Source organism: Lipophrys pholis (genome assembly GCF_963383615.2).
Source record: "Lipophrys pholis genome assembly, chromosome: 5".
Taxonomy (NCBI): Eukaryota; Metazoa; Chordata; class Actinopteri; order Blenniiformes; family Blenniidae; genus Lipophrys; species Lipophrys pholis.
Window position 1 is genome coordinate 33,423,843 of NC_137628.1, and position 72,089 is coordinate 33,495,931.

Here is a 72,089-nt window from a genome sequence, read left to right on the forward strand (position 1 = left end):
GTGATCGAGAGGGGGCCACTGCGTGCTGACCCGGCCAAGATTCAGGCTGTGGCGGGCTGGCCTGTCCCCTCTACAAGAAGGCAGTTGCAACAGTTTTTGGGGTTTGCAAACTTTTACACAAGGTTTATTAGGGACTACAGCAAGGTAGCCAGCCCTTTACTAAGGCTGACATCTGTGAAAGTACCTATTTCCTGGACTGTGGATGCACAAAGTGCCTTTGACCGGTTAAAGACTCTCTTTTGCACTGCCCCGGTACTGTCGCATCCTGACCCAGACCGTCCGTTCGTCTTGGAGGTGGGCGCTTCAGACACTGGGGTGGGGGCGGTTCTCTCCCAACGCACTGCTCCAGATGAAAGACTCCACCCATGTGCCTTTTTCTCCCGGCGACTATCACCGGCAGAGAAGAACTATGATGTGGGCAACTGAGAGCTGTTGGCGGTGGTTTTGGCACTCCAGGAGTGGAGGCACTGGTTGGGGGGCTCCACACACCTATTTGTAGTATGGACAGACCATAAGAACCTTGCTTACCTTCACTCTGCCCGCAGACTCAACTCCCGTCACGCCCACTGGGCGCTCCTCCTGGTAAGATTTCGGTTCACCATCAGCTATGTCCCTGGCTCCAGGAATATTAAGGCGGATGTACTATCTCGACAGTTTGCCTCTTCGGAAGAGTCGCCTGTCCCCCAGGCCATTCTTCCCCCCCCCCCCTCCTGTGTTGTGGCCGTTGCCCAGTTGGAGATTGAGGAGCTGGTCCAGGAGGCTCAACCCACCACAGGTACCCCTGAAGGTTGTCCTGAGGAATGCCTATTTGTTTCCCCGGCTCTTAGGACACAAATTCTACAGTGGGGGCATGATTCCAAGCTGGCCTGCCACCCGGGGTTCCACCGTACCCTGGCCCTCCTGCGTCAGCGATTCTGGTGGCCCTCCATCTCAGCGGATACCAGAGCCTACATTGCTGCCTGCTCTCTCTCTGTGCCCGGAGTAAGGCCAGTCACAAGGCTCCAGCAGGTCACCTCCGACCCCTACCGGTCCCACATCGCCCTTGGTCCCACATCGCAGTGGATTTTGTGACCGGCCTCCCTCCGTCAGATGGTAACACAGTGATCCTCACGATTGTGGACAGATTCTCCAAGTCCGCACACTTTGTCCCCTTGCCTAAACTACCCTCGGCTCTGGAAACTGCTACCCTCCTGACTCCCCATGTTTTTCGTCTCCATGGAATCCCACAGGACATATTTTCTGATCGTGGTCCCCAGTTTTCCTCCTGTGTCTGGAAAGCGTTCTGTCTGACTCTGGGTGTCTCTGCTAGTTTGTCCTCAGGTTACCATCCACAAACTAATGGCCAGACGGAGCGAACAAATCAGGACTTGGAATCAACCCTCTGCTGTGTCACCGCTCAGCACCCAGCCTCGTGGTCCTCAAATCTGCCCTGGGTTGAATATGCCTACAACTCTTTAGTTTGCTCATCCACAGGTGTTAACCGTGTACTCTCAATGTATTTGTTTTCGTCTTAAGGTTGCAAAATGCAATAATGTTGTTGTTTTCTTTATTGGTTGTCATATTTGTATGTGATTGGCACGGGGCGTGTATTGTGGGGCGTGTATTGTGGGTGTGTTCAATAAAATCACGTTGAGTGAGCACAGCTGTGTCTATGGCTGTGTGTTGCAAGTGAGTCACGTCGTTGCGTCTACTCTGTGAACAACAGGGATGTCCCCTTTTATGGTGGATCATGGTTTCCAACCTCCCCTCTTCCCCGAGCAAGATGTGCAAAGTGCTGTCCCCTCTGTGCACGATCACTTGGATCGTGGACGCAGAGTGTGGCGCGAAGCCCACGCAGCACTTCTTCGGTCCTCAGCCCGAAATCAGAGGTTGGCAGACAGACACAGATCCAATGCACCAAATTACCAACCGGGTCAAAGGGTGTGGCTTTCCACCAAACCTTCCCCTTCAGGTTGAGTCACGTAAACTCACCCCAAGGTTCATAGGGCCCTACGTAATTGAGAGAATTATAAACCCTTGTGCGATAAGACTGAAGATCCCTGCCTCTCTCAAGGTACACCCTACATTTCATGTGTCACTACTCTAGCCTGTCTCCACGAGCCCTCCTTCCAATCCCCCTCCTCCCCCCCGGGTTGTGGATGGCCACCCTGCATTCAGTCAGTCGCCTCCTGGATGTTCGTCGTCGTGGACGTGGTTTCCAGTTCTTGGTGGACTGGGAGGGATATGGACCTGAGGACCGGTCCTGGATCTCACGATCCCTGATCTTGGACGATACATTGCTCACAGACTTTTACACCAAATACCCGGACAAGCCTGGTAGGACGCCAGGTGACATACATTGAGGGGTGGGGGGGTACTGTGATGTTCTGTGTTTCCTGTTTGGTGCACCTCTCCTCTCTCTCTCCCCTTCTCTTAGTGCTGCACTCTCCAGGGACAAGCACACCCACCTGAGGCTGATCATGATCAGCGTGGTACTTAAGCCAGCAGCTGATCGAAGGGCACTGCCGGATTATTGTCGATCGTCCTGAGTGGTCCTGGTGTCGCCTCCCGTCTCGACGCTTGCTGCTTACGCTCCTGTTTGGTTTTTTCAGCCGTACTCCGCCTCGCTTTGTGTTTTGCGGAGAGAATAAACTGTTCCTTTTTACCTCCGATTACCCGTCTCTGCTTTTGGGTGCTTCGCCATCACAAAAAGCTTCCAATAAATACTTTATAAAATGACCACTGGTGCAATCTCCTTATATGTGCAAAATGTTGCATTATTTGTAAGGTGCTGTGTTATTGTGCTTTGTGACTATCTAAAGTGCTGGTTGTGAAGTCCACATTAACATGTGAAATCACCTCTGAAATGCTTTAACACGCATCAACAAACAGATAATTCATACCAAACATCAGAATTTGAAACAAAAAAAAATGTCCATGCAGTCCTCCACAAGCACCATCATATACAACACAGACAAATATTAATAATACAGTTTGCACACATTACCTTCAGACAGAAGTGACCTGGGATCAGCTTCCTTTACTGAACTCGCCTGTTGCTGCTCCTCACAGTTCATCCATCTTATTTTTATTTGTAAATCCAAAGATTCCAACCAGGTTTCCCAGTTTGAAATTGAGTCTGATTTAAAGCAAAGTTCAAGACTAAAGGCTACATCAACACGACGAAAAAAAGGATATTTTTTCTCCCTGGCCTAGTCCCAAAAACTTCCGTCCACACCTCACTGGGGGCTTTTCCACCAGAAAGAACCAGGTTCTAGTTCTGGTCCAGGACCAGCTTCAGCACCAGTTCTTTCCACCACCAAAGCCCCGGCCTATCAGGGGCTAAACTGCTGCTACACTGGCTCCACTTCGTTGCTGGACCAGAGAGGAGCCAGACTGGGACCCGAGGCCTCATTAGCTGGGGGCGGAGTTATCTCTGGAGGTATCTCTGGAGGTATCTCTGGAGTTATCTCTGGAGTTATCTCTGGAGTTATCTCTGGAGGTATCTCTGGAGGTATCACTACCTACAAGGTGGAGGCCAGGTTGAACCGGCTTTCTGAAAACTCCAGCGAACACGGAGCCCCAGAGTGGTTCTAGAGAAAACAATAAAAATAACGCGTGGGAACGAAATAATAAGTCGTTCCCTGAAGTTAATAATACGAGGGAACGGGATTATTTAATCCGCGTTTGCGGAGCCGCGGCTCTCGAGATGCTGCAGAGCTCCACCTGTCAGTCAGCTACGTCAGATATAATTTAGAAGCAGTTTTCCATCCATCCATCCATCCATTTTCTTCCGCTTATCCGGGGCCGGGTCGCGGGGGCAGCAGTCTAAGCAAGGAAGCCCAGACTTCCCTCGCCCCAGACACGTCCTCCAGCTCCTCCGGTGGGACCCCGAGGCGTTCCCAGGCCAGCCGAAAGACATAGTCTCTCCAGCGTGTCCTAGGTCTGCCCCGAGGCCTCCTACCGGAGGGACATGCCCGGAACACCTCCCGAGGGAGGCGTCCATGGGGCATCCGAAACAGATGCCCGAGCCACCTCAGCTGGCTCCTCTCGATGCGGAGGAGCAGCGGCTCTACTCCGAGCTCCTCCCTGGTGACTGAGCTCCTCACCCTATCTCTAAGGGTGCGCCCAGCCACTCTACGGAGGAAACTCATTTCAGTCGCTTGTATCCGGGATCTCGTTCTTTCGGTCATGACCCAAAGCTCATGACCATAGGTGAGGGTAGGAACGAAGATCGACTGGTAAATCGAGAGCCTCGCCTTTTGGCTTAGCTCCTTCTTCACCACGACGGACCGATACAGCGACCGCATAACTGCAGACGCTGCACCGATCCGCCTGTCGATCTCACGCTCCATCTTCCCCCCACTCGTGAACAAGACCCCGAGATACTTGAACTCCTCCACTTGGGACAAGGGCTCTCCACCGACCTGAAGGAGGCAAGCCACCTTTTTCCGGTCGAGAACCATGGCCTCGGATTTAGAGGTGCTGATCCTCATCCCAGTTGCGTCACACTCGGCTGCGAACCGCGCCAGTGCACGCTGAAGGTCCAGGTTTGATGAAGCAGTTTTCCATTGTGGTTTATTTTCCACACTTTTCATGGTGACATTATTCTAACTAACGTCACGTCCAGGTCTTGTTTCACCTTCTGACCGCCGGCTGAGGAGCTGCAGCCGCTGAGCAAGGCAGTGTGAGGCAGCAGGGGGCGCTCCGCTCCGCTCTGAGACGCTCCAATATTATTTTATAACCACAGAACGTCTTTATAATTAATACTTTGGTTCATCAGGAACTACTAAACAAACTACAAACTACTGTAAATGAAAGCTGGAGTTTATAGACATAAAATGAGTCTTTTAATGGCTTCATGTGAAAGAGAACTTTAATCAGAGTGGTTACCTAGGTTACCATGGAAACGGCTGTAGAGCAGCGTTCTATCATTCTACACCTCCATTCCTCCATGTTGAAGCTTTTGATTCAGACACGTCCAGAAATAAAGTGAAAGGAGCAGAAAGTCACTATGGAATGTTGGAATGGTGAAAAATAAGACCTAAACTCATTCATACATTATTATTCCCCTCTATGTCCACTCTGGGGCTCCGGACTAAAACAAGACGGACGTGAACAAACACCAGAAGAAGAGACGTAATGTCTTCTGGCTCTTTGGTGCATCAGAGGTTCTGGTGCATCAGAGGTTCTGGTCAGACTAGATGGACCGACCCGGACTAAACCACTGGTACAGTCCGTCTCCTGGTTCCTGGATGAGGCTGTCAGTGCTACATTGGTGAAATCAGTGACGTATCACGTTTTGGAGTGACGCAGTGACGTAGCTCTACTGGCTCCGTTAACGGTGGAACAAGAACCGGTTCTTTGGTGGTGCTCGTTTAAGAACTGGTCCTGGCACCGGCCCTGAACTAGAACCTGGTTCTTTTTGGTGGAAAAGCCCTCACTATGAACACGGCTCAACACAAGGCTTCAGGACATGTAGTACACATGCCAGGCCTTTAGGGGCGCTGTGAATCACCAAACACAACAAAAACGCAGAAGAAGACAGACCACATAGAAATTTAGAAGTAGACTTCTGCACATAAACACATAAACCACTTTATATAACTCTAGTTTTATAGGTCTATGGCCCCGCTCCGCCTGCTTCTAGCTTCTGCAGCTCCACCCGAGCTTCTAGTCCCTGATCGTTGTGATTATTAGGTGACGTTGCGGACCGCGGTGGGGGAGGAGGGGGGCCATTACGTCATCTTTTTTTCCACGGATGAGCGTCTTTTCCGACTTTGGGGCCGGGGTTTTAGAATCTGCCCACTCTGGGACCCGTGATTAAAAAAACCGTCTTCGGGCTCCTGAACGCCTCATGTGGACGAGAGGCCAGAAACAGCTGGTTATGGTTCACCGCTTTCCTGGTGTGGACGGTCCCTTCGTGAGTGTCCTTTAAAGGGTTAAACCTCGGGAAGACTGCGCACACCCGGAAAAACATCTCACCACGTGGTGTACCAACGTCGTGAACATGTGGCTTCAAGCTGCGTCAAGCTTACATACAGAAACACACACCAGATGTCCCGCTTCCCTACAAAATTAAAATACGTAACCATGTTATTCAACAGAATAATATGCAGATCCTTTGTGATGTTTTGCTTTTAGTGGTCAATACAAGCCTTAAAAATGTAAAAAACTGCACCAAGTTATCTTTAATAGTTCCATTGAACGCAGATAATTGACTTCAATAGGTCTCGTCAACACAGATTGTTGACTTCGAAATCTCCAGTGAAAACAGATTATTTACAATAACAGGAACTGTTAACACAAATTATTTACTTAATAGGCCCAGTAAACACAAATTATTTAATAGCTCAAGCGGGCCCAGATTATTATCTACTATAATAGCTCCTGTAAACACAGATTATTGGCTTTCGTACTTCCAGTGAACAAAGATAAACTATTTCAATATCTCCAGTAAACACAGATTATTTAATTGAATATCTCCAGGGAACACAGATTATTATACTTAATGAAGTCCAGTGAGCAGAGGTTATTGATTCTAATAGCACCAGTGAAGAAGTCAAATTATAACGGACTCGTAGACGCTGTTTCCATTGAACGACCGCCTTTAAAGGCTTTTACTGTGAAGCGCCGAACCGGAACTGCCGCCCCTGCTGACTCTAGCTCACATTAGTGTTTTGTGGACTTGGTGTTTTCCTCGGAGAAGAGCAGCGACTCCTTCAACAAACAGGTAGCCGAACTTTCTGCCTCATTTCACCGCCTTTACAACCTCGCTTCTTCTCTGGATCACAACTCTGGTGTGGCCGCGTCGTTATTGATCCGAGCGGCACGATGTTAGCATGGTTAGCTCGTCTGCTAATCCTCGCACACGAGCAATACGCTGGTGAACATTTTGGTATCGATACAGATACCACCATGTAGGTCGATACTCTCAATACTTTTAGAAACTTTCCCAAATAAAAAGAGAACAAAAGAAATGCCATTAGATACAGCCTGTCTTAAGTTGGACCAATGTCTTTAAATGGTTTGTTACTGAGTGCAAGAAAAGAAAAACAATAAAAGAAAGCGGAGTTCTGTTTTCCGCTCTTTGGATTGTCCAAAACATCCAAACCAAGTCAGAAAGAGGAGCAGCTCTTCCCCCACAGAGAGACGGACTGTCCTCGGTGCAAATCACAACAGTGACGCTCCGTAGCGAAGACCCCGGTACCAGCCGGGCCCGGTATAGTATCGTTTTAAAGGCATCAGTACCGCGATACCAATACAGTACCGTGATACCAATACAGTACCGTGATACCAATACAGTACCGGGATACCAAAACAGTACAGTGATACCAATACAGTACCATGATACCAATACAGTACCGTCATACCAATACAGTACCATGATACCAAAACAGTACCGTGATACCAATACAGTACCATGATACCAATACAGTACCATGATACCAATACAGTACCGTGATACCAATACAGTACCGGTATAGTGAACTCTGAGCGCGGCGACAGACTCCCACTGTGTTTTCCTCCTCAGATGGATGAAAACCGACCGGCGTTACCGGCGGAAGTCAAGGAGGGGAGAGACGTGATGGACGTTACCATGACGACACAACTGGAAACTCTGGCGGTGACTCCCGGTGATGCCGCGTCGGCGTCGGACGCTGAGAGACATCTGGAAGAATCAGGGGGCGGACAGAGACTGTCCTCAGCGGCGTCGCCTTCAAACATAGTGTGTGAGGATGAGGAGGAGGATTCTGACGATTCAGAAAGGTACACACACACACACACACACACACACACACACACACACACACACACACACACACACACACACACACACACACACACACACACACACACACACACACACACACATAAATATATACACGCAGCCAAAAACAGTAATATTGCTGAGGTGCAGGTCAACAGACTTGAGGCTCCCTGTAGAGCCGCATTATGTAATAACAGTACAATATGTAATCATCTAACACATTTTCAACTCATTATGTAATAAGCTTCTTGATGCTTTTTGTAATAACTTGTTAATAAGGCATCAGTTAGAAAAAAACTTTGATGTTCCACTTTTTTTAAAAGAAATCGTAATAATTAGGTGCATTATGTAATAAATTTAGCCTTTAATCCGTAGACATGGTTCTATGTTTATTAGAGAAGAAATTCAGATTCAGTTAAAGTAGAATTCTATGTCACTCTTTGCTCTTGCTCACGTCCTGCCAACACAGCGACGGTAGAATCAGGATCTATATCAGGTAGAATGTTTTACATCAGCTGCCATCGTGGCTGGTAGAGTTTTATAGTTACAATCAGTATTTCCTCCAGACGTTTCTATTTTCTTAAAGAAATGAAACCAGATTGTTGGTGCCACTGAGTGCATTTAATCATTTAACCCACATTTTGTAAAAACTGTTGTATTATGAAACAAGTTATTAGAAAATGGGTTCAAGAATTTTAATACAAAATGCGGCGTTATTACATAATGAGTTGAAAATGTATTAAATTATTACATACTGCAGTGATCACGAAATACGTCAGACCGATAACAAGGCCCTCGGTCCGGTTCATATCCTCTTGAAACTCGTCTCATGTCTGAATGTTTCTGACCTGGTGAGCATCAGAAGGAGCGGGACCATAGACCTATAGAACCAGAGTTATAGTGTAGTTTATGAGCAGGAGTCTACTTCTAAATTTCTATGTGGTCTGTCTTCTTCTGAGTTTTTGGTGTGCTGGTGTATCACAGCGCCCCTAAAGGCCTGGCATGTGTACTACATGCCCTGAAGTTTACAAGGGATGCACCTTGTTTCTCTCGTTATAGAGAACCATTTTCCAGTAAGCTCTTTGTAATATCCATATTTACAATTTGTTCATAGAGATTGTATATTTAATACTTCTTGTTTGCAGGAAATTTAAGTTATTTTATGCTTTTAAATGTATTCAGTCGTTCTCATTTCAAGTAATCTGTGCTTATCAGCTCTTCAATAAATCTTAACAACTAAAACTTCATTTGTATTTTCTTCATTTATTTTCAGACAGTGTAGTGTTACAGTCCTTTAAAGTGCCAATAAATAGGTCCAGGGGAGTCATACTATCAATATAACTGCCACATCTAGTGGCCAAACATTGTTTTGCGCAGTGGAGTAGTTATTGTCCATTTCCCGTTATGGAGGTGAACTGCTCATTATATCGTGATATTGATTTGAGGCCATATCGCCCAGCCCTGCTCGGCAGTCATTTCCACTTCCTGTGTGTGTTATTGTGATTTTTTTGTTCTTTTTCACATTATGACAAGGTTTCAGAGTCATTTGTGAATTATAGTCAGATAAGTTGTTTACTGCTGAAGTATTTAGCGTTCATTGTTAAAGTTTTATTCTTTTTTCACATTATGTTCACATCTGTTTGTGGCATTAAGAAACTTCACATCACCATAAACCTGTCTTGTTCTTCATAGTTTTGCAAATAAATAATAACTTAGGGAGTAGGTAAATAATTTCATCAAGCTTTACTTCGGTCCAGTAAAAACCTGGATTACTGGACCAGTGTCCGATAAAAATTTTTGGCATTTAGCGATCCTTGATACTGTACCGTTCCTACATACTGCGGTGACACAATGCCCCTCTTGGTTTTCCCCATGGTGTCTGCTCTACCGTTCAGGAAGGATATAATCGCCTGGGGCCTCATTTATTAAACATTATAAAAAATAAACGTGCGCCGAAAAGCTGAAAATGACGTGGGCAAAAAGAAAAAAATTGCAATTGATAGAACCGTGTGTACGCAGATCTTCACACACTTTCCTTTTCTAGATCTCAGTCCACCTGGAAGGTGACAGTTCAGGCCCCGCCCTCAACACGCCCACTCTCTACCATAAATGGTCAACGCTAAGTGAATGAAAATGATGAATTTTATATAGTCATGGAAGAGGTGGAGGTCAGGAGATGATCTTATTTGGGGATGTGCTACATGCTGCTTACTTTAGATAGATAGATAAACTTCATTGTTTGCCCCAAGTGGTGACAGAAACTTTTCTTTAACAAGGACCAAACAATAAAATACATCACATGTTTAAAACACACTTAAGACACAAGTACAGACATAAAGGAAATGTTCAACGGAAAACAGTAGCTGATAAATAAAAGACAAAAATAAACGTCATCATCTCATAATAAACTAGTTCTATCTTTAAAAGCTCAGAATGACTTTATCAATCCCTGGGGAAATTCTTGAGCAAGGCAGCAGCAACACAATGTTTCCAGCTCTAACGCTGCTCCAACCATTGGGACTATTTTCAGGGAGTTTATTGTGGAGTAGGACGCAGCTTCAGGGAGGTGTGAATCGCCTGCTGACAGCCTGGAGGAGTTGCTGCTCATTGTTCTGATGTCAGAGCTGTTCTCCTCCCAGAGCTGGAGGCTGAAAACACTGACGTCTGGCTGCAGAGTACCGCCCTGCTGGACTACGGCTTTGAAAACATCCACGTTGCTGCGTTGCTTTACAAACATTGCATGTTGCTGCGTTGCTTTGTAAACGTCCACATTGCTGCGTTGCTTTGCTAACATCCACGTTGCTGTGTTGCTTTGCAAACATTGCACGTTGCTTCATCGCTTTGCTAACATCCACGTTGCTGCGTTGCTTTGCTAACATCCACGTTGCTGTGTTGCTTTGCTAACATCCACGTTGCTGTGTTGCTTTGCTAACATCCATGTTGCTTCATCGCTTTGCTAACATCCACGTTGCTGTGTTGCTTTGCTAACATCCACGTTGCTGTGTTGCTTTGTGGTGTTTTGAGACAAATCCGTCCAAACAGCAACATGTTGCCATGAAAAGTTGGATAGCACAGTGCTACTTCCCTAGCCTGCTCGCTGGCTGCAAACTGTGGACTGGATTTCCTGACTCATTCCTCCTGGTCTCATTGAGACCCGCCTCCCTTCAGGAAATCCAGTCCACAGTTTGCAGCCAGCGAGCAGAGCAGCAGCAGGGAAACACTGGGGATCATTTCAGCACCATGAAGCAGACCAGGATCATGGCTCAGACCAGGATCATGGATCCATGAGTTACGTTGGTATTAGAACCCGATACTGGATCTGATCGGCTCCATCCCGAGTGTGGAACTGCGACAGAATCATGGCCCGTTGTGCTGAAATGCTCTTTATTACAATACCAGAAGTTTTGTGAGCAGAAAACTAATATTCCTCTTTTATGTCTCCAGTGATAGTTCTTCGTCTTCCTCTTCTTCCTCTTCCTCCTCCTCATCCTCCTCTTCGCCCTCCACCCGTGTGCTTGAAGATTTTGATGATGATGAAGGTTTCAGTCAACCGGCGACCATCAAAACCAGAGACGAAGTTCTGCTCGAGGTTCGTCTTCAACTGCTGCTTTCTATTTTTAAAGTTCCAGTTCCAGGCTCATCCCAACAGACTGACGTGATGAGCAACGACCTCCGGAGGGCGTCGGCGACGTCGTGATTCAAGATGTCGTAGCGTTTCAACTTGTCTTGACAGTGTAGATTTTAAGCTTTTAATTGTTGACAGGCCAAATAAAACCAGAAGAGTGATAAGTGATAAATGTGATGCGTTGGTGTGTTTGATGTGCGTACGGAGGAAAATTAAATGGTTTTACATATAAATATATATATATATGTAAGTGCTGGCAAAAATAACGCGTTCATTTAATTAATTGATTTTAAACGTTGAAATCGTGACATATTTTCTTTTACATAATTAACGTAGTTTTGTTTACTTCTGTTTTGTTTTGTTTTTTTAAACTCCCTTACCGGAGCAGCAGCTGCAGCATCTCTGGGCGCAGCTCAGTGACTGCAGAGCAGCATAGTACCCAGTGGAATAATATTAAGACAAAAAGTTCCCCGACGGCTGACGGAGAAAGTGAAAGTAATTAGTTTTACTTTGAAAAGCTGAATTTAACGACCACAGAAGTAATTCTGCAGCTAAACAGCAGGTTGCCATGTTGGCTGACCAGGAGACTCCAAACTGTTAAAGCTGGAGGAAATACTGGTAAAATATTAATTTATCCTCTTTCTCTCTTTCCCTGGCTCTCCTCTATACTGTGTGTGTGTGTGTGTGTGTGTGTGTGTGTGTGTGTGTGTGTGTGTGTGTGTGTGTGTGTGTGTGTGTGTGTGTGTGTGTGTGTGTGTGTGTGTGTGTGTGTGTGTGTGTGTGTGTGTGTTAGTTAAGCCAAACTACGTTAATTCCGTAAAAAAAATTTTTTTTAACGAATTAAATGTTTCAAATCAATTAATTGAATTAATGCGTTATTTTTGACAGCACATATATATATATATATGTATGTATGTATGTATAAGTAAGGAATCCCAGGCTATCTAAACGAGCAATGTTATCAGTTTCATTACTGTCTAAAACAGCCGTTCCAGATTTATATAATAAAGTTAGAAAAGGGAGTCCCAGTTATTTTCTCACCTTATGTGTGGTCATCAGTTAACATGACACCATATATCTCGCTGACTTATCACACCGTTACACCGACATGGAAAGGTGAATCTAAAATGCCTCCACATGACTTATTTCCCTGGAAGCCGAACAGCGAACAGTCGAGGTTCTGTGCTCAGAGACGTGGTTCTGCTCCAGAACAACTAATTGTTAGAAGTGCCGTTGAGGAGCAAAGGCAGAAAAGCAGTGCTGTTTGGAGCGACTTGCTCCGCCGCTGCTCATTTATTATTGCCTTCATTCCTCCTGTCGTAGCTCTGCAGAGTCTCCCACTTATTGTTTGGTGCTGTGGACTGTCCTGGTCGGTTCACTTTGAGCGACGGGTTTTATCTGTCTTATCGCTTCATAAACTAAAGTTAGATTAGTTCTGACTGACAAATGTTAAATAAATAATGATTTACTCTTCATTGTGTTATACGGTGAAACATCTCCTCTTATAAATTGATGACTCATATTGTTCTCATGTATAATTAAAGTATTAATGAATATAATAATATCTAATAAATATATATGTGTAGGATCTTCCAGCTGTGGAGGAAGTGTGTGTGACGTTACCAGAGGAAGCAGAACTACTGCCAGTGGGAACCATCTCCAGTATTGTTCAGCAGCTTGGTGAATACACACACACACACACACACACACACACACACACACACACACACACACACGTATCAGACAGCAGTTGTGTGTGTGTTGCCTGTGCAGTGATCATCCAGTCCCTGAAGGACACGCCCCCTTTGATCGACGACAGCATCATCTTCCGCTCTGACCGGCTGGCTGTGGGGAAGGTGAGTGTGTACACATGGTGTACATGGTGTACATGGTGTAGATGGTGTAGATGGTGTAGATGTGCTGTACGCTGCTCCTCGGAGGTCACTCTGTAGCCTCTGTGTCGCAGGTGTTTGAGGTGTTCGGTCCGGTGTCCAGCCCGCTGTACATCCTGCGCTTCAACTCGGTGGAACAGATCAGCAACAAAGAGCTGACAGAAGGACTGACGCTTTACTACGCTCCCAACATCAAGGAGTACACCAGATACATCCTCACACAACAGCTCAAACTGTGAGAGCACACACACACACACACACACACACACACACACACACACTGTGTGCAAATGTTTGATTATTTTATCAGATGTCTGAGTAATTAGTCTGTTAAAGTCAGTTTTTCTTCCAGTTTTAAGGGTTCTGACGCCTCCTGGAGGAACGACCAGGAGCCGCCAATGGAGGTACACACACACACACACACACACACACACACACACACACACACACACACACACACACACACACACACACACTGAAGCTCTGAAGCGTTTGCTCCAAGTTAACATATAAACACAGAAAGATCCAGAATTCTTTCATCCTCAAACCTGCCAACCGGTACGCCTGTACCTCTAAATCCTCTGGTCCGACTCGCCCCTCTAAACTACGCAAAAAGCTGCGGCCATGCGAGTGTCGTGGAAACGTGTGGTACTCATGTCTGACAACAAGACGCAGCAGCTTCAGCCAATCACTGTAGGAAAGCAGAGAATAACCAGTCGACAGAACCTCAAAATATTTTGACAAGGTTGGCAGGTCTGCATCCTAATAAACCTCTCTCGTCTCCTCTCCTCCTCTCCTCTTTCGTCTCTCCTCTCTCCTCCTCTTGTCTCTCCTCCCCTTCCTTTCTCCTCCACCCTCCTCCCTCCTCCTCCTCTCTACTCCTAACCTCCTCCTCCTCCCTCCAGGCTTTAGATTACAGTGATGATGAGAAGGAGCAGGAAGCAAAGAAGAAGGGGAAAAACCAGAAGAGGAGGGGGAGGAGCAAAGCAGGTGGGCTCACACACTGTTGTCTTTTACAGGGAAAAGAGCCTGAGAGCTGGAAGCTCCACCTCCATTCTACTGGTAGAAAACCTGGGAACCTCCAGGGGGCAGCACTGAGAACCAAGAGTTCTGTAGAAAACCTGGGAACCTCCAGGGGGCAGCACTGAGAACCAAGAGTTCTGTAGAAAACCTGGGAACCTCCAGGGGGCAGCACTGAGAACCAAGAGTTCTGTAGAAAACCTAGGAACCTCCGGGGGGCAGCACTGAGAACCAAGAGTTCTGTAGAAAACCTGGGAACCTCCAGGGGGCAGCACTGAGAACCAAGAGTTCTGTAGAAAACCTGGGAACCTCCAGGGGGCAGCACTGAGAACCAAGAGTTCTGTAGAAAACCTGGGAACCTCCAGGGGGCAGCACTGAGAACCAAGAGTTCTGTAGAAAACCTGGGAACCTCCAGGGGGCAGCACTGAGAACCAAGAGTTCTGTAGAGAACCTGGGAACCTCCAGGGGGCAGCACTGAGAACCAAGAGTTCTGTAGAAAACCTAGGAACCTCCGGGGGGCAGCACTGAGAACCAAGAGTTCTGTAGAGAACCTAGGAACCTCCAGGGGGCAGCACTGAGAACCAAGAGTTCTGTAGAGAACCTAGGAACCTCCAGGGGGCAGCACTGAGAACCAAGAGTTCTGTAGAGAATATTATCTCTTTAATGAATATTCTTCTAGTGAATAAAATCACGTATTTCTTGTTTCTTAATACTCATCTTAATGTCTGAACCTTAGTCTTTGTCTCCTGATCTTGACTCTTCATCTTTTCATCTGTTCTTCTTCAGACGATCCTGCTCATATTTCCCAGAACACCTTGCAGCAGAAGCCAGAGGCAAGGGGTTTCCCTCCCAGGCATTCAAGGTCTTTGTTCAGACCCCAGGAGCGGCAGACCAGCCCAGCAGTGTACCGCCCCACCCCCCCTGCACACACCTACCCCATGTACCCCCCTCTCCCCTGCCCTTATCCCCCTCCTCTGCATAGCTACCCCCCACCCAGCTTCCCCCTCTACCCCCCTCCCCCTCCTCCAGCCTTCTTTAACCCCTCCTTCACCTCCCCCCTCTGGCCGCCAAGCTCCGCCCCCTTCTCTGACTACCCCCCTCCTCCACCGCCCCCTCCCCCACCTCCCCCCCAGTGAGACCCCGCCCCCCAGTGAGCGCCTCCCCCGCCCCCTCATTGAGACCCCGCCACCTCTCCCTCAGTGAGACCCCGCCCCCTCACTGAGACCCCCCCCCCCCCCCCCCCGAGCGCCTCCCCTGCCCCCTCACTGAGACCCCGCCCCCCCCGAGCGCCTCCCCTGCCCCCTCACTGAGACCCCGCCCCCCCCGAGCGCCTCCCCCGCCCCCTCACTGAGAACCCGCCCCCCCCTGAGCGCCTCCCCCGCCCCCTCACAGAGACCCCCCCCCCCCCCCCCCCCCCCCCCCCCCTGAGCGCCTCCCCCGCCCCCTCACTGAGACCTGCACATTAGTTTCCTAATAAATCCACTTCCTCAGAGTTTCAAATCCAAATTCAGCCCGATCGTCTCTAAACCTCCACGACTGCAGACGCACGTTTTGTCCCTTTTCATTAAATCTTTCCACAAAACCGCCCCTAAAACATGTTTTTTATTTTTTAACGATGCTAATGAGTCTTTAACGAGTTCATCACCTGTCTGTGGTCAGTAGTTTCTTCTCTTTTTTAGGACAAGTGAATAGTTTTTCACTAAATGGTCTGTGAGGAAGGTTTTCCAGACTTTGTGTTCAGTTCAATTAAAGAATGTTTTATCAACTAAAATGTGTCTCCCCTCTTGTTGATTTCCTACCCTAACCCTCACTTAAAAACAAATGTAATGTAGTTAAACTCACTTTTTATGACATCATTTTAGGATTTAAAGCTGAAAATAGTTTTTGATTTCACAGCGAGCTGCTTCTTTTTATTATTCCTTTATGTCTCTGGTTTGTTCATTGTGCAGTAGCTCCTCGTGTTTTTGTTAATCTAATAGTAGTTAATAGTTAATAATGTCACTGTTTGGGAGATTTAGTTCTCTTTAATGTCTCAACGCAGATGAAATGTTATTAATTGTTCTTTGAGTCCATATTTGTGAGTTTTGAAGGTTTTCCAGGTTTTTGAAGGTAAAGTCTCAGGGCGCTCGACTGTTCGCTGTTCGACTTCCAGGAAAATAATTTGGAGGCATTTTTGATTCAAGTTTCCACTCGGGTGTAACGGTGTGATCAGTCAGCAAGATATATGGTGTCATGTTAACTGATGACCACACATCAGGTGTGAATAACTGACTCCCTTTTCTAACTTTATTAGAAAAGTATTTCCATCCAGGCAGCTGGTACTGGACATCTAGAGTGTATTCAGATGTACCAAGTATGATGATATATGCAGAAATATTCTTCCTTATGGCATAATCCTGCTATTTGTATGAGAGAAAAGTCTGCATATTGGAAGCAGTGGCATTTGAATGGCATACATACTATTGGGTACTGGGATAAAGATGGTAAACCTCCTTACGGGGATCTGTCTGGTCAATTGAATCTTGAGGGTGGACACAACCTTTGGTAACAACTGCATGTCAGAAATAGTTTATTTTAAAAACCCTAAGTGCTGATTTACCCAGTTAGAAGCTGATGAGGCAGACAGACCTGAATATAAACTTTGAACAAGTGAAAGGCTGAATATTCTGGCAAATTGTGGAAAGTCTATCAATGAAGCTTGTGCATCGATATTACCAAACTCCATCAAGGCTTCATGGAATGAAGCTGATGATGAACACCTTTTGTTGGAAGTGTAAGACTTTCCTACGTCGTATGTGTGAATGTAGACTAGTGAGACCACTCTGGGTTAATTATTATATATTATAATAATTATGGTTGGACTGACAACAGCTGGAGCTCTTAACATGAGAGCATGGCAGTGCTTTAAGTGGGCCGGTATTCCCCGGTATGCAGTACCGGCACTATTAAATTCCACCCCTCAGCGTACCAGGACCTTTATCTAACGTACAGCGTGTAACGGAACTTTCTGTAATTTCTGGACTATAAGCCGCCACTTTGAACCCGGCGGCTTAAACAATGAAGCTAATTTGTGGATTTTTACGGGTAAACGAGCTTCATGCCAATAATACTGACTAAAATTACACCCAGTCCATGTACTGCAGTACAGGCTGATACTTACAGTTGTGCTCATAAGTTTACATACCCTGGGAGAATTTAGGATTTCTTGGCCATTCTTCAGTGAATATGAGTGATGACACAAAAACCTTTCTTCTACTCATGGTTGATAGTTGGGTGAAGCTATTTATTGGCAATCAACTGTGTTAACTCTTTTTAAATCAAAATGACAAAAGAAAGTACCCAAATGACCCTGATCAAAAGTTTACATACCCCAGTTAATACTGTGTATTGACCCCTTTAACATCAATGACAGCTTCAACTATTTTGTGGGAGTTGTTGAAGAGGTTCTTTATTTTCTCAGAATACAGAGCCTCCAGTTCTTGTAAGTTCTTGGGCTGTCTTGCATGAACTGCACGTTTGAGATCTCAGAGTGGCTCAATCATACTGAGGTCAGGAGACTGAGAGGGCCACTCCAGAACCTTCACTTGGTTCTGCTGTAGCCAATGACAGGTGGATTTGCCCTCGTGTTTTGGATCATTGTCATGTTGGAATGTCCAGACATGTGCAGCTTCTGGGCTGATGAGTGCAAATATTCCTCCAGTATTGTCTGATAACATGCTGCATTCATCTTGCCATCCATTTTGTCCAAGTTTCCTGTGCCTCTGTAGCTCACACATCCCCAAACATCAGTGATGCACCTCCGTGTTTCACAGTAGGAATGGTGTTCCTTCCATCAGAGGCCGTGTTGACTCCTCTCCAAATGTGACATTTATGGTTGTGGCCAAAAAGTTCAGTTTTGGTCTCATCACTCCAAATGACTTTGTTCCAGAAGTTCTGAGGCTTGTCTCTGTGCTGTTTGGCGTAATGGAAGCGGGATACTTTGTGACATTTCTGCAGAAGTGGCTTTCTTCTGGCGACTCGACCATGCAGCCCAGTTTTCTTCAACCGCCTCCTTATTGTGCTTTTTGAAACAGCCACACAACAATTTTCCAGAGAGTCCTGTATATCAGCTGAAGTTATTTGTAGATTTTTCTTTGCATCTCAAACAACTTTCCTGGCAGTCGTGGCTGAAATCTTTGCTGGTCTACCTGACCATGGTTTGGTTTCAACTCATTTTCTACTTCTTAATCAGCGTTTGAACACTGCTGATTGGCATTCTCAATTCCTTGGATATCTTTTTATACCCCTGTCCTGTTTTATGCAGTTCCATTACCTTTTTCTCGCAGAACCTTTGACAATTCGTTTGCTTTCCCCATGACTCAGAATCCAGAACCGTCTGTGCAGCTCTGGATGAAAGATGCAATGGTCTGTCAGAAGCCCAGAAACTCACTGACCTTTTATACACACACACTAACTACAAACAAAAAGGTCACAGGTCAGGATGGGAACCTGGATTAGCCATTCAAACTTGTTTGTGTTGACTTTTGTGCATGTTATCAGGTCAAAGTCACTGGGGTATGTAAACTTTTGATCAGGATCGTTTGGGTACTTTCTTTTGTCATTTTGATTTAAAAAGAGTAAACACAGTTGTTTTCCAATAAATAGCTTCACCCAACCATCAACCACTCATCTCTCTCGCTCATTTTTCCTTCGATTTTTTTTTAGGGAATTTTTTTAAATCTGCCAATATTTAAATAAATATGCAATTACTTACAACATGTATTTATAATGTTTTTTTAATCTGACACTACTATAATAAGGCAGCTGGTGGATCCACACACTGCACAAGGTGAGCCCCTGCTGCCCAGAATGTCTGTGGTGCTGCTGAATATCATGTTTTAGTCTCATATTTGTATGAGAGACTGAGGAAAGGTCACTAAGGGGAGGACTGATTCTTTCCACTTAAAGCTCCGGATGATTGAGACTGATTCGCTCGAATTTATACTGAACAGACTTAAAGGAAATACAGGCGAGAGCGCCACCTCATGGGATCACTTTTGGATTTTGCCTCGCCTCAACAACCCTGAGACCCTGACGGTTGGGGTTGTCTGGACAGTGTGCCTTGTTGTTATGCTCTATGTTATTTGTGCATGTATGTTTGTTTTGTTTTGTACATTTTATTTTTTTAATGGTGTTTTTGTTCGGCTTGCGGTCCCGTCTTCTCTTTCACTTACACCTCTGAGCCGCCCCGTGAAGACGTCACGTCCAAAAACTTTATTCACTGTCAACTTTATTCATCTCTGGAAACAACAGCTGAGAGAAACAACTATTAGTTTGAAATTGTAATAGTATTGATTTGAAAACACAAACACATACGTGTTGGATAGACACACACTGTTCCAGGGTGGAGACTCTATTTAAAGCTGTAATCTCCACACCCTCAACAGCCACCACCCAGTTTGAGCAAAGGAACCACAGGAGCTGCTTGTTGAGAAAACTGGGTGGAGTAATAGCTGAGGGTGGTGCTCCAGGACTGAGGGTGGTGCTCCAGAAATTTTAGAAATAGGAGGCATTTTCAGGTCAAATGATCCAGAACTGATATTTTTGGCATATAGATAGATAGATAGATAGATAGATCGATCGACGGATGGACGGACGGATGGATGGATGGATAGATAGATAGAGAGTAATAGAACCCACCTTTAATTATCAAATTTTATAGATCTAGGTCAATCCGCCTCTTGAACTCGGTAAACTGGAAGTCCTGACCCCATTATCACGCCCGCCCCCCTTTCCCACGCCCATCAGTAGAGCTGATGGGACCTCTCCACCGGGACATATTGTTTTGTGAGAAGCTTTTGCTGAACTCGGTGGACGTCCGAATCAATCTGAGCAGGGCCGGGGACGCACTCTGTCTCATGGGAGCACGCGATTCGACATTCCGACTCCACGTAGTGAGCGCGTTGCTGTTTGTCAAAAAAGTCACCGTCTCCTCCGCCATTCGTCTGGGTCACACGGCGGCTCTGCTGAAGGGTAACGCCCTCTACCCCCTGTCGCGCGTCAACGGAAAAACGTATTCTATCCCACAAAACTCCAGAGTCAGCATCCAGGAGAACCTGTTTCTGGGCATCATGCCTAAATACGTCGTGCTAGGCATGGTGCACCACGAAGCCTTACGGACGGACGTCAAGTTCCGGCCAAGGCTTTTCAGCCTAGATTTAACCAGGGGGCTTCGGTCAGGGAGTCCTACAACATGTTCAGCGCCACAGGGAGACACCTCAAAGATTTGCCTCTGAGCATTAACCGCAGAGAGTTTGGAAATGGTGTCTCTGACATCCAGCGGGAGTTTAGGACTGGAGATGAGATTCAGAGCCCCCCTGCCTCAGACCACCACTCTCATCGTCTACGCCTGTTGCGATTCCATACTGGAAATTAATTCAAAAAGACACGTGTTGGTGGATTACTACATATAAATTTTTTAATTTCTACAAGAATAATCATCAGCTGGAAAAACTTTTCAAAAACCTGCTGGGGGACGTATTCTGTGGTGTGTGGGCTTGTGATCAGCTCCCCCTGCTCTCCTCACGTTCCAGGACCCCGGCTTATTTCATCATTAACACCCACGAAAGTCACAGACCCGGAGAACACTGGCTGGCTCTGACTCTGGAAGAAGATGGTAAAGCCACTTATTTTGGCTCTTTTGGATTCACCCCGAGTTTACTCATTATCCATCGAGCATCTTGTATTTTTTGAATATCAACACGGAATAATGACTATTTATTACCACGATCTCCAGTTGCAATATCCGCTGTCCAACGTGTGCGGTCAGCACGGTGTTTTCTATCTCCATCATCGTACATGCGGTTTATCCTTTGACAGTGTTGTCCCTGTACACGGAGGATGATGTTAAAAAACGACCTTTGCATTGCAAACTATGTGAAAAGTTATATTACGTGTGTTAGAAAGCAAAACTCTGATAGTCAAACCATGTGTTCCCTACAAACGTTTAAAGATTGCTACCAAACCATAAAGACTGGGTTTCAATAAACTTTTATTGTTGGAAAGACAAAATGTCTCAGTCGTCTGGCATGAGAGTGAGTGAAGGAGGTCAGACCTGTTAAAGATGTCATTTAGGAGCTTTGCTCTCTCCTCCCCTCCTGGAGCTGCAGCCGGTAGTCATGTTCATTCCATATTATACCTCTTTCATGCTTTTATTCTGAAACTTCTGCTCCAGCTTCTTACTGTACTGCTCCTTCACCTCTCTGAGCCGGACCAGGAGCTCCTTCTGCGCTGGAGCTCCTGTCCATGTCAGTTGTGATCCAGGGCTTGTTCGGGTTAAGGTTAGTCCAGTTCTTACTGGTACAATATGTACCTCAATCAAGGTGGCCTGTCGGTGGACGTCTGCAGCCAGGGAGTCTTCAATTTTTGGACACATTGGAAAACTCGAACAGAAAGATTTTGAGAGTCGAGTTCGCGTGAAGAAATTAGTTTTACACATTTAGAAATCTCTCTTTGGACACACATAAGTCACTTTAGACGGACAGACTGAGATACAGAGACACTGCTTCTTCTTCAAATAGTTTTACATAGTGTGTGTGTGTGTGTGTGTGTGTGTGTGTGTGTGTGTGTGTGTGTGTGTTGCAGTAAAGTTTCATAACTCACAGAAAAACTTGAAGATAATTGCCATCCTCAAATGTTTTCCTGAATTCTACAACTCTTAGCTTGTTCCTTGTTCTCCAGAACAACTCCCACTATTTGGTGACAGGATTTTACTTCTTCTGTAAACGATGTGCATTAAAGTGCCAAACATGGTATTAACTAGCTGGTATATGTTATTATTACTTTTACTTTTCTTCCAGTAATTGTGGGCAAACTGTTTGACGTAGACGACAGTCTGAATCCAGTGACTGGGCCGTGGACGAACAGAACTCCACACCGGGTTCCTCCACATCAAACACACCTTGACCACATGGATCACGAGTCGTCAGGCTGGTGTTCCTGGAAACATCACGGGTCATTTAACACGTCTTGTTGAAGAATAAATGTCTAAAATCTTCTTTCTTGTATCGCCATTAAAGAAAATGCCTTTTGAATATGGAATCCCAGGAGAGACAAACTGTTGAAACGCTGTTGTTTCAGCTCACATGTTGCTCCTGTGAGTTTCAGCAGAGACCTTCAGGATGTGAGGTGACAGATGTGGACAGCTGTGAAGCCCTGAATGAGTGGGACTGATGTTTTCCTCTCCTCACTAAACCTTGTGAAATAACTTGTTAGTGTTTTGTCCTGGTGAGAAACGTTTCTGAGTGTTGCAACATGTTGTTGTGTTCATGTTCGTCAGACTTTTCTCAACAGGACGTTTCCACACGGGGAAGTTCCTCCACAAAACCAGGGAAGCTCTGATTTAACCTTGAAGTAAAAGTTAAAGCTGAAGCGAAACGTCCACTACTCTTGTTTCCCTGATGGTGTTTGAAAGTGAATTTAGAGGAATTCATCTCCATAATTCGGACTAAGATGATTAATTATTATTATTATGTTCCACACTTTGAGAGTAACTGAATGAATGAATTCATTCAAATGGTAGAAAGACAGTGAGTGAGAAGCACATCGTCAACTCACATTATTAAAAACAAAACAAAACACAGCACTTCGTCATGATGAACACAGAAATGGTTGGAAATATGCAGATCCATCCAAACAGAACAGAAGTCAGATGTTCCTCCATCCGGGTTCAGAGAGAAGCTCACTGCATATTTCAGTTAAACGTGTTGGCGTTGCTCCGGTAGAAGGGTTTTAACCCTTTCCTCTCTGACAGAGCCATCAGCGCTCCGTCGTCATGGAAAAGAGTTGGACCCGGTTCAAAAACAGAATCTGAGGGAAACTCACTGGCTTTCCCTGCAGCAGATCATTTGGAGTCATAGACTGTGTTCTCAGGAGGAAGCTGAGGGAGAACATGCAACTCACTATGAGAACCATGTTGACTCACTTCCTGTGGCTCAACAGAGCGAGCGATGCTGCCAGGAAGCCTCGCTGCAGACAGTCAGAGGCAGAGACGTCTCCTCGCCAGCTGAGTCTTCATGGCCGTGTTCTTCCGCTCTCGTGAGCCCGACGGCGGCTTCGAAGTCGCTGAATATCGGCAGATCTCCAGATCGGACCCGGAAGCTGCTGCAGCCACTCGGAGGTCGCGCCAGGCAGGTAAGTTCACCTGCGTTCACCTTCACAGCAGCTTCCTGTCGGCCAAGAGAAACTGATCCTCACTGTGCTGCACAGAAATCAAACACCTGCAGGTGGTGCTGCTGAGCTTCGGGCTGCTGTGTGTTCTCCAGGCCTCGCTCAACATCGCCCTGAGACTGAGTCCAGCTACACAACCAGGATCACAACCAGGAACACAACCAGGTACACTACCAGGTACACTACCAGGTACACTACCAGGTACACAACCAGGAACACAACCAGGAACACTACCAGGTACACAACCAGGAACACAACCAGGAACACAACCAGGTACACAACCAGGAACACAACCAGGTACACTACCAGGTACACTACCAGGAACACAACCCCGTACACTACCAGGTACACAACCAGGTAAACTTCTAGGTAAACTAGCAGCTACACCATCCGGTACACCATCAGCTACACAACCAGGTACACTACCAGCTAAACAACCAGGTACACCATCAGGTAGACAACCAGCTACACAACCAGGTACACTATCGGGAACACTACTAGCTACACAACTAGGTACACTACCAGGTACAGCATCAGGTACACTACCAGCTACACCATCTGGTACACCACCAGCTACACAACTAGGTACACTACCAGGCACACCACCAGCTACACAACCAGATCCACTACCAGGTCCACAACCAGGTCCACTACCAGGTGAACAACCAACTACACCAGCAGCTACACAGCCAGGTACACAACCAGCTAGACAACCAGCTACGCAACCAGGTCCACTACCAAGTCTACTACCAGGTACACTACCAGCTACAGCTACACTGATGGAGGAGCTTTGAACCTGTTTTAAAACAGCACACACACACACACACACACACACACACACACACACACACACACACACACACACACACACACACACACACACACACAGTTGTCTGTGGTGTGTTTCACACTGTGTGTTGCGCAGGGACAGAGGAGGGGACGCAGGACGAGACGCAGGAGGAGCACAGCTGTCCTCAGGGTTGGATCCCGTCCTCCTCAAGCTGTTACTACGTCTCCTCTCAGAGGGCGAGCTGGGACGGGGCGAGGCAGGCCTGCAGGGCCAGGGGGGGTGACCTGGTCATCATCAACAGCCAGCAGGAACAGGTCAGCATTGCGTCTGTGTGTGTGTGTGTGTGTGTGTGTGTGTGTGTGTGTGTGTGTGTGTGTGTGTTTCTGAGCATCCTCCCTCCTGGCAGGACTTCCTAAGCGGCCTGGTGGTGGCAGCCTGGGTGGGCATGACGGACCGGGGGACTGAGGGAGTCTGGATGTGGGTGGATGGAACTCCAGTGGACAAAGAGCGGTGAGAGAAGTCAGCCACTTTTATTTCCTTCAATTTCAGAAGGAATCCTGAAAAACAAATAACTGGAGGGTAAAATTTCACATGAACTCCAAGTGCTGTAAGAATCCTATTGTAACTGTTAAAATGAACAGGGACTGAGAAGGACTCTATTGTTTTAATTGTTATGTTTGTTGTTGTGCCTGCCTCTTTAAAGTTCCTCCACCAGAATCCACAAGAGAAAAATGTAAATATTTAGGATCTAGTTGTAGTTGTTGATGTACATCTCTAATACATCGTTAAAACCTTTCTGAAGGAAATTCCTCACCACTCCCAGACAAACTGGTATTTCCACCATTTTAAATTTGGCAGAACATCCCTGGGCTATCCCTGCGGACTGGTTATCGGGTGTTGGCCGGCCCTGCGGGGGCTGGCGGGAGGGGGTGCTTGATTTGGGGGGATCCTCCCACAAACCTTTTTTTTTTACTGGGTGCGTCCCTGGTGTGTTGGGGTTGCCGAGGGGCACAGAGGGCCTGTGTCTGGGGGGTCCAGTCTTGCCCCAGGGCCACCTCGGGCATGGCCCTCTGTGTTGGCCGGCCTGTGGCGGTGCCGGGGGGTGCTGGGGTTGGTGGGCCAGGCTCGACATCGCGGTCTGTGTCAAGGTGGTGGTTTGGGGTGGTCGGTCTTCCCTGGGGGTTTTCTGGGCCCTCGACTCTTTGTGCCCCGGCTGCGCGCCTCGCTGGGGGGCTGATGGCCACATTTCCTTGCCCTGTTGTTCCCTGGTCAGGCGGGCTGGACCCACACTGCATCACCTCCTAAACCACATCACATTCACCCCACACGCACCTCATACACACCCCCAAACCCCACCCCTGTGGAGCATGTTTTTAACGCACCACATACACCCACAACTGTGGTGAAGGAATCAGGCGGAATAGGGAGGGGTTTCAGGTGGGGTAGGTGCTCTGCCGCCCTCTGCTGGGACCCCGCCTTGCCCATCCACAGCAATGTTCCCCATCAGGGATTGGGAAAAAATATTAAATTTTTTTTTACGATTTTTAGACACTAAAATAAAAATGTAAACACTATTTGTGAAATTCGACTCCAAGGAGCAAAACACCTCCACAGATTTGCACCACATTACACACAATGTCTGCTTCACCATTTTTGCAAAACAGTGATTTGTAAACCTCTACACACATTTTCACACCTTAGACACAGAGAAGCATTGTGAGGTAACTTCCTTGTTATTACGAAGCCCCAGATTGCCGATGAACACACAAAGGAACACATTGGATATCATAACACAACATAACATAACATCCACCTGCTGTGCTAATTTGAAAAAGCAGCACTCAGGTGTGCTATAAAAGGCAGCAGGTGAGTTCACCTGTCTTCAACAAAAATGAAAGGAGCTCGAAGAAGAAGAGTGAGAAAGAGAGGGGGAGCTCAAAGAGGAGATGAAGGTGGCAGAGGAAGAGGAGAAGGAGGTAGAAGAAGAAGAGTGAGAAAGAGAGGGGGAGCTCAAAGAGGAGATGAAGGTGGTAGAGGAAGAGGAGAAGGAGGTAGAAGAAGAGGCCCAGGTAGAGGAAGAGCAGAATAAAGAGGTGGAGGAGGAGGAGGCCCAGGTAGAGGACGAGGAGAAGGAGGTAGAGGAGGAGGCCCAGGTAGAGGAAGAGGAGAAGGAGGTAGAGGAGGAGGCCCAGGTAGAGGAAGAGGAGAAGGAGGTAGAGGAGGAGGCCCAGGTAGAGGAAGAGGAGAAGGAGGTAGAGGAGGAGGCCCAGGTAGAGGAAGAGGAGAAGGAGGTAGAGGAGGAGGCCCAGGTAGAGGAAGAGGAGAAGGTGGTAGAGGAGGAGGCCCAGGTAGAGGAAGAGGAGAATGAGGTAGAGGAGGAGGCCCAGGCAGAGGAAGAGGAGAAGGAGGTAGAGGAGGAGGCCCAGGTAGAGGAAGAGGAGAAGGAGGTAGAGGAGGAGGCCCAGGTAGAGGAGGAGGCCCAGGCAGAGGAAGAGGAGAAGGAGGTAGAGGAGGAGGCCCAGGTAGAGGAGGAGGCCCAGGCAGAGGAAGAGGAGAAGGAGGTAGAGAAGTAGGCCCAGGTAGAGGAAGAGGAGAAGGAGGTAGAGGAGGAGGCCCAGGTAGAGGAAGAGGAGAAGCCTGTGATGTGGATGAAATCTTGTGTCCTGATGCAGCCAGACGGAGAGATGAGGAGTTACAGGATTCTTGTTGCTTTTACTCTAGTTTTTCTTCAGAATGTGTGTACTTCATGCAGTAATTTTTATTTGTCTCGAGATTTTATTTGTTTCATTGATTTCATTGTGGGTTGATTACTGTAACTGATAATGGTAAGAAATACTGTAAGTATTGAAATAAATACTTCAAATATTCAGTGTGGTTGTGTTGCTGGGGGCGGAGCTTGCTGCGCCGGCGCGGCGCGGGACGGCCTCATGGGGTGAGCCGGTCTGGTGTTGGACTCGGGAGTGCCGGGGTGTGCGGGGGTCGGGTGTCCGGTTTCCTCTGGGGCCCTGATGCGCTGGCGACGCATCCCAAGTCGACACTGGCTTTGATTAATTGGCATTGTTTTAATTAAACATTTGTACTTCATACATTTATTCTATATTCTGATATAAATGACATGTATTCAGTGTTTATTTATTCAGACTTTAGAATGTTGTTAAATTAAATGGTGTTTGTACACTTCCACACTAACATTGATCAACGTTATAATCACAGAAGCAGGGTGATTTATGAAACATATTTAAATACTGCTCTTTTAATCTTTGTGTTGTCTAAGATGTTAAAATGTTCTGAATAACTCCAAGAGGTCTGAATAGTCCAGTTGCATGTGGCTCCTGGAATTGCCTCTGTACTGGATTAATATGAAGAATAATTAATAACTCATAAGATCTTCTCCAGAGCTGAGATTCTGACAAGAGAACCGTGTGTGTGTTGTTCTGGGTCATGTCATGTTGTGCCGTGTGCCAAACCATGTCATGTTGTGTTGTGTTGTGTTGTGTTGTGTTGTGTTGTGTTGTGTTGTGTCATGTCTACAATGGCACCAGGGGTCCAGTTCTCCACCAAGATGACAGATACAGATAACCAGTGTTCTCCAGCTCTGCCCAGTGAGTCCGGGGGGGGGGGGGGGGGGGGGGGGGTTCTGTATGTCCGTGGGTCTTGTCAAGAGTTGGAGGGATTATTCACCCTGCAGGTGGCGCTACCAAAAGAGTCCCGAAGTCCAACATACCAGGATCTCTGGTTCCTGCTTGACTGATCCAGACACTTTGGATCCTGATCACCGTTCACTAGTTCAACCCAGACCTTGGTGCGCTTGTTCACAAGAAAAGGGGCGGAGCTTGCAGCGTCTGACCAATCACACACAGAGAAACCCTCCAGAGCAGTTTCCAGATTACTGAAGGAGCAGTTAATCTCTAAGATTATGAAGAATTCAAACCCATCCAGCAGCTCAAAGCAACACTGCTGCTGCAGCCAGAACCAGAACCTTCCTGACTTGGTGAGATTAGAGCAGATTAATGGATCAGTGATATAAAGGAACAGCACTGTGATCACTCAGTTCCACTTTATTCCAGCAGAAAGGTTCCAGGCAGAACTTCCTCACTGCTCTTCTTTTACTTTAGGTTCTCCATCACTGGTTCTGAGGCGGAGGTCCTCTTGTGTTTCCTGTTGGAATATTAATTCATCACCATGACGACACGGGTAGTTCTGGTTCCATAAATTCATGGTTCTGCAGTTCTGTCAGGTGTGATCATGAACCTCATTATTCCAGATCAACCCTCGTGGAGATAAACAGACCTGGAACAAGTCAAGAACCAGAACCAGAACCTCCTTCAGAGCCTCAGAGACCAGGATTTATTTTATTATGTCTAAAGATTGTTCTAGATTAATTTATCTTCTCCTCTTCGCTGCAGCTCAGCGCCGAACCTGCCCACCAATCACCATCATTTAAAAATGGGCGGGTCATTTTCTAAGAGATCTGATTGGTCAGGAGGCGGAGCTCTGACCTCTTATCCAGAACATATCCTGCTCCAGAGCAGGTTAGACTTTCAGCGTAAATTGTCTGGGTGGTCTATCCTGGTGAGAAGTGAGCGAGCGTCGTAGTACGGAGGACCAGGTTTAATCCTTGAAGTTATCTCGATAATAGAAAATCCAGCTTCGTAGTACAGGCCTCTGAAGTAGCGTAAAGAACGACCACAAGCCTGGAGACCTGGAGGAACAGCGGCCCCCACCCAGAGGCCCCCGACGAACACCCAGAAGGAGCATGGCAGGGGGGCAGCCCCCAACCCCATGTCGTATCTTATTTAGTCCTGTCGTGTTTTACTGTGTTGTGTAGTGTAGCGTTATGTCATGTCATATTTTTCCGTTGTGTTGTGTGGCGCAGGCTGCGGTGGGCTCCTGGACAGCCGGACGATGCCTCCGGAGGAGAAGACTGTGGCGACCTTCGGGTCATGAGGTCCTTCATGGGTCTGAATGACTTTGACTGTGGTTTTCCAGCTCCTTGGATTTGTGAGAAAAACATCAAACCAGTTTAAACTTCAGTTTTCACCCTATAATGTAACTTCCAGATTTCTTCTCTTTCCTCCATTAAGTGTTTATTAAAAAAAGTTTTAAATTGCATTCTGAAACATAACTTTGCTGATTCTGACGAGAGCTTTTTAAACTGTATTTCCTTTAATTCACTTCTGCAGACATTAACAGTAGATCGTATCTGCTGAGTGTCTTCTGTTGGACTCACCTGTCTTCAAACTGTCAAACCTCTCAATGCACAACAATGTGAGATAGTGTACAGATAATGATCCTAACTTGTCAATAATGTCATGAAACTATAAAAAATGGCAGAGCTGTGCAGTATGTTTCATGTTTACCCTTAATGTCCACGTAATATCCCTTTAACATCCACTGACTGTCCTCTTAATTTCAAGAATTTCCCCTAGAGATTAATAAAGTTATTCAATTCTAGTCAAGTCAATTGTATTTTATTTTATTCTATTCTATTCTCGACTTAGGCCACGTTTACACGTACCCCGGTATTTGGAAAAACTGTGATATTTTTCTGTGTTTCTTGCATTTTCACTGAACGCAGCTACGACTCATCACAAACGTTGATTCTTGGAAACTCCAGCCCCAGTGGAGATCTGGATAAACTCTGGGTCTCCAGTTGCATCTAAAGACGGGAAATATTTAGATATTTATGTCACAATTCGTGACATGGCGTTTTTTTACTTTAGTGTTTTGTGGACTCCTGCTTGGATCATGCCCTGGACTCCTTCACCTGCTCAGTGAGACTGAAAACAAACACCTTTATTTTATTTATTTTTTAAAACCTGATTCCATGTGTGAGAGTCTGCTCCTCCAACCTGACTGGAACTTCTCATACAGGCCGTCGAGATGACGGTGCTCCTGAAGTTGAGCTGCAGCTACTCTTTCCAGCACCTTGAGGTTGGAGATGGTCTGTAGTTGTCCAGGACTTCTGAGTCGAGAGATGGTTTTTTCAGGAGTGCTTTCATAACCACTGCTTTGAGTGCAGATGGAACCTGGCCAGGCTGTAGGGAGAGCGTTCTCATTATTGTGATGAGGAGCTTATGGCAGGGAGGTTAGATGTAATCAGGGATGTGGGTCCAGGAGGCAGGGGGATGGTTTCATTCTCCTGATGAGGGCTTCTACTTCAGCCCGTGGGACCTCCAGGAAGCACTGCAGAGGGTGGAGGACTGTGTGCTGGGAACAGGACCACCCCGGGCTGGTGCTGGATCACTGGAAAGATGAGTGTGAATGGAGTCGATCTTGGTTTTGAAAAAGGTGAGGAATCTGCTCCACTGCTCCTCTGAATATTCCACATGTGTTTGGGATTGAGGTGTAAGGAGATGTTTTATTGTAGAAAAGAGCTGCTTGGAATTTCCAGGACTGCTATTAATGATATTCAAGTGGAACTGTGACCTGGTGGTCTTTAAAGCTCGCCTATGGACAGAGAGACCAGATGTTGGAGCACGCCGCTCAAGAACACGACAAGCAGTTTGGCGTTTCCACAGCTTGCAGGTGTACCAGGGTGCTGAGGGGCGTGGAGATCCAGAAGATCACTGAGAGCTGAGTCCATAAGGTACTCTGCAGTACTGGTACAGGCCTTCATGTGCAGCTAAAGCAGGAAGCCCTCTGCTCTCCTCGATGGAAGCGCTATTCAGAACCAAAGTGGAATCCAGTGCAGACCCACACAGCGCTGACAACATTTGCTCACATTTATTCTTGCACTGCATTTTAGGAACCTTATTTTATCTCAGGTACTTTTTCTGTGTTTTATCGTTGGTTCTGCAGTGCATCTCTGATATAAATGGTCAGAATGACATTATAAGTCTATCTATCTATCTATCTATCTATCTATCTGTCTGTCTGTCTGTCTGTCTGTCTGTCTGTCTGTCTGTCTGTCTGTCTGTCTGTCTGTCTGTCTGTCTGTCCGTCCGTCCGTCCGTCCGTCCGTCCGTCCGTCCGTCCGTCCGTCCGTCCGTCCGTCCGTCCATCTATCCATCTATCTATCTATCTATCTATCTATCTATCTATCTATCTATCTATCTACAGATAGAACAGTGTTGCCAGTCACCTTAAAAAAGTAATCGATTACTAGTTACTCCTTTAAATAGTAACACAATTTCTTTTCTGATTACTTGCTTTTAAAAGTAACTAAATTAGTTTACAAGTTACTTTATTAGTTACTTCCAGCAGCTGCCGACAACACCCTCCCATCGTCTCAACATAAAAATGTCAACCGGTTTTGCCCCCTAAAAAGGGGGCGGGGCTTCTTGCCAATATATTTTTTTTTACTAAAGAAAATTACAAATACAGTGTATCATCTCTGCAGTCGTGTTCCTGTTGGAATGTCAAGATTTCATTTCGACATTGTGTTGGTTCTTTTGTGTTACCTGAACGCTGAAGCATCCAAGGCTCCGCCCACTCCACAGGTCTCGACGCTCAATTCCATTTTTTGCTGAGATCCGATTTTTTGGCGTGATCATTTCAAACACGCCCCGCCGTGTGAACGTGATCAGACCGGATGTTTTCAGGCCCCAGAGCTCAGAAGATGATGTGAAGTCAGAGAGAGCACGCTATTTCCTCATGATGCCAGTCAGCTCCAGGGTTGCCAGATGTGACTTAGTGTTTCAGCCCAAACAAGGTAAAACTCACACCTCAATGAAAACCAGCCCAAACCTCAGCCTGTGTGGGAACCATGTTAAAACCCACTAAACTATTAGATGTGTAATAAAGAACACAACATAAACACACATGTCGCCCAGTGAAATATTAATAAATATTGAAATATTAATATATATGCCCATGATAAATAAGTGAATAAATAGTAAAAAGCATATTAAAAAGGGATTGAAATACATAATGTTTTGGTTTGTTAACAATGTATGAAATGTGTAAAAGTTTATTTGAATGCTTCACGTATTTCTTTTTTTTTATTTTGTAAAACAAATGTTAAATCTGAGTTCTCTGTGTGGGGAGACGTCTGTGGTCCCGCCTGCAGCTTGCTTGCTGCTGATTGGATAATAGGGATCCTGAGGTGAGCAGGAGTGAGCAGGAGTGAGCAGGAGTGAGGTGCAGTGGAGCAGGTGGGTGGTGTTTCTTTCACAAAGCTGGGAGAGAGACAGCAGAGAGGAGGGAGGAGAAGGAGACAGAGCAGCAAGAAGGTGGTGTGTTCGACAAAGTTTCAGGGAGTTCTGCTTCTCAGTGCTGAACCACTCCTGTTAAGGCACGGTGGACCAAACCACCTGCTGGAGGACCAAACCACCTGCTGGAGGACCAAACCACCACCGCCTGCTGGAGGACCAAACCTCCACCACCCGCTGGAGGACCAAACCACCTGCTGGAGGACCAAACCACCACCGCCTGCTGGAGGACCAAACCACCTGCTGGATGACCAAACCACCACCGCCTGCTGGAGGACCAAACCACCTGCTGGAGGACCAAACCACCCACTGGAGGACCAAACCACCACCGCCTGCTGGAGGACCAAACCACCTGCTGGAGGACCAAACCACCCGCTGGAGGACCAAACCACCTGCTGGAGGACCAAACCACCACCGCCTGCTGGAGGACCAAACCTCCACCACCCGCTGGAGGACCAAACCACCTGCTGGAGGACCAAACCACCACCACCCGCTGGAGGACCAAACCACCCGCTGGAGGACCAAACCACCACCACCTGCTGGAGGACCAAACCACCACCACCCGCTGGAGGACCAAACCACCCGCTGGAGGACCAAACCACCACCACCTGCTGGAGGACCAAACCTCCACCACCCGCTGGAGGACCAAACCACACCACCTGCTGAAGGACCAAACCACCTGCTGGAGGACCAAACCACCACCACCTGCTGGAGGACCAAACCACCACCACCTGCTGGAGGACCAAACCTCCACCACCCGCTGGAGGACCAAACCACCACCACCTGCTGGAGGACCAAACCACCTGCTGCAGGACCAAACCACCACCACCTGCTGGAGGACCAAACCACCCGCTGGAGGACCAAACCACCCGCTGGAGGACCAAACCACCACCACCTGCTGGAGGACCAAACCACCTGCTGGAGGACCAAACCACCCGCTGGAGGACCAAACCACCACCACCTGCTGGAGGACCAAACCACCCGCTGGAGGACCAAACCACCACCACCTGCTGGAGGACCAAACCACCAGCTGGTGGACCAAACCACCACCACCTGCTGGAGGACCAAACCACCACCACCTGCTGGAGGACCAAACCACCTGCTGGAGGACCAAACCACCCGCTGGAGGACCAAACCACCCGCTGGAGGACCAAACCACCCGCTGGAGGACCAAACCGCCAGCTGGTGGACCAAATCGCCCGCTGGAGGACCAAACCACCACCACCCGCTGGAGGACCAAACCGCCCGCCTGAGGACCAAACCGCCCGCTGGAGGACCAAACAACCCGCTGGAGGACCAAACCGCCCGCTGGAGGACCAAACAACCCGCTGGAGGACCAAACCGCCCGCTTCTCTCTTTCTTTTTTGTCTTTATTAGTTTATTTAAGAGGGACAGAACAGAGAACGTTGTTACAACAATACCAACCGATGCCGTGTCCATGAGATATCCAGCCAAAGGCTCATTTGCAGACCCGGTCCCCAACATGAAACAGACACAAGCAAACAGTTGTACATAGTTATACATAAAACATGCTATAATATAAATAGTTTACAGATTTTTTAAAAGTGTATTTAATGTCTGCATGCTGGGTTGGTCTTTAAGCAGCGCTTTGCTTTGCTTTGCTGTTGAACTGGTTCAGATCTGTGAGGGTTTCTAGTTGTTCCAGATCTGTGAGGGTTTCTAGTTGTTCCAGATCTGTGAGGGTTTCTAGTTGTTCCAGATCTGTGAGGGTTTCTAGTTGTTCCAGATCTGTGGACCCTGACCTGAGAAGCTGCTTGGACCCAAAGTGGTTTTGCATTCTGCTGGTTTACAGTCACCGTCTGCAGCGCCCCTAGTGGTGACACCACATGAGTTACATTTATACATAATTTTGCATACAAACTCAAAGATTATACACACATTTAAAGTTAAATTTTAAGAACGAGTATTTAATAAAACGGTCGAGACTTAAAAAGTTGGGTTTTTCTAAAATTGTCCAGTAGTGCCGCCTCATGGGCTGTCCTCCTGTCCATCACTTTTAATGCCTGTTTGTACAGAGAGGGGACAGTTTTTCTGTCCCCACACAGTGAAACAAGATGAGACGTGAGAGAATCATTGAGTGGAAGAACAATTTAGCAGCGTTCATGGATAAACAAGGTTTTATTAAACGGAAGCAATTCAAGTTGGTCTGGATCCTTTGTGATATTGTCTTTGTGTGCACGTCCAATTCTAAGTGGCGGTCCAAGACAACCCCAAGACATTTTGTGTCTCAACATTTTCAACTGTTTTTTTTGTTTCTCAGTATCTGGAAGTTCTCCAGGGATTTATTGCGCAGAGAGAAACACATAGCAACTGTTTTTGAATGATTCAAAGACAGACAGTTGTCCTCTAACCATGGCGAGACACTGACCAACTGTTGAGTAACTCTGCAGCCATTTCTGGAGTCTTAGCTGGGACATAAATAACGCTGTCATCGGCATAAAGCTGACACTCAGCCTCTTTGCAGATGTTTGGCAGGTCATTTATATAAAGACAGAACAGCAGGGGGCCCAATATGGAGCCTTGAGGAATCCCTGTTTTGTGTTCCAGAGGGGCTGAAATTGTGCCATCTATCTGTCCACTCTGTCCTCTGGACTCCAGATAAGATTTGAACCAACTGAGAGCCTGCTGGGAAAAATGTCATTTTTGAAGTTTATTTATCAAAATGTTGTGGTTGACTGTGTCAAAGGCCTTACACAGGTCCTAAAACACTGTCCCAACCACGTCCTAAAACACTGTCCTAACCACGTCCTAAAACACTGTCCTAACCACGTCCTAAAACACTGTCCCAGCCACGTCCTAAAACACTGTCCTAACCATGTCCTAAAACACTGTCCCAGCCACGTCCTAAAACACTGTCCTAACCACGTCCTAAAACACTGTCCCAGCCACGTCCTAAAACACTGTCCCAGCCACGTCCTAAAACACTGTCCTAACCACGTCCTAAAACACTGTCCCAGCCACGTCCTAAAACACTGTCCCAGCCACGTCCTAAAACACTGTCCTAACCACGTCCTAAAACACTGTCCCAGCCACGTCCTAAAACACTGTCCCAACCACGTCCTAAAACACTGTCCCAACCACGTCCTAAAACACTGTCCCAGCCACGTCCTAAGACACTGTCCCAGCCACGTCCTAAAACACTGTCCCAGCTACGTCCTAAATCACTGTCCCAGCCACGTCCCCTCCATCTAAACTTTTCTTATTTCAGTCTCTCAGGTAGCAGGTTGCCAGTTCTGTTGAATATGTTGTTCTGAAGCCAAATTGTTTTGGATGAAGAGCTTCATTTTGTTCAGTATAATCAATCAATTGGTCCACCACAACCTTTTCTATTACCTTAGAGATCACAGGGAGAATTGAAATTGGCCTGTAGTTATAAACATGGTCAGAGTCTCTGGATTTAAAGATTGGGCAGATTAGACCTGCTTTCATCCCCTTTAGTGATGGACAGATCTACCAAGTGAGTTCTGGGCCCGGTTAGAGAATCTTTGTGTTTCTTTAAAAAATCAGTGTCCAAACCAAATATATCCTTGGATTTGGAAGTTTTGAGTTTGTTGATGTTTTGTTTATTATTAGTTTTGTTGGATTGCTCTAAAGAGAATGCTGCTCCAGTTGGAGTCACTCTCATATTTTGAACTGCAACTGATTTAAAACCTTCAGCGATTTGTTCCACTGAGGTCACACAATAATTGTTAAATGAATTTACAATCTCTATCGGGTTATTAATTAGCTCTCCATCGATAATTAGTTGTTTGGGACCTCGATTTCTTTCTTCTTTAGGGTCTTGTTTGGTCAGTCTATGAATATGTTTCCAGAGACAAGAGCTGTTTCCCCCTGACTCCTGCATCAGGGGCAGAAAGTCCTCTGGTGGGGCTTTTCTCATTTCACTGCCCACTTTCTTCCTGAGGCTTCTGAAGATTACATTATCAGTGTTTAGGTTAGTTAAGAGGCTTCTGAAGATTACATTATCAGTGTTTAGGTTAGTTAAGAGGCTTCTAAAGATTACATTATCAGTGTTTAGGTTAGTTAAGAGGCTTCTAAAGATTACATTATCAGTGTTTAGGTTAGTTAAGAGGCTTCTAAAGATTACATTATCAGTGTTTAGGTTAGTCAAGATTGACTTTTTAGATGCCAGATCCCTTTGCTTCATTAAATGACATGTTTTTAGTGATGCAGGGCAAAGACTGGAGTTTTATCCAGGATATAATTGGCTTTGTGTATTTCTGAATTACTTGTGTTACACTTTTTGTGAGTAGATTGCAGTACTCGTTTAGGCTCTGCATTTGTAAGACAGGATTCCAGTTAATATCGTTTTACATTTGGGGCAAATCTTTTTTCCGAATATCTTTCATCATTTTATTTTTTGCACCCTGTGTAACATATTGCAGCCGCTCCTCTCAGTTTTCTCAATACCAATGTGAAGTTGTGGGTTATATGTTATAGGTTTTTGTTACACGCTCTGGTTTATTTGTAAAAATTTAAGTTTTACTAGTTCTTGTTAGTCTTGTTGGCCCAGCAATTTGTTGCTGTAACTTATATTTTGAGGTTATTATTTTCAGTTTTTGTTGAACACGTTTGTCCAACCAATTAATATTAAAATCTCCAAGCACAATGGTTTCACCATCATATTTAAACATTCGAAGCAGTTTAACCAGGTTACTATAAAAAGATCCATTAAAAGATGGCGGATTGTATAAAGTTACAATATTAAAATTTATTCTAGGTGATAAAACAATGTTTAAAACCAAACATTCTAACTCACAGGGGTCAGCTTTAAATTCAGTACATTTAAGAGTGTTTGGAACTTATACTAGCACACCACCCCCTTTACCTATTTGTCTGTCCTTACAAAAACAAGAATATCCTGGAATGTGGATCATATTTGATGTTATATTACAGTTTAACCAGGTTTCACTCAGAGTGAGATGGTCCAAGTTGGAGTCTGTGAGCAAGTGTTCCATTTGATATGAGACTTCTTATGTTAAGATGACCTCAGCCAAAGGCTTCACAGTTGAACTGCTCATCTGACCTGTGTGTAGTTACTGAGGAGAAACTGGGTCTGACTGCATCCGCTCACCACCGCTGGTCTCTGGACTGCATCTGCTCACCACCGCTGGTCTCTGGACTGCATCTTCTCACCACCGCTGGTCTCTGGACTGGACTGCATCTTCTCACCACCACTGGACTCTGGACTGCATCCGCTCACCACCGCTGGTCTCTGGACTGCATCTGCTGACCACCGTTGGTCTCTGGACTGCATCCGCTCACCACCGCTGGTCTCTGGACTGTCCCCTCCAGCATGGTTTTCCCTCCGAAAGCAGTTTGTCAGCACCAGATAGCGCTCTGAGCCCCCTGGATGGTCAGAGTTCCTCTGGCTCCGTGGGACACCAGCCTGTTGCATCCAGCCTGCTGCATCCAGCCTGCTGCATCCAGCCTGCTGCATCCAGCCTCCTGCCCGCTGCTCCAACTCTGGATGAACACTTGGTTTACCCACACACTCTTCTTGGTACTACTTGGATTCCTCTTTCCCCCTTACTCACAAGGCGATAGATGGTTTACATATGTAGGGATTTCTTACCTCATAATAATCACTAGGTACCATGTATGTAGTGCAGTCCACCCACGGGGTACCATTTATGTTGCGTTTTGGGAGTTTGTCAATCGATAATGATTAATAATTATCAAAGACAGTTATTAATTATGTTATTGAAAATGTAATCTGATCAGTATCAGATACCTCGGGAGCTCCACCTGGAACAGGAAATGATAACCAGTTCAGTTCTATCAGTCTCATAAGATTTACTAAACAATTTGGAATTTGAATTAATAGTTAAATTAATTACAATTACCAGAATTAACAGTAAAACAGTAAAGGATCTTGGAGTTCTTGACACAGAAGAGTCGACATTTCATTCACCTTTGTGCTCATTAATAAGACGGCAAGTATGATTCCAAAAATTATATTTATTTATAATGAAAACAAATAAAACACAGATTCTAACTACTTATATACAGCTTGGTGTGTGTGTGTGTGTGTGTGTGTGTGTGTGTGTGTGTGTGTGTGTGTGTGTGTGTGTGTGTGTGTGTGTGTGTGTGTGTGTGTGTGTGTGTGTGTGTGTGTGTGTGTCGAGAGAGAGAGAGGGAGAGAGAGGTGGAGGGAGTGTGTGTGTGACCTGGGACAGAACTACAAAACAAGATGGCGGATCACAAAAAACTACATTCAGAATGGAGGTTACCAGTGTATCATGTGTAACTCCCCCAAATAACAATAATAATAACTAGGGACGTCCCGATCACACTTTTTACCCCCGATATCGATCCGATTTTTCAGAATTGAGTATCGGCCGGTACCGATACTTTCCCGATCCGATACTTACATTGCTATTGCAAATATACTCAATAGTGTATTTTTGGAGCAACTAAGATGTCAGAAGCTAAAAGCACTATTGGCAGAAGCTTTGTTTACCTAGAATGATTGTAAAACTCACTTATTGAATCAAAATTCTTCTCAGAATGACTAAATTCTAACCCAATCAAAACCCAGTTACACTCTGCAGTCTTGTTTCTCTTATTTATCTTAACTTAAACAACTTCACCTGGATTTTGTGGCAAATAAAAAATAAATAAAAATGAAACCCAGTGAATCAGTTTAACATATAAACTATAAAAAACTACAACATAAACAGTATTCAGTAAAACCAATTCCACTTCAAAGTGTCTTTGGTGTGTGTGGGTGTCTGTGTGTGTGTGTGTGTGTGTGTGTGTGTGTGTGTGTGTGTGTGTGTGTGTGTGTGTGTGTGTGTGTGTGTGTGTGTGTGTGTGTGTGTGTGTGTGTGTGAGATTCAGATAACTATAAAATTGTTCTTCTCTCCTTTTCATCCATTCATATTAAGTTTTTTTGTCTTTCTTTATTTATAAGACATAAAGAAAAAACAAATTTTAAATTACGTGAACACGTCTTTTGTTTTTGCAGGATTTTATATCCACATGTTGACATTGTGGAATGGGTGGAGAATGGGTGGAGAATGGGTGGAGGTCACAGTTTGCAGAGGCTGGCTTCATGTCCATTGTGCTGGAAAATCCACAAATGTTCCCAAAGCATCATTCAGCTGTGGATCAACCCCCAAACAGAGAGTACAGGTACTACAATAGTTGGTTCAGTACTTCAATAGATGCATGTGGTATGGCAGAAATGACTGAAACACCTGTTGACATATTTAGCTGCACTCCTTTATGTCCCAGGAATCCAGAAGGAGGACCAGAGACTCGTCCGTTACGTTTTGATGTTTTGCTCCCAGAAGTAAGATGATGAATGGAATGGAGGACATCATAGAAGTAGAGTACTCAATACTGTGAGTCTTTGTAAACCTCTCTACCTGCACCTTGTCAAGGTCTTTCAGATCCTCATCATCATCCTGATGAAGGTCCTACAAGGCCTGAGGCAGAGGTCATCATAGCCAGAGGGAGAACGTTCTAACATGTTCTCAAAGGGGAACCAACCGGACATGATGAACAAGAGAGTCTGAAGGCCTCAGGGGATGTAGTAGTAATCCTATATCTTCCTAGTACATCCGGTGATGTAGTAGTAATCCTATATCTTCCTACTACCTCCGGTGATGTAGTAGTAATCCTATATCTTCCTGTGTTCTCCTGATAGTAGAGTGAAGCTGCACTGCTGTCGCTCATCACCATCTTATCTACTGGAATCTGTATATTTACATAATGTCTCTAAAATCCAGAATATATTGATAGAGTGACACTGAGAAGTTAATCCATGTATTTACTTCCAGAGTAACTATTGTAACTCCCTATTATCAGGGGGTCCAAGTCACTGCTTAAAAAGTCTTCAACTAATCAAAAGATCTTAAAGATCTGCTGGTCCCAGATCTCCCCAGAAGAACTCTTGGTTCTCAGAGTGCTGGCTTACTGGAGGTTCCTAGCTTTTCTAAAAGTAGAATGGAGGCAGAGCTTTCAGCTTTCAGGTTCCTCTGATGTGGAACCAGATCCAGTTTCAGTTAAAGAGTCTGACACAGCCTCTCATGTTCAGGTTAGGATGAAGACTTTTCTATTAAAGTTTCCAGTGAGAGCTGCTTCAGGACACCTGAGACCATTTTCTAGTGAAGCTGCCAGAGGTTCAGACTGCTGGAGGACCGGAACTGAGCTTCTTTCCTTTTTATTCTCCTCTATTACATGTCACTATTACATGTCACTATTACATGTCATTATTACATGTCACTATTACATGTCACTATTACATGTCATTATTACATGTCACTATTACATGTCACTATTACATGTCACTATTACATGTCACTATTACATGTCACTATTACATGTCACTATTACATGTCTCTATTACATGTTACTATTACATGTCACTATTACATGTCACTATTACATGTCACTATTACATGTCTCTATTACATGTCACTATTACATGTCACTATTACATGTCACTATTACATGTCACTAACATTTACCTTTCTCTCCTGTAGTCTGTCTCTCAACCTCCCTGCTGGATGTCTGACAGGAGCTGAAGGTGGATTGAAGCCTCCTGTCCTGATCAGTCTTCACAGAGTGGACCTCTCTCTTATCTATCTGTCTGTCCTCTCCTCTGTCCTCTGTCCTCTCCCCCCACCCGGCCAGCAGGAAGCCTCCACCTCTGAGTCTGCTTTCTGCAGGTCTCTTCCTGTTAGAGGGACTTCTTCCTTTCCACCGTCGCTCATGTGGATTAGTTGGGTTTTCTCTGTTAAAGTACCCTGTGATTGTTTATATAATAAAGAACTATGACATGATTTATGATGGTTTTATTCTTTTAAAGTTGTCATAAGTATTTGTTGAAGGTTTGTCATGGACATTTCCTCCTTTCCTGCTGAAGAAACTACAGTTATTCTCCATTCTGGTCCTTTGTTTTGCTTCATGCAGCCACATTGTCACTGGATGAATGAAGGAGGCAGATCAGTTTAGTAGCTGACCTCTGACCTCTGACCCTGAGCTTCACTGTGGTTACAGCTGACCTCTGACCCTGAGCTTCACTGTGGTTACAGCTGACCTCTGACCTCTGACCCTGAGCTTCACTGTGGTTACAGCTGACCTCTGACCTCTGACCCTGAGCTTCACTGTGGTTACAGCTGACTGATCCTGGAGATCAGTCAGAGGCTGTTTTCATGATGATACTTCAATTTTAAATCCTCCTCACAAACATTTCTAAAGGTTTCATCATTTACAGTAATAACTGATTTAATGTAATTCAGCATTTTGTTTAGAATAAGAAGAATCATACAGTATCTAAAGAAATTCAGGATCTCCTTCACTATACTTTTTGGTTCTAAGTATTCTTCCCCGTTCATCATGAGAGTGAATCTTTTCTTTCTAGGCTGTTTTTATAAATTGAATGTTCAATATGATGGTTTTATCTCCTTCCTCAATCCACTTGGCTCTGGACCTTATAAATACTCTCTGAGCTGTATTCAGATAGAATCTACCTGGATGTACCTTCCAGTGTACTTGTGCTTCCCAGAACTGAACATGACCCATGAAGCCATGACGTAATTCTGCCTTTTAGATATGGTGGCGACCACATACAAGTATGGCGGTGACCGCAAACAAGCATGACGGTGCCCATACGCCGCCATTATTTGATACCGCACTGGCGGGGTTTCAGTTCTGGAGAAGCAAGGTCGCACTGCGGATCATGTACTCTTGCCTCCCACCAACAGTGGTGCTGTGATTGTGCTTTGGAACAAAATGGCGGCGACCTGCAGGAAGCGGCCATATTTCATGTACTACCGCCTCCCACCGAGGGTGGCGCTGTGGTGGTGATTCAGAACAAAATGGCGGAATGTGAAATGTGTTTTCTACTCACAAAGCGAATGATGATGCTGGACCTGTGGTCTTGTCTTTGGGGCACAGTGTAGCAAACAGATATATTCTGACTGTCTATCAGAATGTCTTTGCTACTGAAGAAGTCAATGACCTGCTGCTGAAGGGTGTAGCACTCAGCTCTTGGTCACCTGCTGTAGTCTGTATAGAGGTTCGATGGGTTAAGTCAAGTCCTGATATCACAAGGTTGTTCGTCCTTGCACGCTGCAGGAAATATTCTCCTTTTCTTAGCTGCTCCTGAATTTTCTCATCCTTTTCTTTGATCACAGCCATCAGCTGTCTTACTTGGTCCTCACTGCGCAGCTCAGATAGATGTTTCCTGGTCGGATGGTTGCTGTCAGAGTCGGTGGTGTTGGAGGAAAAAGGCTGAACCTTTTCCTCTCCATCAACGCTGCCGTTGCTGAAGACCTCCATGTGTTTGGTTGAAGATGTCTCCAGGTATTCATCCTCAGCGTTCCTCTCTCTGCAGCAGTATTTGGAAGGCGACAAGCTCTTCTCCGTTTCTGGTGTGCTGAATTCTAAAAAGTTAAATAACAACGCTGGTTAAACATCTCATCAACCAAGCTTAGTGCTGCTATCTAAGTTAGCTATATGTAAAATAAAGCCCATCCAACTGATTAAGTTATTTTTCAAGGATTTTCCTAAGAGGATGTCTCGTTATCGACGTTCTTACTCGTGTCACTGTCCAATGGGGCTTCTTCCCTCGCGGCAGAGGTGCAGTCAGAAGTCGTGTCTCGTCCTCATTTTGCCTTGGCGATCTTTCAAAATAAGACAGAAAATTGTTACTTTCACTGCATATCAGTCGGGTTGTTCAAAATACAAAAAATCCTCAGAGGGATAAAGTTTGGAAAATCCCTGCTGACACACTCTGAAGGGTTCAGAACCTCCAAATATCTTTCTTTAGATGAACCTTGCTCTCTGATGAAGACCTCTGGTACTGAGGGCTCCTCCTCACTGTTTAGAGGATGTTCCATTATCAGCAAGTTGCTTTCAGCGTTAGAGGAGTTGGGAGTGTTGGAGATGGACTGCTTAGCATCTTCTCCTCCATCAAAGCTCCAGTTGTTGCAGACCTTCATGCATTCGATGGAAGATTTCACACTGGAAGAGAAACAATCATGAAGCTCAAAACAACTTCATATATTTCTTGCACGATAACATTGAATACTTGTACACACACTTACTAGCTGAAGTAGCTTTGATTATTGAGATGGCTCATTGTGATAAAAGGATGGGAAAGGATCTCTTCTGGTGTGATCCTCTCCGAAGCATCCATGTGGAGCATCTTCTCCACCAAATCAATGAAGCAGAGCCGGTCACACTCAACAGCTTGCTCATCTCCTGTTGGGATTGCACCAGGGACCTTGAAGGGACAGGAAAGCAAAGCCAAAACAATTCAGCGAAAGAACTGAACTTGTTCAGAAACACAAATGTTTTCCAAGAAAGTTCAACTACCTTTAAAAGATGGTGCAGTTTCACGTTGGGGTCCGGGGGGCGATCTGATGACTGAAGAGAGGAAGGAATTAATTTACTTCCGATCTAACCCTAACCCTTCACTGATCTAACACAGTTGAAAAAGAAACAGCAAATGGTACCTTTGAAATCCAACCCCGGGTCGACTCGCTTGAGCCTGTCTTATTGAAGTAAACATTCGTTTTCAATCCTTCTGGTGGCATGCCAATGATGGATACGATCCTTTCCATCTGCAGAGTCAACACAGTGTCAGAGCATGCTTTCAAAAGACACAGCAATAATACTCCAGGCAATATGTATTATTTGTAGAAGTACTAATTTGCGAAGATGTATTACACATCTATGCAACAACGAAATGCTTAAAACCACTGACTACAAACTGTATCATGAATGACTTATTACAACTCCTGTCAAAGACTATTTGTGTTCTGTCTGAATTGTATTACTGACCAGTTCAGCTACAGACCAGATATCAAACAGTGGAATTCCCCTCAGCAATTCTGCAGCGACGCATGCTAACGACCACACGTCAATAGCACAGTTACAAAGAACTCCCAGCAGAACCTCTGGAGATCTGACCAAGACACCGAAACAGGAAGGTGGTTATGAGGTGGTTTGATAAAGAAACTGAGAAGTCAGCTCACCGTGTGGATCCAGATGTGTTCCAGATATGCAGAACAGATCTGGTTTTCATCCCTGTACAACAAAGTTTGGAAAGTTGCTCCCACCCATACTTCAGGATGACGCGTCGCCTCACCAAAGTCAATTAATTGCACTTTAAGTGGCTGTTGGACGCGGTCTACCAGAATAACATTCTCTGGCTTTAAGTCTGTGTGAATCAATCCGTTGTCCTTCAGGAACCTCAGAGCTACAGCCATCTGAAACAGAAGACACAACAACAGGAAAATGAAATGCATTTTAAAGCTTCAATAATTTTAGTTTAGTTCCACATGAATCTACAACCCCTAAACACGGCGTTAATCCTTCACTGCAGATTTCATCTTTTTTTCCTTCTTACTTTAAAATGGCAGCTATGTTATGATGAAAGTTGCAGCTGGAAATCTTTTGGTAAATCAAAACATGAAATCAAGAGATATAGAGCGAGATAAAACAAAAAAAAGCCAAAAGAACATAAGAAGGTGAAACTTGTTGGAGAACTGGACGAATCTCTTTCAGTTGAAGAGGCGGCTGAGCAGTGATGTAGTCCTGCAGACTGATATCCAGCTTGTCAAACTCAAGGCACAACAATCCATCAAACATGAAGGAGTCGTTGCAGCTCACAATGTTGAATTGTTTGAGCCCAAAGCCTTCAGGGAGTTCAGCACCTCCACCTAGAATCACCTGACCTAGGTCACATGAAATCAACTGCTGTATAAACATGAATGTGGTGATGAGTGTTTCAATGTCTCACCTCTTCTTTTGCTTCTTCGATGGTCCCACTCTTTATTTTGTCTTTGATGATTTTCAACGCCACCGTTTCATTGGAGGGCTTTTTCAAACACTGGACCACGATGCCAAAGGAACCAGAGCCCAGGACCTCCTCCACTATATACTCCGAGGTGGAAGACCAGATCGTCTCTGTGCAGTCTTTGATGCGCTCCCGTAGTTTATCTGCCCGACACTTCACAAAATAATGAGACATGCAATGTCAAGTTTGATCTGATCATCTATGACTTCAAACGTCAGCCCAAATACAACGTTTAACCATATTTCTATATGAAGTAAGAGTAAACCTGCTCTGAGTAAGGAAATGGTACACATGAAAAACTGAAGGTTTGCACTGAAGTTTGACTTCATATTAGTAACGACTGCTTCTGCTCTACTTATGACTGCATGTGTTCAATACTGAAGGAACACATTTACAGATACTGTAAGTTCTACTTTCATCTCACTACAATCTCAGTAACCTCTTCATTTACCTCCATAGAAGAACCTCAGAATCTGTGAAGAGAGAGAGAGTCGCTTATCAGTGTCCGTCAATGTGTGAGAAGAGGACCAAACCGCCAGCTGGTGGACCAAATCGCCCGCTGGAGGACCAAACCACCACCACCCGCTGGAGGACCAAACCGCCCGCCTGAGGACCAAACCGCCCGCTGGAGGACCAAACAACCCGCTGGAGGACCAAACCGCCCGCTGGAGGACCAAACAACCCGCTGGAGGACCAAACCGCCCGCTTCTCTCTTTCTTTTTTGTCTTTATTAGTTTATTTAAGAGGGACAGAACAGAGAACGTTGTTACAACAATACCAACCGATGCCGTGTCCATGAGATATCCAGCCAAAGGCTCATTTGCAGACCCGGTCCCCAACATGAAACAGACACAAGCAAACAGTTGTACATAGTTATACATAAAACATGCTATAATATAAATAGTTTACAGATTTTTTAAAAGTGTATTTAATGTCTGCATGCTGGGTTGGTCTTTAAGCAGCGCTTTGCTTTGCTTTGCTGTTGAACTGGTTCAGATCTGTGAGGGTTTCTAGTTGTTCCAGATCTGTGAGGGTTTCTAGTTGTTCCAGATCTGTGAGGGTTTCTAGTTGTTCCAGATCTGTGGACCCTGACCTGAGAAGCTGCTTGGACCCAAAGTGGTTTTGCATTCTGCTGGTTTACAGTCACCGTCTGCAGCGCCCCTAGTGGTGACACCACATGAGTTACATTTATACATAATTTTGCATACAAACTCAAAGATTATACACACATTTAAAGTTAAATTTTAAGAACGAGTATTTAATAAAACGGTCGAGACTTAAAAAGTTGGGTTTTTCTAAAATTGTCCAGTAGTGCCGCCTCATGGGCTGTCCTCCTGTCCATCACTTTTAATGCCTGTTTGTACAGAGAGGGGACAGTTTTTCTGTCCCCACACAGTGAAACAAGATGAGACGTGAGAGAATCATTGAGTGGAAGAACAATTTAGCAGCGTTCATGGATAAACAAGGTTTTATTAAACGGAAGCAATTCAAGTTGGTCTGGATCCTTTGTGATATTGTCTTTGTGTGCACGTCCAATTCTAAGTGGCGGTCCAAGACAACCCCAAGACATTTTGTGTCTCAACATTTTCAACTGTTTTTTTTGTTTCTCAGTATCTGGAAGTTCTCCAGGGATTTATTGCGCAGAGAGAAACACATAGCAACTGTTTTTGAATGATTCAAAGACAGACAGTTGTCCTCTAACCATGGCGAGACACTGACCAACTGTTGAGTAACTCTGCAGCCATTTCTGGAGTCTTAGCTGGGACATAAATAACGCTGTCATCGGCATAAAGCTGACACTCAGCCTCTTTGCAGATGTTTGGCAGGTCATTTATATAAAGACAGAACAGCAGGGGGCCCAATATGGAGCCTTGAGGAATCCCTGTTTTGTGTTCCAGAGGGGCTGAAATTGTGCCATCTATCTGTCCACTCTGTCCTCTGGACTCCAGATAAGATTTGAACCAACTGAGAGCCTGCTGGGAAAAATGTCATTTTTGAAGTTTATTTATCAAAATGTTGTGGTTGACTGTGTCAAAGGCCTTACAAAGTGTGTGTGTGTGTGTGTGTGTGTGTGTGTGTGTGTGTGTGTGTGTGTGTGTGTGTGTCGAGAGAGAGAGAGGGAGAGAGAGGTGGAGGGAGTGTGTGTGTGACCTGGGACAGAACTACAAAACAAGATGGCGGATCACAAAAAACTACATTCAGAATGGAGGTTACCAGTGTATCATGTGTAACTCCCCCAAATAACAATAATAATAACTAGGGACGTCCCGATCACACTTTTTACCCCCGATATCGATCCGATTTTTCAGAATTGAGTATCGGCCGGTACCGATACTTTCCCGATCCGATACTTACATTGCTATTGCAAATATACTCAATAGTGTATTTTTGGAGCAACTAAGATGTCAGAAGCTAAAAGCACTATTGGCAGAAGCTTTGTTTACCTAGAATGATTGTAAAACTCACTTATTGAATCAAAATTCTTCTCAGAATGACTAAATTCTAACCCAATCAAAACCCAGTTACACTCTGCAGTCTTGTTTCTCTTATTTATCTTAACTTAAACAACTTCACCTGGATTTTGTGGCAAATAAAAAATAAATAAAAATGAAACCCAGTGAATCAGTTTAACATATAAACTATAAAAAACTACAACATAAACAGTATTCAGTAAAACCAATTCCACTTCAAAGTGTCTTTGGTGTGTGTGGGTGTCTGTGTGTGTGTGTGTGTGTGTGTGTGTGTGTGTGTGTGTGTGTGTGTGTGTGTGTGTGTGTGTGTGTGTGTGTGTGTGTGTGTGTGTGTGTGTGTGTGTGTGTGTGTGTGTGTGAGATTCAGATAACTATAAAATTGTTCTTCTCTCCTTTTCATCCATTCATATTAAGTTTTTTTGTCTTTCTTTATTTATAAGACATAAAGAAAAAACAAATTTTAAATTACGTGAACACGTCTTTTGTTTTTGCAGGATTTTATATCCACATGTTGACATTGTGGAATGGGTGGAGAATGGGTGGAGAATGGGTGGAGGTCACAGTTTGCAGAGGCTGGCTTCATGTCCATTGTGCTGGAAAATCCACAAATGTTCCCAAAGCATCATTCAGCTGTGGATCAACCCCCAAACAGAGAGTACAGGTACTACAATAGTTGGTTCAGTACTTCAATAGATGCATGTGGTATGGCAGAAATGACTGAAACACCTGTTGACATATTTAGCTGCACTCCTTTATGTCCCAGGAATCCAGAAGGAGGACCAGAGACTCGTCCGTTACGTTTTGATGTTTTGCTCCCAGAAGTAAGATGATGAATGGAATGGAGGACATCATAGAAGTAGAGTACTCAATACTGTGAGTCTTTGTAAACCTCTCTACCTGCACCTTGTCAAGGTCTTTCAGATCCTCATCATCATCCTGATGAAGGTCCTACAAGGCCTGAGGCAGAGGTCATCATAGCCAGAGGGAGAACGTTCTAACATGTTCTCAAAGGGGAACCAACCGGACATGATGAACAAGAGAGTCTGAAGGCCTCAGGGGATGTAGTAGTAATCCTATATCTTCCTAGTACATCCGGTGATGTAGTAGTAATCCTATATCTTCCTACTACCTCCGGTGATGTAGTAGTAATCCTATATCTTCCTGTGTTCACCTGATAGTAGAGAGAAGCTGCACTGCTGTCGCTCATCACCATCTTATCTACTGGAATCTGTATATTTACATAATGTCTCTAAAATCCAGAATATATTGATAGAGTGACACTGAGAAGTTAATCCATGTATTTACTTCCAGAGTAACTATTGTAACTCCCTATTATCAGGGGGTCCAAGTCACTGCTTAAAAAGTCTTCAACTAATCAAAAGATCTTAAAGATCTGCTGGTCCCAGATCTCCCCAGAAGAACTCTTGGTTCTCAGAGTGCTGGCTTACTGGAGGTTCCTAGCTTTTCTAAAAGTAGAATGGAGGCAGAGCTTTCAGCTTTCAGGTTCCTCTGATGTGGAACCAGATCCAGTTTCAGTTAAAGAGTCTGACACAGCCTCTCATGTTCAGGTTAGGATGAAGACTTTTCTATTAAAGTTTCCAGTGAGAGCTGCTTCAGGACACCTGAGACCATTTTCTAGTGAAGCTGCCAGAGGTTCAGACTGCTGGAGGACCGGAACTGAGCTTCTGTCCTGTTTATTCACCTCTATTACATGTCACTATTACATGTCACTATTACACGTCACTATTACATGTCACTATTACATGTCACTATTACATGTCACTATTACATGTCACTATTACATGTCACTATTACATGTCTCTATTACATGTCTCTATTACATGTCTCTATTACATGTCACTATTACATGTCACTATTACATGTCACTATTACATGTCACTATTACATGTCACTATTACATGTCACTATTACATGTTACTATTACATGTCACTATTACATGTCACTATTACATGTCTCTATTACATGTTACTATTACATGTCACTATTACATGTCACTAACATTTACCTTTCTCTCCTGTAGTCTGTCTCTCAACCTCCCTGCTGGATGTCTGACAGGAGCTGAAGGTGGATTGAAGCCTCCTGTCCTGATCAGTCTTCACAGAGTGGACCTCTCTCTTATCTATCTGTCTGTCCTCTGTCCTCTCCTCTGTCCTCTCCTCTGTCCTCTCCTCTGTCCTCTCCCCCCACCCGGCCAGCAGGAAGCCTCCACCTCTGAGTCTGCTTTCTGCAGGTCTCTTCCTGTTAGAGGGACTTCTTCCTTTCCACCGTCGCTCATGTGAATTAGTTGGGTTTTCTCTGTTAAAGTGCCCTGTGATTGTTTATAAAATAAAGAACTATGACATGATTTATGATGGTTTTATTCTTTTAAAGTTGTCTTAGGTATTTGTTGAAGGTTTGTCATGGACATTTCCTCCTTTCCTGCTGAAGAAACCACAGTTATTCTCCATTCTGGTCCTTTGTTTTGCTTCATGCAGCCACATTGTCACTGGATGAATGAAGGTGGCAGATCACTTTAGTAGCTGACCTCTGACCTCTGACCCTGAGCTTCACTGTGGTTACAGCTGACCTCTGACCCTGAGCTTTACTGTGGTTACAGCTGACCTCTGACCCTGAGCTTCACTGTGGATACAGCTGACCTCTGACCCTGAGCTTCACTGTGGTTACAGCTGACCTCTGACCTCTGACCCTGAGCTTCACTGTGGTTACAGCTGACTGATCCTGGAGATCAGTCAGAGGCTGTTTTCATGATGATACTTCAATTTTAAATCCTCCTCACAAACATTTCTAAAGGTTTCATCATTTACAGTAATAACTGATTTAATGTAATTCAGCATTTTGTTTAGAATAAGAAGAATCATACAGGTATCTAAAGAAATTCAGGATCTCCTTCACTATACTTTTTGGTTCTAAGTATTCTTCCCCGTTCATCATGAGAGTGAATCTTTTCTTTCTAGGCTGTTTTTATAAATTGAATGTTCAATATGATGGTTTTATCTCCTTCCTCAATCCACTTGGCTCTGGACCTTATAAATACTCTGAGCTGTATTCAGATAGAATCTACCTGGATGTACCTTCCAGTGTACTTGTGCTTCCCAGAACTGAACATGACCCATGAAGCCATGACGTAATTCTGCCTTTTAGATATGGTGGCGACCACATACAAGTATGGCGGTGACCGCAAACAAGCATGACGGTGCCCATACGCCGCCATTATTTGATACCGCACTGGCGGGGTTTCAGTTCTGGAGAAGCAAGGTCGCACTGCGGATCATGTACTCTTGCCTCCCACCAACAGTGGTGCTGTGATTGTGCTTTGGAACAAAATGGCGGCGACCTGCAGGAAGCGGCCATATTTCATGTACTACCGCCTCCCACCGAGGGTGGCGCTGTGGTGGTGATTCAGAACAAAATGGCGGAATGTGAAATGTGTTTTCTACTCACAAAGCGAATGATGATGCTGGACCTGTGGTCTTGTCTTTGGGGCACAGTGTAGCAAACAGATATATTCTGACTGTCTATCAGAATGTCTTTGCTACTGAAGAAGTCAATGACCTGCTGCTGAAGGGTGTAGCACTCAGCTCTTGGTCACCTGCTGTAGTCTGTATAGAGGTTCGATGGGTTAAGTCAAGTCCTGATATCACAAGGTTGTTCGTCCTTGCACGCTGCAGGAAATATTCTCCTTTTCTTAGCTGCTCCTGAATTTTCTCATCCTTTTCTTTGATCACAGCCATCAGCTGTCTTACTTGGTCCTCACTGCGCAGCTCAGATAGATGTTTCCTGGTCGGATGGTTGCTGTCAGAGTCGGTGGTGTTGGAGGAAAAAGGCTGAACCTTTTCCTCTCCATCAACGCTGCCGTTGCTGAAGACCTCCATGTGTTTGGTTGAAGATGTCTCCAGGTATTCATCCTCAGCGTTCCTCTCTCTGCAGCAGTATTTGGAAGGCGACAAGCTCTTCTCCGTTTCTGGTGTGCTGAATTCTAAAAAGTTAAATAACAACGCTGGTTAAACATCTCATCAACCAAGCTTAGTGCTGCTATCTAAGTTAGCTATATGTAAAATAAAGCCCATCCAACTGATTAAGTTATTTTTCAAGGATTTTCCTAAGAGGATGTCTCGTTATCGACGTTCTTACTCGTGTCACTGTCCAATGGGGCTTCTTCCCTCGCGGCAGAGGTGCAGTCAGAAGTCGTGTCTCGTCCTCATTTTGCCCTGGCGATCTTTCAAAATAAGACAGAAAATTGTTACTTTCACTGCATATCAGTCGGGTTGTTCAAAATACAAAAAATCCTCAGAGGGATAAAGTTTGGAAAATCCCTGCTGACACACTCTGAAGGGTTCAGAACCTCCAAATATCTTTCTTTAGATGAACCTTGCTCTCTGATGAAGACCTCTGGCACTGAGGGCTCCTCCTCACTGTTTAGAGGATGTTCCATGATCACCATGTTGCTTTCAGCGTTAGAGGAGTTGGGAGTGTTGGAGATGGACTGCTTAGCATCTTCTCCTCCATCAAAGCTCCAGTTGTTGCAGACCTTCATGCATTCGATGGAAGATTTCACACTGGAAGAGAAACAATCATGAAGCTCAAAACAACTTCATATATTTCTTGCACGATAACATTGAATACTTGTACACACACTTACTAGCTGAAGTAGCTTTGATTATTGAGATGGCTCATTGTGATAAAAGGATGGGAAAGGATCTCTTCTGGTGTGATCCTCTCCGAAGCATCCATGTGGAGCATCTTCTCCACCAAATCAATGAAGCAGAGCCGGTCACACTCAACAGCTTGCTCATCTCCTGTTGGGATTGCACCAGGGACCTTGAAGGGACAGGAAAGCAAAGCCAAAACAATTCAGCAAAATAACTGAACTTGTTCAGAAACACAAATGTTTTCCAAGAAAGTTCAACTACCTTTAAAAGATGGTGCAGTTTCACGTTGGGGTCCGGGGGGCGATCTGATGACTGAAGAGAGGAAGGAATTAATTTACTTCCGATCTAACCCTAACCCTTCACTGATCTAACACAGTTGAAAAAGAAACAGCAAATGGTACCTTTGAAATCCAACCCCGGGTCGACTCGCTTGAGCCTGTCTTATTGAAGTAAACATTCGTTTTCAATCCTTCTGGTGGCATGCCAATGATGGATACGATCCTTTCCATCTGCAGAGTCAACACAGTGTCAGAGCATGCTTTCAAAAGACACAGCAATAATACTCCAGGCAATATGTATTATTTGTAGAAGTACTAATTTGCGAAGATGTATTACACATCTATGCAACAACGAAATGCTTAAAACCACTGACTACAAACTGTATCATGAATGACTTATTACAACTCCTGTCAAAGACTATTTGTGTTCTGTCTGAATTGTATTACTGACCAGTTCAGCTACAGACCAGATATCAAACAGTGGAATTCCCCTCAGCAATTCTGCAGCGACGCATGCTAACGACCACACGTCAATAGCACAGTTACAAAGAACTCCCAGCAGAACCTCTGGAGATCTGACCAAGACACCGAAACAGGAAGGTGGTTATGAGGTGGTTTGATAAAGAAACTGAGAAGTCAGCTCACCGTGTGGATCCAGATGTGTTCCAGATATGCAGAACAGATCTGGTTTTCATCCCTGTACAACAAAGTTTGGAAAGTTGCTCCCACCCATACTTCAGGATGACGCGTCGCCTCACCAAAGTCAATTAATTGCACTTTAAGTGGCTGTTGGACGCGGTCTACCATAATAACATTCTCTGGCTTTAAGTCTGTGTGAATCAATCCGTTTTCCTTCAGGAACCTCAGAGCTACAGCCATCTGAAACAGAAGACACAACAACAGGAAAATGAAATGCATTTCAAAAGCTTCAATAATTTTAGTTTAGTTCCACATGAATCTACAACCCCTAAACACGGCGTTAATCCTTCACTGCAGATTTCATCTTTTTTTCCTTCTTACTTTAAAATGGCAGCTATGTTATGATGAAAGTTGCAGCTGGAAATCTTTTGGTAAATCAAAACATGAAATCAAGAGATATAGAGCGAGATAAAAAAAAAAAGCCAAAAGAACATAAGAAGGTGAAACCTGTTGGAGAACTGGACGAATCTCTTTCAGTTGAAGAGGCGGCTGAGCAGTGATGTAGTCCTGCAGACTGATATCCAGCTTGTCAAACTCAAGGCACAACAATCCATCAAACATGAAGGAGTCGTTGCAGCTCACAATGTTGAATTGTTTGAGCCCAAAGCCTTCAGGGAGTTCAGCATCTCCACCTAGAATCACCTGACCTAGGTCACATGAAATCAACTGCTGTATAAACATGAATGTGGTGATGAGTGTTTCAATGTCTCACCTCTTCTTTTGCTTCTTCGATGGTCTCACTCTTTATTTTGTCTTTGATGATTTTCAACGCCACCGTTTCATTGGAGGGCTTTTTCAAACACTGGACCACGATGCCAAAGGAACCAGAGCCCAGGACCTCCTCCACTATATACTCCGAGGTGGAAGACCAGATCGTCTCTGTGCAGTCTTTGATGGGCTCCCGTAGTTTATCTGCCCGACACTTCACAAAATAATGAGACATGCAATGTCAAGTTTGATCTGATCATCTATGACTTCAAACGTCAGCCCAAATACAACGTTTAACCATATTTCTATATGAAGTAAGAGTAAACCTGCTCTGAGTAAGGAAATGGTACACATGAAAAACTGAAGGTTTGCACTGAAGTTTGACTTCATATTAGTAACGACTGCTTCTGCTCTACTTATGACTGCATGTGTTCAATACTGAAGGAACACATTTACAGATACTGTAAGTTCTACTTTCATCTCACTACAATCTCAGTAACCTCTTCATTTACCTCCATAGAAGAACCTCAGAATCTGTGAAGAGAGAGAGAGTCGCTTATCAGTGTCCGTCAATGTGTGAGAAGAAATCTTTCTGTAAACTCATGATGTCAACAATCACATACCTTCAGAATATTCCTCAAACGATACACTTTCTTCAGAATCATCTTCAGACGATACACTTGCTTTGGCATATTCCAGTTGTTCATTGGCATCGGTGAATTCTTTTCCAAATGACTGGTTTTTCGGTTTCTAGTTGTTAACAGTGTCCAAAAGCTTTGCTGTAAGTCCCACCAATTCTGTTGCTAGTTCTTGTTGGTTTAGTGTAGGAGCAACCATAACATACTCTAAAACACAACCAAAGACAATGATTAAACCTAAACAATTTTACTTTTTGAGAGTACCTTAGTAAATGTCGCTGTGGTCTTCAATCTCTCCCTCTCATGTCTTTTAAATCCAAAATGACTTGTTTCTTCTGGAAGTTCTTATGACTTATAAAATGTATTTAACAACAACTTACATTGAAAAGCTGCTCCAGTTCATGAAGGATTTTCCTTTCTTCTGTGTCCATTTCCGGAAGTAGTGGTATTGACATCAGGTTTTCCATTCGTCCTGCCTTTTGGGTCTTCCCAAGTATTGTCACTATAATATGTAGCAATTGAGTTAAATAGGATATCGTCAAACATTGAACAGAATATTGGTAAAACACATGCGCATTTGAACGAGTTGAATGTGTTGTTTGTGTATGTGTCATTAATTATGGAAGTGTGAAATGGCATTCTCGGGATGTGAACTCTGCTCGGTGATGCCATAGTGATAATTGTGTGAATGCTCTTAAGCATGAATTATTATTGATTAATCATTGATATTAAGTTCTGTTGCCAAATCGCTCGACCACAAGAACTGGTAAGATCCACCTGTGATGGAAATCAAGACATTTGTGGAGTACATCACTCCAAAACTCTTCATCAAAGGTCAGAGTATTCCAGCAGACTGGACTTGATTCATCAGTGAATATTACCAGTTCAGCCTTTCTACGACCAGACATTTGATCCCGACCACCACCTCCTCCGACACTAGAGTGCCGACACGATCAGGGGAAGCTGCTAGTTGTCTATGTTCTTTGCTTACAAATAAGCCACATTTCCTCAGATTCCATTCAAGTCCACTGTTGTTTACCTGCTTCAGAAACATGTCACAAGCAGTGTCCTCAAAATCTATTCCGTACTGGTGTTGGGATCTCACAAGACCACAGAAGGTTGGTTCATTTCTAATGAAAAACAATCTTCATTTGTCCCTGAGCATCTCACCGTAGGGGGGTCCTGTTGCCACTGCAGCTCCATGCATGCAAGTCCCCCCCCTTTCTGCTCAAAGGAGACTGACTAACCCCCATGCACTCAGCCAGTCACCGATTGGTTGAGGCTCCCAGGATTCGACAACTTCGAATCCCCCAACCTCACGGAAAGCCTTTTGGGGTCTTTTCCACCAGAAAGAACCAGGTTCTAGTTCTGGTCCAGGACCAGCTTTAGCACCAGTTCTTTGTCTTTCCACCACCAAAGCCGGCCTATCAGGGGCTAAACTGCTGCTACACTGGCTCCACTTCGTTGCTGGACCAGAGAGGAGCCAGACTGGGACCCGACACGTCATCAGCTGGGGGCGGAGTTATCGCTGGAGGTATCTCTGGAGGTATCTCTGGAGTTATCTCTGGAGTTATCTCTGGAGGTATCTCTGGAGTTATCTCTGGAGGTATCTCTGGAGGTATATCTGGAGGTATCACTACCTACAAGGTGGAGGCCAGGTTGAACCGGCTTTCTGAAAACTCCAGTGAACACGGAGCCCCAGAGTGGTTCTAGAGAAAACAATAAAAATAACGCGTGGGAATGAAATAATAAGTCGTTCCCTGAAGTTAATAATACGAGGGAACGGGATTATTTAATCCGCGTTTGCGGAGCCGCGGCTCTGGAGATGCTGCAGAGCTCCACCTGTCAGTCCGCTACGTCAGATATAATTTAGAAGCAGTTTTCCATTGTGGTTTATTTTCCACACTTTTCATGGTGACATGATTCTAACTAACGTCACGTCCAGGTCTTGTTTCACCTTCTGACCGCCGGCTGAGGAGCTGCAGCCGCTGAGCAAGGCAGTGTGAGGCAGCAGGGGGCGCTCCGCTCCGCTCTGAGACGCTCCAATATTATTTTATAACCACAGAACTTCTTTATAATGAATACTTTGGTTCATCAGCAACTACTAAACAAACTACAAACTACTGTAAATGAAAGCTGGAGTTTATAGACATAAAATGAGTCTTTTAATGGCTTCATGTGAAAGAGAACTTTAATCAGAGTGTTTACGGAGGTTACCATGGAAACAGTTTCAGAGCAGCGTTCTATCATTCTACACCTCCATTCCTCCATGTTGAAGCTTTTGATTCAGACACGTCCAGAAATAAAGTGAAAGGAGCAGAAAGTCACTATGGAATGTTGGAATGGTGGAAAATAAGACCCAAACTCATTCACATGTTATTATTATTATTATTATTATTATTATTATTATTATTATTATTATTATTATTATTATTATTATTATTATTATTATTATTGTCCCTCTATGTCCACTCTGGGGCTCCGGACTAAAACAAGACGGACGTTAAAAAACACCAATAGAGACAAGAAGAGACGTAATGTCTTCTGGCTCTTTGGTGCATCAGAGGTTCTGGTCAGACTAGATGGACCGACCCGGACTAAACCACTGGTACAGTCCGTCTCCTGGTTCCTGGACGAGGCTGTCAGTGCTACATTGGTGAAATCAGTGACGTATCACGTTTTGGAGTGACGCAGTGACGTAGCTCTACTGGCTCCGTTAGTGGTGGAACAAGAACCGGTTCTTTGGTGGTGCTCATTTAAGAACTGGTCCTGAACTAGAACCTGGTTCTTTTTGGTGGAAAAGCCCTATTGGAGAGATTCTCTTAAAAAGCTTTGCTCCTGCTCTTCAACGGAAGAGGAGGGTTGCTGGAAGCAGGTAACCCCAGAGGTCTGCAACCGAAGGTCTCAACTCCTCAACTCCTCTCCTGACCGACCAGTCCAAACTTCCCCAGATCCAGAGACCAGCACCCAGCATCTGATCTCCCATCAACCAGGGAAGACCAACCGGTTCCTCCAGGATGAGACCAGGAAACGACACCTCACAGAACCTCTTTGTGCTTTTTCCTCAACAAACAGGAAAAACACCACAGACCTGAGCGACCAGATCCTCTGGTCTGGACAAGGGAACAACCAGGAGGCTGCAAAGGAAGACTCTCCTGAACCATCAACTTGGTCTTCTTCTCCTGAATCATCAACTTGGTCTTCTTCTCCTCCTGAATCATCAACATGGTCTTCTTCTCCTCCTGAATCATCAACTTGGTCTTCTTCTCCTCTTTAATCATCAACTTGGTCTTCTTCTCCTCCTGAACCATCAACATGTTCTTCTTCTCCTCCTGAACCATCACCTTGGTCTTCTTCTCCTCCTGAACCATCACCTTGGTCTTCTCCTCCTCCTGAACCATCAGCATGTTCTCCTCCTCCTCCTGCTGAACTCAGCCAACCACAGGTAGCAGGAGGAGCTACCAGCTCCAGGAGCAGCAGCTTCTCTCCCGCCTGGACAACAACCAAACTCCTTCTTCAGAGAGGTGAAGGAAGTGGTACCAACCACCTGGGTGAGAACCTGAGATCAGTTCCTCCTGATGTTCTGTATAGATGTTTACCTTGATGAAGATGAGTTGATTCTATTACAGTGATGGAGTTCTATTGATGATGATATTAGGGGTAGTTAACCTGTAAACCGACATTAGTTCTGACACACACACACACACACACACACACACACACACACACCCACACACACACACACCAAGCTGTATATAAGTAGTTAGAATCTGTGTTTTATTTGTTTTCATTATAAATAAATATAATTTTTGGAATCCTACTTGCCGTCTTATTAATGAGCACAAAGGTGAATGAAATGTCGACTCTTCTGTGTCAAGAACTCCAAGATCCTTCAAGCTTTACTGTTAATTCTGGTAATTGTAATTAATTTAACTATTAATTCAAATTCCAAATGAATAGTTTAGTGTATCTTATGAGACTGATAGAACTGAACTGGTTATCATTTCCTGTTCCAGGTGGAGCTCCCGAGGTATCTGATACTGATCAGATTACATTTTCAATAACATAATTAATAACTGTTTTGATAATTATTAATCATTATCGGTAGCGAAACTACCAAAACGCAACATAAATGGTACCCCGTGGGTGGACTGCACTACATACATGGTACCTAGTGATTATTATGAGGTAAGAAATCCCGACACTGGATATGTACAGACATGGCTCTGGCTCCTGGTTTTGGGGGTCGTCCAACATTCAGGACCTTCTTGACGAGTCGCTCTGGGTTTCCCTTTCCAGTGCAGTCCTTAACTATAGACCCGGTGATCCTCCCCTTCCAGGTTGGAGGTCTGTCCAACCATCATTTGCTCGATCTGGTCGACATCGTCGGGAACCTGAAACAAAAAACCAACAGACTATTTGTTACATGCACCAATCCATTATTTCTACAAGCAAAACTTTAAAATCTAGTTCAAAACTAATCAAATAATGCACAGAGTAAAGAATAACTTATTACCAGGGAATATCCAGAAAATGTCCTTGAAACAGTAAGTGGTTATTATTTTAGAGGAAACATAAATTACAAGATACATGAGGTGCACACTATGAAACGTTTGTGTAAGTAAGTAAGTAAGTAAGTAAGTAAGTAAGTAAGTAAATTTGAGTTGTAAAGCGCTTTTCACAGACACAGAGTCACAAAGTGCTTCACAGTAAAAACAGATAAGAAAACATCTTAAACACAACAAATGCCGACCATCAGTGGCAGCGAGAGACAAGTGGACTAGAATGCTTTAGCAAAGAAATGTGTTTTCAGGAGCTTTTTAAAGATGTCCACTGAGTCCAGAACTTTTTAAAGATGTCCACTGAGTCCAGAACTTTTTAAAGATGTCCACTGAGTCCAGAACTTTTTAAAGATGTCCACTGAGTCCAGAGAGCGCAGGTCCAGTGGGAGTTCATTCCAAAGTCGGGGCACAGCAGCTTTGAATGATCGGCCTCCCCGGGTTTTAAAGCAGGTACGTGGAACCTTTAACAGGTTCTGCCCAGACGCTCTCAAGCTCCGAGTGGAGCTGTAGGGCTTCATGAGGTCAGCAATGTAAGGAGGAGCTGGACCATGTAGGGCTCAGAAAGTGAGCACCAAGATGAACAGGAAGCTCAGCAGGGAGCCAGTGAAGAGATCTTAACACAGGGGGAAGATGGTTCCTCCTGGTGGTGCTGCTCTAAAGTCTGGAGACTGAGTTCTGGACTAACTGCAGCTGAGCAGCTCTTCTTTGTTGAGGCTGTGAAGAGGCTGTTGCAGTCGTCCAGGCGTGAGGACACAAATGCGTGAATAATCATTTGGAGCTCTTCTCTGGACATCATGGACCTGAGCTTGGCGACTGAAAGAAGCAGGTCTTTACCAGCTGTCTCCAGAGATGATCCAGGGACATGGACTGGTCAAAGATCAGCCCTAAGTTCCTCAGCTTTGTTTTGGCTGAAAGGCTCAGTTCACCCAGGTACTGTTTGATAGCGGGGGGACCACTATCTGGGGACATCATAAGTGTCTCAGTTTTGGCAGACTTTAGTTGTAGGCTATTTCCACTGAACCACTGCTTGACTTGTGTGAGACAGCTGATTAAGGGGCTCAGTTTGTGGACCTCGGAGCTCTTAAAGGAACAGTACAACTGAAGATCATCTGGTGGTAGGACACGTCACTGAACTGTTGGATTATCTGACCGAGAGGAAGAACATACAACAAGAACAGGAGACGCCCCAAAACAGAGCCTTGGGACACACCGTACAGCAGACTGCTGGACTCGGACATTATATGGTTGACAGACACTCTGAAGGTTCTACCTCTCAGGTATGAGGAGAACCATTGAAGCACTGGACCCGAGATTCCAATCCGGTCACAGAACCGGTTTATCAGGATCAGGTGGTGGACTGTGTCTCAGGCTGAGGATAGGTCCAATAGGACCAACACCGTGCATGTCCCTGAGTCTGCAGACATCATGATGTCACTGGACACTTTCAACAGAGCAGTCTCTGTAGAGTGGTGTTTACCAAACCCTCTGTAGAGCGGTGTTTACCAAACCCTCTGTCGGGTGGTGTTGACCAAACCCTCTGTAGGGTGGTGTTTACCAAACCCTCTCTAGAGCAGTGTTTACCAAACCCTTTGTAGAGTGGTGTTTACCAAACCCCCTGTAGAGCGGTGTTTACCAAACCCTCTGTAGGGTGGTGTTTACCAAACCCTTTGTAGAGTGGTGTTTACCAAACCCTCTGTAGGGTGGTGTTTACCAAACCCTTTGTAGAGTGGTGTTTACCAAACCCCCTGTAGAGCGGTGTTTACCAAACCCTCTGTAGGGTGGTGTTTACCAAACCCTTTCTAGAGCAGTGTTTACCAAACCCTTTGTAGAGTGGTGTTTACCAAACCCCCTGTAGAGCGGTGTTTACCAAACCCTCTGTAGGGTGGTGTTTACCAAACCCTCTGTAGAGCGGTGTTTACCAAACCCCCTGTAGAGCGGTGTTTACCAAACCCTCTGTAGAGCGGTGTTTACCAAACCCCCTGTAGAGCGGTGTTTACCAAACCCCCTGTAGAGCGGTGTTTACCAAACCCTCTGTAGAGCGGTGTTTACCAAACCCCCTGTAGAGCGGTGTTCACCAAACCCTCTGTAGGGCGGTGTTCACCAAACCCTCTGTAGGGCGGTGTTCACCAAACCCTTTGTAGAGTGGTGTTTACCAAACCCCCTGTAGAGCGGTGTTTACCAAACCCTCTGTAGGGTGGTGTTTACCAAACCCTCTGTAGAGTGGTGTTTACCAAACCCTCTGTAGAGCGGTGTTTACCAAACCCCCTGTAGAGCGGTGTTGACCAAACCCTCTGTAGAGCGGTGTTGACCAAACCCTCTGTAGAGTGGTGTTTACCAAACCCTGACTGAAACACACCAGAGATGTTATGCGACTCCAGAAATGAGGAGAGTTACAATGAAACCACTTTGTCCAGCAGTTTGTCCAAAAAGGGACGTTTAGAACTGGTCCTGGAGTTCCTGAGGTCTGATTGGTCCAGATTGGGTTTTTGTGTCACTATCTGTGGAGTAAAGCTGTGGAATAAAACAAATATCAAATATAATTCCATTTAAAAAAAGATATAAAGGACTTATTCTTGAGAGGCAGCAATAGTTGGTTTGTAGGAGTAAATAACTTTTGTAGTTCTTTCTACTCCTTTTGGTTAATGCAAATACAGACTGAGTGTGTTGTGTCTTCTTTTGTATTAATAACCTGAATGTTTCTTTTTCTGTGTTCAGAATAAAGATTCATATCATATCATGGAACCTACATGCAGCTGATTCATGATGGTTTTCTCCGGGGTAAGATCTGGTGTTTGTCTTGCCACTTTGACCTCTTCTTCAGATTCCTCTAGAATGTGGTGGAAGCACATCTTGTGGGACACACCAGCCAAGCCTGCTCGACGACGGTCCACGTTGAGAACCACCACCTTCGACACAGGCTCATACTCCTCATAGCCGTCAAGGGGCTCACGCATCGCCGTCTGTCCAAAGACGTGTCTGGTTACGTCTCGCACTCCTATGTAGGACAATAAAACATGAAAACAATTAAATTCATGATGGTTATTTTGTGAAAATCAGATCATCTTTGTAAAATGTTACCGATGTTTGGAGGAATGGTCTTGGACATTCTGGAGGGCATGTGCCACTGCTGCTGTTTCCCCGTACATGACTGGGTTCTGATGCTGTCTTTGGAATCCAAGACAGCGAACACACAGGCAGCGACGTGGTTGCACTTCCCACCCTTTCTGACATCACATTCACAAAGTGCTTGGAGGATAACACCCGTGGCACCGAGCACAACTTTCTTGGTGTACACCTGCATAGTAATTCATGAACATAAAGGAGTTGCACTTACAAGTACATGTATGTACAAGGACGGAACAAAGTTACCTTGTTCTTCATGCTTGCTCACACTTTGGCCCATATGTGACAAAGTCCATCAGTGTTGTTGGACGTCACCTCTTGAATGTGGCCAGATCCATAAACGTTGTAGCCTTTGCTGAGCGGTTTCTCCACCACAGGCAAATCATACTGCTCTCTCTGCTCGGATCCCGAATCTGCTCCCTCCAGGATCACAGCTGATCTCTTGACCAGGTACTCATAGAGATGCACGTATGAGAGGTTTCCAGGCACGTGCTCAAGACCCTGCGCCCAGTTGGAGACAAGAGGAAAGGGCTTGTCCACCTTCTGGGCAAGGTAAAGAAAACAACACCTCGGTCACTAAGACATGACCTTGATAATAAATAAATAAACCTCTGGAGAAATGCCAGAGAGCGGATTGTATATCAGTATGAATGTAAAGACAAACCCTGGCGTCCACAGAACTCTGCATGATTGTGGCCATCAGGATCCACCACATCTTTATCAAGACCACAGTCACAGAGGTCATTCACACTACAAGAGAAAGTATTTGTGTAATGAAGTACCAGTGGCGTGGCAGTGCTACAACAATCAACTAAATATTACAATGATATTTTTATAACAACTTATTGAGTTGTTAAATATTCAAACTACTACTGATCATCAATGTAATCACTTGGGACCAGCCAGACTGTGGGTGGGAGGGTTCTACTTCAATCATGGAACAGGTCTGATGGATTTGTAGGAAGCATGACTACAGTTTATTTCACATCATGATAAAATCCAAACTTACTTTGTTCCATACACAAGTACCTGACGTGAGTGAAGAGATGAACTCCAAACAACATTGGCAACAGGAGCATCAACAACAGTTCAACTCAAACTGAACTGCGTCAATAAACGCAACTGGAAATAAAATAAAACAAACAAAAAATTGAACTATTTTCACCCCCTCCACAGCGCATGCATAGAGCCTTTAAACAGGTAAAAAATGTTAAACTCTGCCCGGTAACCCTGATCTGGTGATTGTCCTGCAACACAAACAAAAACAAATCTTTCTTTTGTCCACATACCGTCTCACAACAACTCCCACTCTCCTTTGCCAGCACTGAAACCACGACAATGGATAAATCGCCCAAGACCCTCGCAGTGGTCTTTTATCACGGGCATGGGCAAAACTAACTAAACGTTGTAATTTCAGTAGCACGTCCACCATCTTTATCACCCATAACACAAACAATCCTAGGGTGCTTTGTGTGCGGTGGGTGTGATATCATCGTGAATGGTGGTATTACCCATAATGCATTTGGCATGAGATGGCGGAGGAGAACCTGGAGGAGAAAACCTACAGCGGAGAGTAAAAGATCTGAAATCTTAGCGTCATTGTTGAACAGAGTGTAGTTTTATGAGTGTTTTAGGCCAGAATATAGTCGTGTAAAATGTTGCTATGAGGTTGATATTTCCAGCCCAGGCGAAAAAAGAATACACTTTAATATACTAAAAATGTACTTAATTTCTCGAAAGTACATTTCAAGTACATTATGATTTTGTGTGTTAAAATTAAGTAAACCAATAATATATTATAAATGTACTAATTACAAGTATATTATTCCCTCAGTAGTACTTCAGTTTACTTAGATGAAGTACACTACTTAGTACTAATACTTAAATTTATATTAAGTATATTCTTATAAAATATACTACAACTACCTAATACATAAGTGTTTGATTAGTACATTTATTTATACAGTACTTTGAATGATTCTAATATAAGTTTAATTTTAGTGCATTTGCATCTACTTTTAATCAAGTAAATTTTTGGCATCCTTTTAAATTTTCAAATGATCATTTGTTTTTATATAATGCAGCACACTCATCAGTATTTCCAATAAAACAACAGTATAACCTTGATTTTTTTTGTTTTTATTTCTTGTCATCACATGGAAAGTACATATTCCAAAGCTTCAATTGTTTCACTTACATCTGGCAGTAAACAAAAACACACATGATCCCTTCAGAACATGTTTACCTGTGTCAATAACAGGAGATTTGCTTTGCAGCTTGACTGAAAAATTCATCTTTTGAAAGTCTTTGACTTTGTTGGAAAGCAGTCTGTTTAATCACAACATATTGAGGCCTTGCAAAAGTATTCACCCTTATGATTTTGTTTGTCTTTTGCTTTACCACAACAGTTATACTATTACAGCATGACTTTAAGCATACATGGACAAGCACACAAAGAACACATTTTTACAGGAGATATAATACACTGAAGTTGCTGTTTCTGGAGGTAGTCCAGTAGTTTTAAGGCACACCTATAATACACTGATATTTAATCCCTATTTAAATGTGTTTATAGCATTTTTTCTCAAACGTTTTCAGTAACTATTTAATCTCTCTACATTATTCGGTAGAGGAATAACATAAACTTTGTCTCTTGATTGGATCAAAACACATTTTCTGTGAAACTGGTCAGGGAGCATGAACATCCCTGGATTCTGACACCTCAGACATAAAAGTCGAAGCAATGTTCAGTTGACTGTCTTTGCAGAGCTGTCCACCAGTCTTCACAAGCTCCTTTACCAATACACAATGCAATGATAAATCGCCTGCTCTGAATACTACCATGCAAATAATTCGACACAATTTTCCATCCTGTAATTCCACTGTTGAGTTGATCCTTTTTTTTAGACTTCTGTTACTACTGGAATGATACAGTATGCCTTTTATAATGAAACGATAATAACAAACACAGTGTTTGACTGTAACACCTAGTAAGTCTTTTAAAGCAAGTTTTTCTAATGCTGACAGTTTGCTAGGACAGGGATTTCCAAAAACCCTGACATTTCCATTAAGGCTAGCTGAATTAGTACTCGATACTTTGCTGTTTAGGAGATGTGGAAAACATGTGTTTAACCCCTTCATTAGCATCTACCATGTACTTTTCTGCTTTTTGTGTTATATTCCTGCCGCAAAGAAATCTTTTAACTATTTGCTCTGGAACATGTGTTGTCCCACGGAAGTACTGCAACAGAGTACCATTAAACGATTCAAAGGAAAAGGTTGATGTGGCCCACAGAGGTCCCCAGTTCCTAACACTTGCTGCAAGGTGTGTCAGAAGATGGACATTAAATGTCATATTTGATACACCATATAACTTCTCAAACTGCAGTGAGAACTTTTGGAGAGCTCTTTCAGCTACTTCAATATCACACCGTTTCACCGTTTCTCCCAAAAGAATGTGCATTGCAAACACAAACAAAACAAGGTGGCTCCAGAACTTCTTTAGCAAGACCCCATTCAGTAAAGGCAGGGCAGAGAATAACAGGAATGACCTCCACGCTGATGCTTTCCAATATTTTCTGTCTGCTACAGATCGTGGTACTCTTGTTATCTCAACAGGAGGTTGAATTGCAAAGAGCTCTTTGTCAATGTGGTCTGATTTTCCTCCTATGTACCAGGCTTTGTCATGATTTCTTGAGTCAAACCACAGTTTTGCTAGTTGTCTTGTCAAGGCAGACACAGTGCTGATACTCTGGAATAAATCCATTTATCATTTGAAATTTTGTGAGTTTCATTAATGGGGAAGGTCCTTTTACTCCCATTACAGGACTGTCTGCTGTTGCAGCCATTGCGTGATCAAAATGCTCAGCTTCAGTTCTAAGATGTGGTTTTGGGCCTTTGTTTGTGTAAGGACCACCACCAACATGGTAACAAAAATCACATCCATAAAAGCCATTAAACTGTTTGGTGTTTCTTAGAAGTGGGCGAGCAACTGAATCTGAACTGCATATCAGCGCATACACTTTGGAGACATGTTGTACATTTGCTGAGTCCTTCCATTTAATGCCATTTTTTTCTAGCATTAGTAGTTCATCAACAAATGGCTTAAAAAATGTTAAGATGTTTGGCTTCTTCTCGCCAAACCAGAGACAAGGAAGACAGATATTTGCCTTGCGTTCTTTAGGTTCAAGTTCTATAACCTGGCACTGAATTGGCCAAATTTGATACTTTGAACTCCTGAAAACTGGAATTCCATCACAGTTCCAAATTAAAGATACGTCATCCTCACCTAATTCACCTGATTCCTTTAGTTTCTGGTTTTCTTCTCCACACTGAATATCTGAAACGACATCTGCAATTTGCCAGTCTTTTTTTAAACTTTGGTTTTGTTCAAGCAATGTTTTGATCTGTGAAGCCAAACTAAGCACTAGAAAGAAACACCCACTTTTGAGACAGCTCTCTGAATCAGTTACTGCATTACAAGCACCACACTGTAGTTCACTGGTATTATTTACCCCTAAGTAGTTTTCACATGCTGGACAGTAAAAATGGGGGACATCATTTCCATATTGTCCATAAGCTTTGTGAAAAAGGTATGCGGTTACTGGTACCATTCCAGGGAAATGTTCATTGAAACTCTTCAGTAGATGTTCCAGTGACACACCTGTCAGAGTGTATCTTAGTACATAAGACATCAGTAAGATTAAACTTTGTCCCTTTGTCAGTGGAGCTCCGGGATACACTGGATCATCTCCATCCAACAAAAAAGTATCTACCTGTGAAGATATAAAATGGAACAGAAAGAAACTTGTTAAATTCATTTGCACTGAACAAGAGAAAACATACTGTACAATAATAAATGCTAAGAACCTGTGGGTTTGGCGCCTCCTGCTGGTCAGGTGGAGTAGCAGACACATTGGATTCTGGTTGCTTCTCTAACATGCCCTGACAAGATATATATATCAGCATAAATCATTTTATTTCATTTTTTGACATACAAAACAATACTAGTGCTTCAAAAGGCAAGTGGTATAATACTACAAGCCTTCTGGTAGTTTTTTCATTTAGAAAGTGTACTATGTTGCCTTATGGGGTAGTTAGCAGGGAGAGTTATGCAAATGGGATACACACTAGCTTTAAAGGAGACATATCATGCTTTTAAATCCTTCCTTTTTACATATAAATCATACAGTTGTGGTCTATATAAAGCGGAACTGCAATGCTTGGGTCTGAATTCCTCATTATTAGAGCTCCACAGGCCCCTTTTCAACCCCTTTTCTGATGTGCTTCTGAGAGCAACTCGTTTTGGGGCGGTCTCTTCATACCCCGCCTCCTCTCCAGGTTGCAGAGGTGACACTCGGTTCAACGCCACCCTGTTCGGCCATCTTTGTAGTTTGATAGAACAGATACAATTATCTAGCGGCGCAGAAACTTTATATTCACACATTATTTACAAAATGTCAACAAGGGAAGATTTGTCCATCCAGCCATACATGTTGGAGCCAGAGTCGGACCCGGCGGAGCGAGATGAAAATGACCATGATGCACCTGAAGAACAACGTCTTCATATGGATGTAACGCAATGGTGTGTTACTATATTTACACTAACTTCTCCATCCATGCCCACTACTACAATACTGCCTGTATTACAACGACTATTTAACACAGAAGTTACATTCTAATCTAAAACGAGCACACAGCGCTAACATATGAAGACGGTGCAACTGCTAATGCTAACAAAACAATGACAGGGACGTCTTATCATCACACTTTTTAGCGTTATATACAGCTTACCGAAGTGCTCTGTTCGTCGTCTCCATAGATAGAAGGAACTGACCGCTCAATCAGACCAAGTCTTTCGGCAAATCCTTCTTTATACTGGCGGAGGTTGCTGAAGCAGTCGTCCTTAAAGTGATTCGCGCACACAAAAATGACCTTACCCACAGATGTGGGTACATTTCTGTGAAAAATAAAACTCAACCAGGCACTTGGAAAAGGTTCTGATGCTGGGAGACGGTGTAACGAAGCTTGTGGGTTACTACATCCAACAACCGAACATTTCCACTTATCCTCTCGTAACTTCGGTTGGACTACAAAATCGCAGCGAGAAACAAAAATGGCGGATTGCTCGAAATGTCGATGTCCTAATTTGGCAGTTCCGCTGAGAATACTGTGACGTCATTGTTCAAAAAACGTAATAGAGAATAGAAAAATCGAAACCGATCGCAAAATATGAGCAAAACAGAATATAAAGATATCAACGGAGCACCTGAAGAGACTACTTTGAACCTTTCTGTACTTCTAAACACTCTAAATATACCACCAATATATATATATATATATATATATACCAATATATCACCTTTAAGTAAAATTGTAGCAGTAAGGGAGTGGAATTCAGTTACTCTACAAAATATTTATCTCCTTACTCAAACCAAGAAAACAAAGGAACTCTACAAACAAATCAGACACAAGGCTACTGAAAAGCTCTCATCCTTGGGTGGATACAAGACAGGACATCTGTTTCTACCAAAACAGTGAGTTCAAACATTGAACCAAAACTGAATAATAATGCTTCATAAATACTAAATTGTTGGATTGGCGGAATAAAACACCAGATTTAAGTCAAATCAAACAAATTAATCCAAATCTGCAGAATCTTTGCATTGAACATCCAATATATGGATAATATCCAGGAAAATGGTGACTACAATTTCACATACTGAAGACCCGTATTAATTAAGGGAAGGTATATGTCACAGCTTAACCCTCTGATGCATGAATTAATAAAACCCTGGTCAAGATTTTTTTCTCAAATGTTATTATCCTTCTCAGGACATGAATAAATATGTTAAACTTTTATTTTAGTAGCTGTCCACTGGGGTGACCGCTATGCACCAGAGGGTTAAAAAAATAAAAACTACTATATTAACATTTTCTGTATTGGTTAAAATGATTATTTTAAGCATAAAAAAGGAAACTAGTAACTTGTATCTACAGTACCTGTGCTTTTGTTCCAACTTGCATGTCTTGTTGATCCCCACTTGTGTGAGAAGTGCATTGTGAATATGTGGAGGGGGGCAATTCTAGCACTGGGGGGGACTGTCTGCATGCTCCCTCGCTGGCAGGCTGCACAATAATGAAGATACATGGAAATTCACAAGGTAAGTATTAATGACAACAATGTATTTTTGTGTCTCATTTTAAGAGAAAGCCCCTACCTCTGATGACTCTCTGTTTGGTCTGTCCTGATGCAGATGCTCTCTTATTGGACCAACAAGACGGTTTCCTCTTGAACACTCTTCTGATGACTGGCTGCTTGCTCCTTCTGTAAGAAGGCCCACTTCTGGATCATTCTGCTCATGAACAAGCACATATGTATTAAACTATCATACTGTAAACATTTAGGATGAAATAAACATTACCAATACAATTCTGAATGAATGAAAACTTTTAAGGAAAGTAATAGGTCATTTGCGAACCCCTTATGTGTATTTCAGAATGGAAGCATTAAACAAAATAATCACGGGTTTTACTTAATACTTACAGTCTATTTTTTATTATTTATTTTATGTTTTTTTTTTACCTGTTTGTTAGTTGTGGGAATGTCTCCTGTGTATCCCTCCAGAGAGGATGTTGGTTCACCGTTATTTGAAAGTGGAATCTAGAGTGCAGTTGCAATGTCAACTTGCATGTAACACGATCTACAATTCATTGTGTCAACGAAAAAAGTGGTTTACCTTTTTCAAGACCTCTCTGTTGTTGCAGGATGCATAACTGAGGTATTTCTTATAATTTCCTCTGCAGTTTAAAATATTCTGCAATGGACAAAACAATCATTGTGTTTAAAGTTAAAAACTAGTAATCTTCTTCTATAATCATGCACATATAATCACTGCTGTTGATAATAAAATTAATGTGAAAGATTAAATACCTCTTTTTCCTTTGCTATCCGTCTGTATTTGCTTGCTTTTGAAGGTTGGCTTGATTCATTCAGCAGATATTCTTTGTAATGTCTTTTGGGTGCCATGTCTGCGGCGGTTTTACTGGTTACCCGTTTGTCTCTAACCCGGTAAATTGCAGAAGGCGCGAGCGGCGAGTGGTGTCCTGGATAAAACGTCATGTTTGAAATTGACAGAGCCTATCACAATACAGTATGTGCGCATGCGTGCATGGACATCTACAATGTTCACAAATACTTCTTTTATTAATTACTCTTGTAAATTTTTGGAAAGAATGTACAGTCTTTGTCTGGCAGACTATTAATATTTTCACAGTCAAATATTTAGAAAATTTGCATGTGGACATTTTCAAATTGACCCCGAAGTACTCGTCGCGCACGCGCAGTGCTGCCACTGATTGGCTGACGCAGAAAGAAACGTCGTCCTGGAGTCATAGTACAATCATGGCACAGTTCAAGTTTGGGATGTTTTATTTTAGTGACAACACAATTCACGTGGAAAGTATTGACATTGTGTGACGTCAGTACAGACAGCAGCTGGTTCAGGTTTTAAAAGGGCCGGACGTCTCGAGTGAAGACGGCTGGATGGACGTGTGCTGGGCCACGAGGAAAGCGCCTCAAAACAAGGTGGCCGCCAAACTGCTTCTGCTCGGAGGTTTGTATTGTTGAATATTTCGTTTAAAGAATGTTTAGCAGACGTTTTTGTGGTGCTAACCATAAATGCACACGTGTTAGTGATGATAAAGAGCTCATGCTAATATTTTTGGGTTAACCTTGTATGTAATGTAACTATGTTTATAAGAAGACTTCCAGTTACCTTTTCTGTGTAAATATTTTATTAGCCACTGTGCATTTGTTGTACATGTAACAATGTACAGCCAATGACGGAAAAAAAATGGTGTTGAAATGTTTTTCTGATATGGTTGATGTTACAGACAACTACAAAGAGTTGATGGAAGAAAAACAGCCTTTCTGAAGAATGAGGACGTCTGGCACAGAGAAGGACCTCACCTTGTACCACAACACATGGTGGAAATAAATCAAAGGTGGTTTTGCTTGTGTTGGTAGTTTATATAGAAAATACACTAGGGACACCACAATACCAGATATTTTGTAGATAGATATAACATTCAAATATGTTTATAACAAAGGTGATACTACTGCAAAAACACCCTCATCATCCTATTACCGGTAATATGAAAATAAAATGTATCAACTTTGTGGTAGAACTCACAATATGTTGCAAACACGCACATGTGCATATTCAGTGTATGTAATATACTGAGTAGTAATGCAGATTGCTGACTAATATTGCTCTCAGCTGCTGTCTGTTACACTCATACACAGCAGTGGCAGCAGTGAGAAGATAGTTTCAGTTTCATCACTTGTCACTACACGTTTGTTAATGACCTGTTGCTGCTCTAACACTTGCCACAGCGATTGGTTTTCGCTTTTGTCCTCCTTCCTCTCTTTGCATTTCATATCAGATTAAATAACCTGTAGGATTAAATTGCTGCTCCATTTCTTATCATAGTTACCAAATTCTTGATTCACTTGAAATCCCTATTTGCAGGTTTGTTATGCTTTTAATATCTTGTCTACCATCTTGTTTATGACAAATAATAATATGAAGTGAATGTCACCCACTGAATTATTTGTTTCTGAAACTATAGGACCTTGAGTGATGAAAATGTATCTGTATCT

At 44.2% G+C, this 72,089-nt stretch overlaps 2 protein-coding genes across 3 annotated transcripts; both read left to right on the top strand.

Moving 5' to 3' along the window:
• The first annotated feature begins 6,628 nt into the window (after positions 1–6,628).
• On the top strand, positions 6,629–16,054 carry LOC308110520 (uncharacterized protein). The gene is made up of 10 exons (XM_080464867.1): positions 6,629–6,712; positions 7,514–7,749; positions 11,195–11,339; positions 12,962–13,055; positions 13,149–13,231; positions 13,342–13,502; positions 13,620–13,671; positions 14,173–14,257; positions 15,074–15,443; positions 15,658–16,054. The coding sequence occupies exons 2-9, from the start codon at positions 7,514–7,516 to the stop codon at positions 15,421–15,423; spliced, it is 1,206 nt and encodes a 401-aa protein (XP_080320993.1). The 5' UTR covers positions 6,629–6,712; the 3' UTR covers positions 15,424–15,443; positions 15,658–16,054.
• A 7,219-nt stretch (positions 16,055–23,273) lies between these two features.
• Positions 23,274–29,741, top strand: LOC308109490 (C-type lectin domain family 4 member E-like). 2 transcript variants are annotated; one of them, XM_080463072.1, is made up of 5 exons: positions 23,274–23,458; positions 23,534–23,659; positions 24,420–24,598; positions 24,691–24,794; positions 29,161–29,741. In XM_080463072.1, the coding sequence occupies exons 1-5, from the start codon at positions 23,341–23,343 to the stop codon at positions 29,309–29,311; spliced, it is 678 nt and encodes a 225-aa protein (XP_080319198.1). In that variant the 5' UTR covers positions 23,274–23,340; the 3' UTR covers positions 29,312–29,741. The 2 variants fall into 2 exon arrangements, with proteins under 2 accessions (XP_080319198.1, XP_080319197.1); XM_080463071.1 differs by having other exon boundaries at positions 23,299–23,458; positions 23,534–23,671.
• The last annotated feature ends 42,348 nt before the right edge of the window (positions 29,742–72,089 follow it).

Excerpts from the sequence above, each read along its gene's own strand:
- LOC308110520 (XM_080464867.1), top strand. The coding sequence starts at position 7,514 with ATGGATGAAAACCGACCGGCGTTACCGGCGGAAGTCAAGGAGGGGAGA. Across the intron at positions 11,340-12,961 it reads GAGACGAAGTTCTGCTCGAG|GATCTTCCAGCTGTGGAGGA; the intron begins GTTCGTCTTCAA and ends ATATATGTGTAG. Across the intron at positions 13,232-13,341 it reads ACCGGCTGGCTGTGGGGAAG|GTGTTTGAGGTGTTCGGTCC; the intron begins GTGAGTGTGTAC and ends TCTGTGTCGCAG.
- LOC308109490 (XM_080463071.1), top strand. The coding sequence starts at position 23,341 with ATGGCCGTGTTCTTCCGCTCTCGTGAGCCCGACGGCGGCTTCGAAGTC. Across the intron at positions 23,672-24,419 it reads ACAACCAGGTACACTACCAG|GGACAGAGGAGGGGACGCAG; the intron begins GTACACTACCAG and ends TGTGTTGCGCAG. Across the intron at positions 24,795-29,160 it reads ACTCCAGTGGACAAAGAGCG|GCTGCGGTGGGCTCCTGGAC; the intron begins GTGAGAGAAGTC and ends TGTGTGGCGCAG.